We start from the raw sequence: 72089 nt of genomic DNA, 5'->3' as shown, positions 1-72089 counted from the left end.
AATTCAAAGACGGGTATCCAAACCACCGTCTTTGTTTGCTAACTTTATAATTATCAAATTGCCACCGCTTATTATACCACATCGGTTTAGGAGGACCGATGTGATTAGTGTGTCGTAAAAACCAATATTTTTAGTAGAGCAAATATCATGTGGTAGGGTGATTAAATTTAATAAGAATATAAATTAAAATGGTTTATGTCATAAGTGACTAATTATTTGTTAGTGGGTAAGCCAAGTCTGATCACATTAAAAAAATACACACCAAACATTTTTTGGGCAAGACTCACAAAGAGGATAAGTGATCGATTGGGCATTGAAGTCCCTTTGTTGAGAGGCGCTGCCTTGTAGGAAGACAACCTCTAGTCATTCTCCAAATCAAGATTTTATTTTATGTGGAATTTTTTAGGGGCCAAATAGACATCCAATCACCATTAACATGGAATGCTCCATTATCAATCATATCCTTCATTATTTGATAGTAAGTAGTGGACTTAAATGAAAAATTCTCTTCCTACAAAGATTCCAAATGGCTTTATCTTCAACATTGATGGAAAACAATAGGCATCATATACATAGAATTTGGTGAACATCACAATGTTTAAAACATCATGAATAAATTGTGAATGCCATGTACCACTTGATTGGTCAATCAAATCACATACTTATAGATGTTCCAAACCGACTGTAATTTTAGAATGGACATAAGGGTTGTCCTTTGCATGTAGCAATAGGTCTTTCCACATATTTATTTTAACCACTGCCATGTGAAGTGTAAATGTTATATCATACAAAATTTGGGTTATGACCCAAATGGTCACGCAGGAAATTTTATTTAGATAATATTTGGCTTTGAAAACATATATTATAATTTAAGAAAATTTATGATTTTTAAAAAAATAATTTCAAAATTTTTTAAATCTACTATGGTAATTTTGAAAGAAAAAAAAAACTCCTTCTTGGTAAAAAAGCTAAAGTGTGGGATGAATATGAATTGTATCTTATATATTCCTATCTAAAGATGGTCAGATACTTTACTCATTGTTGTGTCCTTTACTTCAATGTGTTTTTCCCTGGTGTTCGAAAAGTAATCCTTCAACGGGTAAGATGCCTGCAAAAGATACTTTGACCCTCAAGTTAGTTAGGTCTTGACGGAGAAAGAATATTGAACATTGTGAATGAGAGTGGATAGAATAATCTTTGTTACCTTGATAATCTAACCTTTTATATGCATATATTTATGAGCCTCAATATTCATGGGCCTTACCTTTTAATTAAGAAGATGTAATATGAAATTACTTGACAATGTTAATATAGTATTAAGATAAACTAAATTTTTTAACCTCCATGGGGTAGTGGTCAAGATGGTACTAGGCAATGATCGAGAGGGTATTAGGTCGGGTTGAGTCAAATACCTAAGGTTTCTTCCTACCAAAGAGGGTAGAAATTATTTGATTATTCGGCCTACCGAATACTCAAGTTCTTTCTTTGTTGAGGGAGTACTAGGTCGTGGTTGAAGGGGTTCTAGGTTGCACAAGTATAAGTACCATAGAATATTATGATCGGATAAGATCTATAGTTGGTGTTTTACATTTTTTTTATTGTTACTATTGCAAAGAATAACCAAATATAGAGATTAGAAACGTTTTTATCTTTAAAACATGTTTGAAAATCTTAATTGATACAAAGCATCACTTAAATAGTTTGCATAAACTATTCTAATAAATACTTTGGTTTTAAGAACTTTTTTTTTTTTAAATAACTTTTACTTTAGACTATCTAGGCGGTAGTGAAGGTTGATGTTATTTTAAAAAATGCCATCTCATGTCTAAAACACTACTAAAAAAATATTTATATTACATCACCTAGTTAACATCAGCTTATACGAAAACTAATGTTAACAAATACGCGGTGACATTTTTGTAAATTATTAAAAGTTGTTAAGATCGGTTGTAAGAGAACCGATATTAAGTATTGTACTCAATATCGATTTTATGTAGAACCAATGTTGAGTGTCATGCATCAACATTGGTTTTTTGAGAACCGATATTGAACTTGACCTAAATATCAAAGTTTTTGGTTTCACAAAAGAACATAGCAGATTTATTCTTGCTTTTATTTCATGCTTTGTTGTTACTTCTCTTATTTATTGTTTATTTTATTATTTACTGATTCCTTTCAATGGTTGCCCGGCAGCGGAGAGGAGGTCTTGGGGGATGGTGAGGGAGCATTTGGTCTTCCAACATAAATCCCTAACGAAAGGGAAGAGAATTTGGTGCAGACGCAGGTTAGTTCCGAAAATAGGTTCTTCTTCTTTTCAATTTCAGAAAATAGGTTCTTCTTCTTTTCAATTTCAGTATCCAACTTTTCCCCAATGTTTACATAACATGCCCTTCCCTGCTTCTTGTTTCTCTGAAATTTTTTAACAATATTGTTGCAGTATTTATTTATTTATTTTTTACGAAGCAAACATAGATATACAACAACACAAATAACTACTTCTCCGAAGCAGGGTCCTGGAATACTTGAATGTGAAGAACAGAACAAGGGGCTGCTTCCAAGAGTTGTAGAAGGACTTTTTGATTCCATAAATTCTTTGGATATAGAAAAGACATATTCGGTTAAATTGTCAATGGTACAGAGTAACTAATTAAAACCACACATGACTGGCAAAATCATCAGGTTAGAGTAAATTATTTTTCTGATTTTGTTTATGATTTGTCCAGGTTGAAATCTACATGGAAAAAGTAAGGTATGCATAGAAAAAACCAGTATGTTTGCCCCTATATAGGTACTTAGAGCATATTCCATTGGTTTCTGATTGACAAATTTCTTAACTTCGTTGGAGAAGCTAATTTTGATGAATCTTCAAAATAATTCTCTCTTCTTATATAGGGATCTATTTGATTTATCAAAAGATAATATACAAATTAAGGAGATTAAATCACGAGGAATAATTCTACCTGGCGTTACAGAGGTTAGTAGCATATTATCTCAATGCATTCCGGTTATTCTTTTTATGAAATGGTTGTATTTTTAATTTTTTTAATGAGAATTGTGTCAAAACTGTATGAAGCATGGAATTGTTAATTTTGAAGTTTTTGATTGAAATTCACATAACAGCAATGCATGGGGTTTCTAATCTTATTAGTCGTAAACATACCAGCTTGCCTAAATAAGCATGGTACATATCATTATAGGTAATTGGTGAGGTCTTATCCTAGTGACAACTATTTTTATTTTGCTCCATTGGCTTATATTTTTAGCCATTCTCTTAGATACCAAATTCAACGCTGTAAAGTAATTATAGGATTAAGTTTAAATTTTATAATAGGCTGGAGGGTAATTATACAAAGTATGGGAGGCGTAATTTCTCAAATAAGAAATGTGTCAAGTGTAATGAGTACTCACCTAAGGGAGCTTCTTGTAATTATCCCTTTATTTTGGTCTTAATGTACAATTGGACGACTGTGTATTTACCACACTAATAGCTTTCTGATTCTTAGAGACTTCCATCTTCATTCATTCTTGCCACTTTTTTCAAAAATAATTGGCAAATATGAAAAAGATCTTAGAAATTGATCCCTTAAATGATCAAGCTAGGAAAGTCATTCAGCCACTAGAGCCCCTTGCTGCAGAAAAATGAGAAAAGATGATGGAGGAAATGATTGGTTAGTATGCTTTTTTATCTTTCTCTTGTATTTTTAATATTTTTAAGATGATGGACATTTGTTAATTGATTAATCATGTGAAGGGGATTGATAATGAGTTGGTCATTATAACAATCTCTTTTTAGCACTATTGTTGAATGAAATTCTAGCTAGGCTCGGTAATAAAGAGTGGGTCCAGGTTATCTAGTGACACCAATGTGAGATTTAACTTAATAATGGATGAAGTGTTGAAGCATTTATAATTATTTTTGTTTTTCTGTTTGTGTTGCTATCGTATGTGGAATTGGTCTCAGCAAACTAAAGTAGTACAAATTAGAAAAATTAGTGCTTTACACTGGATATTCATTGAAGTAGAGTAGCAGAGTTGTGAGCTTAAAGTTGCTGTATATATGTTATGTTGTGGGCCCGGTGAAGGTGTGTTTACTGGTTTAGGCTCAAAGTAACCTGTATATTTGTTAGACATATGGATGTACCTATTCAGTTTTAGAAATAGAAAGTAAATAAATATTTATTTATGTATCTAATTTTTTTTCTCGGCAAAAATAGGATATATATTATAGATTAGTACCAGAGGTACTAAAAATGCATAAATCTAAAATTAGATTAATAGAAAGTATGATTACAAAAATATAAAGACCTTAATTTAAAGTTTAATCAAAATATAGTTTAGATATCACGTATATTATATATTGTTTTATTTTTTTATTTTTAAGTTTCAATGTTGGTAAAGACTTGTGCAGTTTCTTATATCATTGCTTGAACATACGTACATTGATGCTTACTCATTTTTTAATCTTTGTAACATGGAGTATCTATGTCCCTTTGAGACTTATTATGTTATTCTCTTTGACAAGTGTTTGGTAACACATTTTTTGAGGGTGCAGTATTTTTTAAAGGCTCAATTTCACTTTGACAAAGTAATATTTTAATTTAAATTTTTTATTTAATAAATAAGAATATATTTAAGATGTGTACGTTAGTAAAAATTAAAATTATTATTATTTGATTTGTATTTAGTCTATGTCTAATTCTTATTCAAGATGTGTACATTAGTAATAAGAATATATTTAAGATGTGTACCTAAGAATGATTTTTATACCCTTTCCCCCCTTTCACATTGTTCTATATGCTAGAAGTCATCCTTAAATTCTGTAAGGTTGGCGGGCAAAACTTCTGATTTTATATTAGTGCCTCTATCAAGTTAAGGCCTTAGGGATTGGGAGTTTAAGCCTTTTCATACTTCCTGCTTACAAGCTGTTTTATCTTCCTTTGTAACAATTGTATATTTTGTCTATAACTCATTAATTCTCAAGCAAGATAAATTATTTTAATTTTATCTATTTTAGGCAACGCATGCTGCTCCAATGTACATTGCAGAGACAGCTCCAACACCAATACATGGACAACTAAAATCTCTAAAAGAGTTCTTTATAGTACTTGGGATGGTTGTAAGTTCCTGAACTTTCTTCGGCTCTTGAACTTTATGGGATTCCTTTAAGTATTTTTAGCTTTTATTGTTTTTTTTTTTTCCGCTGATTATGTTATGCTTATTTACTAGTATTTACCATAACTATTTTTAGTAGGTTAGTAGCATTATATTTGTATACTTGGTTGTCTCCACGGGCTTCACTTATGCCACAACGGAGTTTGCTACTCAACGGAGGACTGGATACTAGTTCACCAAGTCCATCAATTTCTTAGGAAGGTGTTCCTCCAAAATTTATTGTTTTTATTTCACAATCTGATGATTTCAGTTTTCCTTGTAGTTAAATCTGTTGGTCAATTAAATTGTCACAATCATGCTTAAATGTTTGTAGTGGTTGATTGAACATCCAAATTTTTTATCAACTGATGTTTACATTGGTGGTGATTCATACTCTGGCATTACTATTCCAGCAATTGTTCAAGAAATTTCTCTAGGTAAAAGACTCGTATTCAACATGTACTGCAAAATTAGAATGACAAACATATGTACAAGTTGGCTAGTAACTATATGAACCACTATTAATCATGCTAATTGGCAATGGAGGCTTGTAACTGGTAACTATTTTGTTCCACAAATTTATTTGTGCTTACTAGTGTCTTGTCTGTTTTGGGATATTTTTATCCTTTTAAAAACCATTTCTAGTGCATCAAAATTTACCATGCATGTTTTATGGAATTGTTCAATTAAAGAATAGACTGATACGTATAAACATGTTATTACCTAATTCTACCATGCTTGTTTTATGGAATTGTTCAATTACAACATAGTTCACTTTTTAGTAAATATTAAAATGAAAGTCTACTTGTTTTACCGAGATAAATAGATGTTTTGCATGGTTGAATTTTGTTAATTAGTGTGAGCTTGAAGATGTATGCTAAAATGACTCTGTTATTGGCTAAATTTGGCAAAAAAAAAAAATCAGCATTCTACATTTACATCGGTTGTAGATAAAAAACGATGTAGAAACTCTACATTCTACATCAGTTGGATCTCATAAACGATGTAGAAACTTCACAATTCTACATCGGTTGCACCTCAGAACCGATGTAGAAACCTCACATTCTACATCGGTTGCACCTCAGAACCGATGTAGAAATCTCATGATTCTAAAACGGGTCTGACATCATGCCCGTCTTCGTAACCATGCCCTTTTAAGACGGTCTTTCAACCGATGTTGTAGGGCCTAGCATTTTCAACGACTCCTATCTACAACCACGCGTCAAAATCGATGTAGAAAGGCTCTCAGAACCGATGTAAAAGGCCTATTTTCTAGTAGTGCACACAAACTATGTGCTGAGTTTTGCTTTCTTGACCTTTCCAGCCTGCCCAAAGAATATATCTGTCTAGTGTCTTCAAATATAGTGAGAAGAATAAGGAAACAATAATTGTAATAACTCACATGAAGTATTCTTACCGCAACAAACTTGTCTAGCATAGTCTTGGAGGGAACTAGATGATTCAAGTTCAAAGGCTTTAACAACAATTCCACATTTTGCAAACAAAATTTAACTTCAGATTTTGTCTTAATTTTGAGTTTATTTTGCTGGATGAAATAAGTAATTCTATGAACAATGTGGCCTGTGATTTCGATCCAATTTTTCAATTTTCTTTCCTTCATTAACTTAATCGTTCATGTAAATCTTTCTGGCCCATATAGCAATGTTCAACTTCAATAAGCAATAATTTGTTTCACACTTCATAGATAATTAATTCTTTCAACAGTGGTAGTCACCATCAAACACGGGAAAGGCTGTAGTCATGTTGGAAAATCAAACTTGAGACAATATTTAATCCATAATAGCAAACCTGTTGTTGTTTGTTCATGTTCTTTAAGTGTCTTCATGATGAGTGTCTTGAGTAAGTTCATCACTTGAACCACATGCATCAGGGTTGTTAGAGGATCAGACATCTGTTCCAAGAAACATAGATGAATTAGCAATAGACCATTTTCAAGTATACATAGTTTTCATGTGCATAAGAGTAGAATAGCCTATTGTAAGTAAAATATGCAAGTTGTTTTGGTAATGAAAACTGAAGATTGCTTATGTGAATGAAGATATGAATGATAGATTATTTTGTTTTAAGGACATACCATTTAGCCAAAACAAAGAAGGAAAAGGATAAACTAGGATAAATTACTTTGGAAAATAGGCCTAAATATCTGCATAAGCCTTTTTTTAGTATCTGAAACTTTGGTTTTTAAAAGATATGGATATTATTCTTATTATCTAAACTTAAAGATGATATCCGCTTGATTGGAAGATTAAGATGTGGTTAGTATTTGAAATTTGTGTTATACGTTAGCTCCATGTATAGAGACAAGAAAGTAAAGTTAAAGCACCTCTCTTCATAGCATATCGCTTCTTTTAATAAAAAAATTTCACATAAAAACCAACAAATACAAATAGAAGAACATTAAGCAAACATTGACAATTTTAACATCCACTGTGTATGTAAGCATACATGAGTCATGTTTGGAGCAAAAACCATTGCAATATTCTAGCATTCATTTTGTTAAATTCCTCCTCTTCTATAACATCAACCATGAGATCAATAGCCCAACTGGGTAAAGCAGACTCGGCTGGCTTTAGCTGCTTCACAAGCTCAACAAATTCTTTTTCTGTGTTGCACTGAAGAACTTGCTCAAGGAAAAGTCCATCTAGCACTCCTAAAGGTAGCTCTTGGAACCAGGCTTTGATCAACCTTGCTAAATAGTGGACATCAATGTCATCTGGTACAATGCCTCTATTCAACTAGTCCCTCACATACTCCTCTTGACTATTTTTGGGGTTTATACGAACCATACCCTCAGCCTAAAGATTGATTGAAGAGATAAAACAAAAGGATAGTTGGTATTAAACTCACTAGTCACTACTTGCAAAAGCTTAGAGCTTGGTGTTACAAATGATGCCAAAATATATACAGTCAGTACCTTTAAACTTCCCTGTGAGTATAAATGGTCCTGCATTAGCAAGAGAATAATGGGGACACTGTTTCCTTTTGGATCATAAGAACATTGCATAGATTTTGCTGAGACAACAAACACAGTTACACTGCAAGCATATATGACAAGAAATCACAAGTTAAAATGATGCTACAAACATGGGAAAAGACAACAAAAGAAGAAGAAGAAGAAGAAAAACTGCTAGAAGAATAAAAGTTAGAAAACAAGGTTGGATTATAATTTCTAAAACATGTAATAGCAACAAAAAAGAAAAATAAGAAACTCTAAATAAGATAGAACATTTCATTTCGTTGCTAACTATGTACGAGTATTTGAAAGAAACTTGATCCCATTCTGTATTCATTACATGGCTAACAAAGCATTCAATGGACATGTGCCCCGAATCCCAAACAATTATGAAGTTCCCCATTTTGCAACTATACATTTAAGTCAAGACTCTACAGGATCAGGACCAAAGTTAAAAGAATAAGGACCGACCTGAATGCACTAGTTTGAAACAAAGTTATGGTTACATCATCTTCTTCACTACCATTCATGAAAGTCTTGCACTTTCTTTCTCTTCTACACACACACACACACAGAAACATAAACATCAACACCAAAAGCTCTTCCAAGCAAAAAAAAAAAAAGAACACACAACAAAAAAGAAAGGCTTTTAGCATTTGAAGCATAACCCATTTGAAATCTAACAAAAAATGTGTTTTTTTAGAAAGAAGAAGAGAAGAGGTAGTTTACCTAGCACTAGGAACCATGGCAGGGATCTTGACTTGGAACTCATAGGGAAGACCGAGGAAGTCGTTCAAGTGGTTGAAGGTGACATGAGTGATGTGTTGGACATTGGTAAAACTTCGACTGACAACAGGCCAAAATTCAAAAGACGAGGGTACAAATCTATTGGGCTTAGTGTACCAGATGTAATCAAAATAGACTAAAAACACTCAAAAACTGGCTTAATAACAAGAAAAGCATTATGGCAACAAAGTTGAAATTTTATTGATAAAAAAGAAGTAAGAAAACCGAAAGCCCCAACCTACTATGTATAAAACCCAAGAGGCAAAACCGCGGACGACTCGACCCTCTCATAATGCTAAAAGAACTCACACCTTGACATGTTGGGATTCTCCGCAGCCACCGCCCAGACCCATGAGGAGGTCAGCTTCCGATAGTCAACATCTGTGGAGTCGTAATTCTCGGTGGTGAGAACCCGTGAGTTAGCACAAAGATTCTTCCTAGATGAAAGGCCGAGGGCGAGGATCTCGAAGGTGGGGCCGAGGTGGTAGAGCTGATAATCATGGAGAAGATGGAGCTCAGTGAGCATCTTCTCCATCTCATGGACGGTGTTGTTGGATCGAGTGACCTCAGAATAATTAAGAAGAGGGGGTTGAATTAATTATTCCTAAACCTTTACTAATTAAAAATTTACTCTTCTAAGGCTTTTACTTATGTTGTTAAGAGAATAAGGAGTAGAAGAGAAACTTAACCAAAAGTAAAAGTGGAAATTAAAATGCACAGCGGAAAGTAAAAGAGTAGGGAAGAAGGAGACAAACACACAAGAGTTTTTATACTGATTCGGCAACAACCCGTGCCTACATCCAGTCCCCAAGCGACCTGCGGTCCTTAAGATTTCTTTTCAACCTTGTAAAAATCCTTTTACAAGCAAAGATCCACAAGGAATGTACCCTCCCTTGTTCTCTTTGAACAACCTAGTGGATGTACCCTCCATTAGAACCGATCCACAAGAGATGTACCCTCTCTTGTTCTCAGTCAAACCCAAGTAGATGTACTCTATACTTGTACCACAAAGGATGTACCCTCCAATGTGTTAAGACAAAGTTCTCAGGTGGTTAAACCTTTGAAACTTTGTGAATGGGGATACAAAAGAATTCTCAGGCGGTTAGTCCTTTGAAATCTTTTGTATATGGGAAAGAGAAGAATTAAAAGAATTCTCAGACTGTGTCATTTTGAATTCTTTGACAAGGGAGAAGGGAGACACAAAAGAATTCAGGCGGTTAGTCTTTTGTTCTTTTGGAAAAGGGAGAAGAGAGACACAAAAAGAATTCAGGCGGTTAGTCCTTGGCGAATTCTTTTTGACAAAGGGAGAAGGGAATGAAAAAGATGAATAGCACAAGTTTTTGAACAAAGAACTTTTCTTGGAAGAGAAAGTTTTGAACAAAAACTTTTAGAAAGATGAAGAGAAGATGAAACAGAAAAACTGTTGAAAGAGATGAAAGAAAATATTGAAAGATGATTGAAAGAAATGATTGAGATGAATTAAATTGTTTCATGCCAAGGTCACATATTTATAGTTTCTTGATGACTCAAGTCAAAACTTGTAACTCTTGGCAATTCCTTTAAAACTAATCACTTAAAAAGACATGACTTTTGAAAGAATCTTCAGAAATAAGTCACTTGAAGAAATGTGACTTTTGGAAATGAATTTTTCAAAAACAGTCACTGGTAGTCAATTACCATAAAGGTGTAATCGATTACACATCAACAGATGTGACTCTTCATTTTGAATTTTGAAAATCTTAACGTTTTAAAACCACTGGTAATCGATTACTATAATCTGGTAATCAATTACCAGAGAGTAAAACTCTTTGGTAATGATTTTGTGAAAATTTCATGTGCTACTCAATGTTTTAAAAAACTTTTTAATACTTATCTTGATTGAGTCTTCTCTTGATTCTTGAATCTTGATCTTGATTATTCTTGATTCTTGAATCTTTGCTTGAAACTTTGTTTAACTCTTGATTCTTTGGCATCATCAAAATAACCTTGGAAGGCATTGCTTCCACGGGTGTCGGTGCAATATAGGAGTTTAAGCGGGGAATGAGGCTTAGAAAGGGCGTAGCTTGTGATCAATGAGAGGAGTGTGATGATTTTCGTTGTGTCGGTGGGCATTTCCAGGAGGCAATGGCCCTTGGTGTCGAGGAGAAGGTGGAGAAAGGGTATCGGGAAGAGGAGAACAAGAAGACAACGAGTGAGAGGAGAGGAACGACTGCACATTCAAATTTAAAATTGTCCAAATTCAAAGACGGTTTCGTGAAAATCGTCTTTGAAATTTTGATAGTATTTACAAAATTTCCACTGCTATACAAACGATGACGGTTTTTTGACAATCGTCGTTGAGATTGCATCGTAAAAATGAGATTTTTTAGTAGTGGGAGAGGTTTGGTTGTGCGATTTGGTCACGAAGGGTGTTCCTCACCAACGAGATTTGGGTTACAATTAGAATTAAATGTAGTGAAACCAGATCTGGAGGTTGAGTCATTGACGTCGACGTCACTGAAGAGGATGGCCCTGACATTGAACATCTCAGTGTGGTTCCCACAGTAGCGTTGCCCCACTATCTGCAAACCACCAAACAAACCCTTTTCATCAAAACATTTATGTTTTATCTGAACGGGTTGGAGCTCCTGCTCATGTTGGTTTGGGCTGTGGCGAATCCAACCCAACTGCAACCAAGCAATTGTTGGTGTGAGAAGGAGGGTGAACTAAAGATTTGATTTTGGGGTGAAGAGAAACAAAGCAAAGCCATGACAAACCATTCTAACTTCAAAAATTACTGGAATCCATGTTTAACTATGCATCAGCCTTGGGCTTTTCTCCTCATTTACGAAATCAAACGCATCGAGGGCAGGTCATGGGCCACTCCACTCACAGGTTTCTTTTTTTTGTGTGTTTAATGTTATTATTGTATCAAATAAACAAACAAACAAAGGCATTGTTGACCACCTATACATGCCCTCTGTTTTGATTTTGTTTTTTTAAGGTTGTCTTTAGATTCATGTTGCCAGCAAAGTCCTAGAAGATTCTACAATCAAAGCAATGGAATACTTCTACAAGGAGATTTATGCACTCAATGGCATCACTAATATCCAATTTCCTTAGCACTACCTTGTTTCTAGGATTTTGGGTACAATACCACAACCTTGTTCTTTGTTAAATGTTAATTCACTTCAATTCATCGCTCACAAATTTGAATGCTTGATAACATATGTGTTGCAATTGTTGGCTTCTTAACACGTGATGAGCTAGCATGCTGGGAGATGGTTCCTGAAGGGGTACCATGTCAATTACTATACTTTTCTTTTTAACTATTCATTCCTAATTATACACATTATGTTCACTTAAGAGATTCCTATGCTTATTAGATTAAGAATAGTTTGTGTGTATGTTGAACAAGTGTTAAGTGTTTTTTTCCTATGCTTAATTCGGAAATTGTTGATTTCATTTGAGATGCGGCGGTACCAAGGTGTTTATAACTAGGAAAAGAAGGTATTATGGTTCTAAGTCTCTCGCTTGATTTCTGTTTTTTTCTTTCTTGGAATGAAGGCTGATTTTTCCTACTTGTTAAAAGATTTATGAAGTTGCAGTTAGAGGTCTGTCTCCCATTAATAGTTCATTTCCCATGAAATTTTTGCTTCCAGATCCACGAAATCCACAGAAAACATGTATCGGTCATCAAATAGAAGCTAAACATCTAATCTTATCCAAAATATATGGTCTAAAATTAAATCAGTCAACAATATAGTTATGCTCCAACTAAATGCACTATGTTTGTAAATTGCTTTTTCCTCTTATATTATTATCATGCCACCTATTTGATTATACTTTTATTTCCTCAACTTTTGAACCTCAGTTTTGTGATAGATGCTTCAATGTCTTCATTTCATGGTCCTTATATGCATATAACTATGGTGACCTATGAAAAAAATTTCAGTTCTCTTTTTAAAAGGGAGCCCTTATTTAGGGTACAAAGTGTGAGCAGTTTTAAAATATTATATAATATATTATAATTTTTATATTTTTTGGATATTTTTAAATTATTTGATGGGATTTCATAATTTCCTGATATACTAATGATTTCTGTTATATTCTGGTTCTTTTAAATGTTAGTCTTATGTACTGCTTCTAAAAATGAAATTGAAATTCATATTAAAATAAAAGAAACCTGTACTCCTAACAAATTTTGCGTATTGATCACACTACAACTAATATACCCACGAACTAAAATCTAGAAAGGTTATGTGAAGGCATATGCATGGTTATATACTTTTATAACATGTCCAATAGTAGTTTTTAGATGGATAGCATCGCTAGGAAGTTTGAAGGTATGAATTATAATTTTATAACGATTAAAGAGAAAGGAGAGAAGCATGGGTGGATTGGATTATTAGATCTTTGATTCAATTTTTTTAGCGTAGAATATGTTTTTGGTCCCTTATTTTTCTTGACTTCTGTTTTTTAGTCCCATATAATTTTTTTAACTATTTAGTCCCTCATAAATTGTTTCGTTTTTTTAGCCCCTGATGTTAATTTCAAATGTTAAGTGATGGAATGACAAGCATAAACTATGTGAAAATTTATGTTTTAAGTTTTTTGCAGCTATTAACCACCACAAATTTTCTAGTGGTCTAAGAATGTTTATTTTTGTAACGTTTCTGGTGGTTTCAGAAAATCTAGTGTTCGGGGTTTTGATTTTCTTTTTTGAAACATTTTTGGTGGTTTTAGTCTATCAGAAAACTTGTAGTAGTTAAAAACCACAAGAAACATAAACAAAAACATTTCACGTGCAAATTCTGCTAGCTGCTTTTAATTGTATTTTTAAGAACAAAGTTGTCTTTTCTTCCTTCACAAATACTTCTTGCACTTTTGAATGTTGTATATTATAGAAGTAAAGCCAACCATCTATTGGATTTGTATAGTACAAAGTATAACATAGGAACTTTTCAGTCCAAAACATATTGTTCTTGCTTTATCATCCACCAAGTTAAATAAGATCACAAGGCAGGCCTACTAACATGACAAGGCAGGATCCCTCTCAGACCTCCTTCTTCCAAGTTGGTAATCTTTTGTGTGTAGAATTTAGGGGTGGTTGATTTGTTTTGGTAATTAAAAACTATTTATGAAATTTTTTAAATATTACTGTGAGTAGAAGTGAGGCAAGCAAAAACATTATTAACAAAACCAAAACAAACTTACAGATTTTTTGTAAAAGGAAAATGAAAACATATTATTCTTTTTTTTTTACTGAGGATGACCTCATTGAGAAGTTTGTAGCTAGTGTCTCAATGGTTACTTCACTTTCATTGGTTAACTCATACCCAAGACTTGTTGTTGCACCACACATGTTTGTGAATGCCTACAAGAATGTTCTTGCTGTTGTGGTTGAGACAAATTATTCTTTGCCTAAGGCAGATAAGGTCAAGGTGTATTTGAAGGTATTGGCTTTGACATTTTGAATATTATAAACTGAGTATCCAAGTGCATAGGTTCACCATTTCTTTTACTCATTTCTCCATCTCTCTCCTTATATTCTTTATTTTATTTTTCTTTAAATTAAAAAGGTGCTTACATATTCAAAAATCTTTTATTTGCAGTTACCAATATATTTTCATTTTGTTATTTTCTTTTAATGCATCTCTTGTTATAATTCTAGGAAACTTCTAGACAATCACAATTTAATGGTAAGTGAGTCAGTAAAAATTCTATTTTTCTTGTTTGTGGTTTCTAAAACTATCATATTTTTAGGTTAGCATAGTGGAATCTTTATGGTAACAACCATTTTTTTGAAGCGAAAGAAGTTGATTTTGTTTTGTAATTTGACTACCGAAACCTTGCTTCACGAGAAGGTCCGATGTTGCCAATCCCAAAATTGATGCTCAAAGGGAAGAAGCTCCGCGCAAGGGCAAGGGCAAGACCGATTTAGGTAAGGTCAACGTAAGCGTAGTTCTCTATGATAATTTAGCTCCCTTACCTCTAGGTAAACTAAACGTATTTGCTTTATGTTTTCTCCCCCATTATTTTGTTGCCTTTTAGATAGAAGAAACTAATAAGCTTTTGGACATTTAAAAACCACTATTATTAGGTATTAGTGTTACCTTGATATAGTTCCAAGATTATGCACCTTCTCCTGAAGTTTTTCCATCTGAATGCTACCTTGATCCTCCCTTGAAAGCAAGTCAGTCCTCGTTTGGTTCTCTTATCCTTGCATTGACTCATATGTTGTTGCTGTCTTTGACTCCTTTGGTTGTGCTCCTTGTACCCCTGGCATCTTCTTTCAATATATTTTTGTTATATAATCACAAATTTCCACATCTTTTTGTTTTTATGTTTGTTTTTGAGATTCATGTCTTTGTTTGCGTGCCTATTTATATAGAGTTTGGTTGTGATAGCAAGACAAAATATAATATAATAGATATAGACATTAATGTAACTCTACTATAGCAAGATCAACCCATGTGGAATCATAACATGAAATGGAATTACACGTGTTCTAACATTGTACTACTTGGCACTTGCAACCCTTATTTTTTGCCATGTTTTGTGGCTTTTTAGTATAGAACCTACATTTTACAAATGGTCATCGATCAACAAATATTATTTTCTATTTCTTATAATGTCTTAAACTTTTTAAAATTGAGACACAAATCTAATAAACCTTTTAAAAATATTTACTTCTCAAAATTTAGTAATTAAAATTTGATTTTTTAAAAAAACAGACATTCTAAGACAGTTCTTTGAAAATCATCTTAGAAAGTCTACATTTTAAGATGATTTTTGAGAAACCCATCTTAAAATCCTTAATTTTTAATTTTCTTTTATAAAAATAGATTCAAAGATGATTTTTTTGAAAAATTGTCTTAGAAATTCTACATCTTAAAATGATTTCTATGCAAAATTATCTTGAAAAAACTATCTTAGAAATTGTACCTTCCAAGACGGTTTAAGAACCGTCGTGGAAAGTCTTAACTTTTCACGACGACAACTACAATTAAGATTGAAAACTGTTGTTAAAAGACCTTAAACACCGTCGTAAAATGTCATTTTTCTAGTAATGTTTTTTTTCTAATCTTCTAAATTTAAAATTGATATTTTTTAATTATTGTAATTTGAAGAAAAATATTGTTTCATTCTCTCTCCTCAACTACCTTTTTCCCAAATATAATGCGGTAGGATGATCAAATTTAATGATAAGAATATAAATTAAAATGGTTTATGTCATAAGTGACTTATAATTTGTTAGTGGGTAAGCCAAGTCTGATCACATTAAAAAAAAACACACCAAACATTTTTTGGGCAAGACTCATAAAGAGGACATGTGATCGATTGGGCATTGAAGTCCCTTTGTTGGCAAGCGCTGCCTTGTAGGAAGACAACCTCTAGCCATTCTCCATATCAAGATTTTATTTCATGTGAAATTTTTTAGGCGCCAAATAGACATCCAATCACCATTAACATGGAATGCTTCATTATCAATCATATCGTTCATTATTTCATACTAAGCAGTGGACTTAAATGAAAAATTCTCTTCGTGCAAAGATTCCAAATGGCTTTATCCTCAACACTGATAGAAAAAAATAGGCATCATATCCATAGAATTTTCTGAACATCACAATGTTGAAAACATCATGAATAAATTGTGAATATCAAATCACATACCTATAGATGTTCCAAACTGGCTGTCATTTTAGAGTGGACATAAGGGTTGTCCTTTACATGTAGCAATAGGTCTTCCCACATATTTATTTTAACCTCCGCCATGTGAAGTGTAAATGTTATGTCATACAAAATTTGGGTTATGACCCAAATAGGCACCCAAGAAATTTTATTTACAAAATATTTGGCTTTGAAATCATATATTATAATTTCAGAAAATTGTTGATTTAAAAAAAATAATTTCAAAATTTATTTCCATCTTTGTTTTCAATAATGACTAAATTAAAAGTACAAAGATGATGATAATCTATGCTTTTATATTCTTTTTTGATAGTGAAATGATCGCGACTCAACTAGTAAATTAACATGCTTGGACCAAGATCATGATCCCTAAACAGTAATCTTATATTATTTGGTATGATTTATTTTGTGCCCTTAATTATAAATTTATAAAAGGTGTAGATATATTTTTAGTCTTTTTAATTTGAGATAAGTTTTTTTTTAGTCTTTTAAATGTAAAATTGATATTTTAGTTATTTCAATTAAAAAAAAGATAGAATTGTTTTAGTCCCTCTCCTCAAATGCCTTTTGCCCAAATGCATGTGTTAGTGTCACTACTAGATAAGTGGGCTAATACTTAGCCCATGAGCCCAAAATCTACCCTAAAGTTCATGAGAACTCTAGGACATTCTCCTGCATCTTATTCGCTGGGTCGCCCAACTGCAATACTAATCAGCAAGTGTACTGAGTCGCGCAAGTAATATAAAATGATAAGAATCGAGTATCGAATCACAGGGAGTTTGTTTCATTCAGAAAAGTGTTCGTTCAATAAGCAGACATTTGTATGGAACCAGAAAATATAACAAAAGATAATTTTTTTAATTCTAAAAATAACTACAAAATTGCTATCTAATAGTGAGAGATAAACAAATGATTAAAACGTTGGGTCGTTCTACTGAACAACTTGATGTAATTATGTGTTTTTCTCTATTTAAGGTTGTTTCTGTGTTCTATGCTGAGAGCAAATACCCCAAACACCGATTCCTCGCTTGAATGGACTAATTCTATTTAAACTTCATTCTAGGATTCCTCGTCGAACTTAGCCTAAACGAATTGCATTAAGATTACAGTGTTAGTATAGAGCAATAAAAGAAGAGAAAGAAATAAAGGGAAGAGAGAAAAGACACAAAGTTTAACGTGGTTCAACATACAATGTATGTACCTACATCCACGGCTACACTAGGAGAACTTTTATTACTTGCACACATATAAAAGCTTACAAGGTGTCTCTATATATAACACTAATGAGACACAAGTTTTTACAAATCAAGCGATGTGGGACTAAGACTACAAAACTCTAACAATCCAAGCGATGTGGGACTAAGACCACAAAACTCTAACAATTCTCCCACTTGGGGTCTAAGTTCCAAACTCTAGCAACTCCTTGTAAGCGATGAGTTCATCGACTCTTTACCTTGTGTAGCGCCTTCATCTTCAATTATCCTTGAAGGCCAACTGAGGCAATGCAAAGCCTCAGCTTGTCAGTTGTAACAACTTTAGTCAACATATTTGTTGGATTCTCTGATCCTAAGATCTTCAACAAAGATAAGTCTCCATCATTTATCAACTCCTTGATAAAATGGTATCTTAATTGAATATGCTTGCATCTAGAATGGAAGACTAGATTCTTAGCAAGACTTATAGCACTTTGGCTGTCACTAAACATTGGAGCATTATCTTGTTCTTTCCCTAATTCATTGAGAAAATTCTTTAGCCAAATCATCTCCTTAGTTGCTTCTGAGATAGCTATGTACTTGGCTTCCGTGGTTGAGAGAGCAACTCTATTTTGAAGTTTAGACTTCCAACTCACAGTAGTACCTCCCAAAGTAAAAATGTAGCTTGTGGTGCTTTTCTTGGTATCAAAATCTCCTCCCAAGTCTGCATTTGAAAATCCCTGTAAATTGAGATTGCCTTTTCTGAAGCACAAACACATCTCTGAAGTACCCTTCAAATATCTGATTATCCATTTTACGCCTTCCCAATGCTCCTTTGCTAGATTTGATAGGAACCTGCTGACAACTCTCATTGCATGTGCTATGTCAGGTCTGGTACACACCATAGCATACATCAAACTCCCAACTGCTAATGCATATGGTACTCTTGACATGTATAATTTTTCTTCATTTGTCTACAAAGATTTCTTCTTTGAAAACTTCAAATAAGATCCCAAAGGGGTATTCCTGGTCTTAGAATCTTCAAGGTAAAACTTGTCAAACAACTTGTGTATATATTTCTCCTGAGACAACTTCAAAATTCCTTTTGATCTGTTTCTAAGAATTCTCATACCAAGGATTTGTTTAGCTGGACCAAGATCCTTCATTTCAAAGTTTTCTGCCAACTGCTGCTTCAACCTGTTAATTTCTGCCATACTAGATCCTGCAATCAACATGTCATCAACATACACGACAAGGATAACATAACTATTAGTATATTTCTTAACATAGCAGCAATGGTCCATGTCACATCTTTTGAATCCTGAGTTGCTCATAAACTCATTAAACTTCTTGTACCACTACCTCGGTGCTTGTTTCAAGCCATATAAACTTTTGTGAAGCTTGCATACAAGATTCTTCTTGCTTGGCACTTCAAAACCTTCTGGTTGGGTCATATATATGTCTTCCTCTAAATCCCCATGCAAGAATGCAGTTTTAACATCTAACTACTCCAAGTGAAGATTCTTTGTAGCTACAATACTTAGAATAACTATGATGGTAGTCATCTTTACAACTGGAGAGAAGATCTCTGTGAAATCAATTCCTTGTTTTTGCTTAAACCCTTTCACCACAAGTCTTGCCTTGTATCTTCTTCTACCGTCAGATTCTTCTTTTAGCCTATAGACCCACCTATTCTGTAACATTTTCTTTCCTTCTGGAAATTTAGTTAAAGACCACGCCTTATTCTTCTAAGGGGATGTCATCTCATCTTTCATCGCTAGCTCCCACTCAATAGTTTCATTCCCCTACGTAGCCTCACTGAAACATTTTGGCTCACCAGCATTAGTTAACAACAAATAATGCAATGAAAGGGAATACCTATCTGGTGGTACTGAAATTGTGCTGGATTTTCTTGGAGGAGTTTATGGTTCTGGTTCTGACTCAACCTCTACGCCTGTACTCTAGTTTCTGTTGGCTACATCACTTTCTGAAATTTCTTCAAGTGTTGCTTTCTCAGAAATTTCTGACAGTTTACCTGCACATGTAGATTCTGCAGAAAATTTGTCCTTATAAAATAAGTTCTCATTAAAAGTAACATTCCTACTTCTGATAACTTTCTTGGTTTGGTCATCCCAAAACCTGTAGCCATACATGTTAGATCCATAACCAATAAAATAACACTTCCTCGCCTTCGGATCCAATTTATCTCTACTATTAGAGTTTGTCAATATATATAAAACACAACCAAAAATTCTCAAATGTGAAAGTTTTACCTCCTTTCCAAATCATACTTCTTCGGGCAACTGATAATTCAAAGGAACCGATGGTCCTCTATTGATGAGATATGCTACTGTATTTATTGCTTCTACCCAGAATGCTTTAGGCAAGCCAGATAGGATCCGTATACACCTCGCTCTCTCGTTCAAGGTTCTATTCATCCTTTTTGCAACATCGTTTTGCTCAGGTGTTCCTGGTATTGTCTTGATCATTCTGATCCCATGTTCTGAGCAGAAGTCTTTAAAATCCTAACTATCATACTCCCCGCCATTGTCAGATTTCAGACTTTTAACCTTTAGACTTTTTTTATTTTCAACTTTTGTTTTCCACCTTTAAAACACAAAAAACACATCAGATTTATTTTTAATAAAATAAACCCATACCTTTCTGGTAGAGTCGTCGATAAAGGTGACATAATAGCGTGAGTTTCCAACAGATTTCACTGGGGCTGGCCCCCAAACATCTGTTTGCACCAATTCTAACTTTTCAACTTTAAGAGTCTTCCCTACCCTTGAGAAGCTGACCTTTTTCTGCTTTCTAAGGATACAATGTTCACAAGCACCAACATCAACATGCTTGAGGCTTGATAGCTTACCCTTTGCCACCATAAGCTTTATTCCTTTTTCACTCATGTGTCCAAGTCTTTGATGCCACATGGTTAAATTATTGACAACCTCAGTAACTACTACCATATCCTCATATGCAATCATGTAAAGAGATCCTCGCTTCTTTCCATGAGCCACAACGAGATTGCCTTTTGTTACCTTCCAAGCTCTATCTCCAAAAGTGGTGTGATGTCCCTCATCATCCAACTGCCCTATAGATATTAAATTTCTCTTTAAGGCGGGAATATGTCTGACATTGTGCAATGTCCATAGGGATCCACTGGAGGTCTTGATGTTGATATCACCTCTTCCGACAATGTCAAGAGATTTTCCATCTGCAAGGTAAACTTTCCCAAATCTTCCAGAAATATAGTTAGACAATAAATCTTTAGAGGGAGTGGTGTGGAACGACGCACTTGAGTCCATGATCCATGAATCAATAGGACTATCCAAACTGCAAATTAATGCATCATCAAGTTCATCAATTGTTGCATTTGCGGATTCATCATCATCACGCTTCTTGTTTTTGTGCGAATTTTTCTTCTTTGGTGCCTTGCACTGATTGCTAAAGTGACCTTTCTTGTCACAATTCTAGCAAGTAACATCACTTTGAAATTTTCTCTGACCTTTCCCTCTTGACTTTGATCTGCCTTGACCATTCTGACCCTTCTGGGTAGTCTTTCCCCTACCTTCAGTATTCAATGCTGAATTGGAAACATGACTGAAGATTCTCCTGAATCTCTCTTGTGAACATCTTCGCGTAAGATCAAGTCACGGATGTCACTAAGCTTTAATGTGTTCTCCCTCGTGGAACTACTAACTGTAGTAACAGTTGCAGCCCAACTATCCGGTAGTGATGACAATGGAATCAATGCCTTCACCTCATCCTCAAATTTAATCTGCACCATTCCAACTGGGCAAGAATAGTATTAAATTCATTAATATGATCAGTTACAGAGATACCTTCTCCCATCTTGAGGTTGAACAATCGGCACATCAAGTATACTTTGTTGGCTGCCGACGACTTCTCGTACATATCTGATAACGCCTTCATTAAGCCTGTAGTAGTCTTCTTGTTTATGATGTTGAACGCGACATTCTTGGCTAATGTCAATCTGATCACGCCAAGAGCCTGTCGATCCAGCAAGTTCCATTCTTCTTGCTTCATGTCGTCTGGCTTAACCCCTAATAAGGGCTGATACAGCTTATTCTAATATAGATAATCCTCTATGTGCATCTTCCAAAAGCTGAAATCTCTTGCATCGAACTTCTCGATCTTCACCTTCCCCTCTTCTAATGCCATTGCTCCCACTGCCTCCTCTAAACTGAGAAGACTCCCACTAATTCCTTTAAACTAAGGAAATCTCATGGAGTAACCAAAAGCTCTTGATACCAGTTGTTAGTATAGAGCAATAAAAGAAGATAAAGAAATAAAGGGAAGAGAGAAAAGACACAAAGTTTAACATGGTTCAGCACACAATGTATGTGCCTACGTCCACGACTACACTAGGAGAACTTTTATTACTTTCACGCATATAAAAGCTTACAAGGTGTCTCTATATATAACACTAATGAGACACAAGTTTTTACAAACCAAGCGATGTGGGAATAAGACTACAAAACTCTAACAATCCAAGCGATGTGGGACTAAGACCATAAAACTCTAACATACAGCATATTAAAAACTAAATCCCTGCACTGCGTGTCCAGACATACCGTTCTCTAGCCTGCTCTATCCAGTTGTAAGGATTTAAAAAATTTTCCAATGCTAAAAATCCTAACTTTACACACAAATGGGTGATCAATCCATAAGCATGCAAGAACTAATTGCAGATAGAAGCAATGAACACATAAAAACAACTTTAAAATAGATAGTGAAGAGCTTTACATCAAAGCTCAGCAGAAATCCCCAATAAGAGACTTAGCCTTCCATTGGAAGTTATCACCTTTCAGCAACAAGATGAGGTTTTTGAAGTAAAATTAAGATTACACAGCGGTGAGGATGTCTCTTCCACCTCTAGAAACCTAAAAATCACTCCTAAACCTAGAATCCTCTTGAAAGTTGAGATCTTTGGTGCTTTCTTGCCCTATTTTTCTTCTGCTACGTCTCTCACGTATTCCTCTATTGTTTTTTTTTTCCCAAAAACTCTCTCTTTTTTCGCCAACTTCAGTCTTTTAAGGGCTTTCTAATCCTGAAGGCTCGCTTAGTGTCATTTGCTCGCTAAGTGCGAGTTAGTGAATTTTGGCTTAGCGAGCTGGGCGCTCTGAGCGCCAGAAGAGACAGATGACTCGTTGGGCGAGCTGATGGCACATGCATGCTTGGTAGATTCTCTTGTAGATTCTCCCAACCCGCTAAGCGAGTTGAGTGCCTCGCTTAGTGGATGTTACTCGCTAAGCGCATATGCCTCGCTTAGCGAGACACCAATTGCTTCAACCTTCTTATTCTTCATCCTTTCTCCTAAAACTGAAGTTGAACCATAATCATGGTTTTATTGGTGGGGCATTGAGAGATAATGTGTCCTCTTCCAAGACATTTAAATCACTTTATAGAGCTAGTCCTCTCTTGCATACTAGCCTTAGGGGGTTGTTTTTCTATTGTCTTCCACTTATCATCTTTGGGCTTAGAAGGTGCTGCCCATAAGATGTCTAGACCTTGGTCTTTCTTTGGATAAGAGTGAGAGCCGTAAGATTTTGAAGTAGACTTTCTTTTAAGTTGTTGCTCTACCCTTATTTCCCAATCTAAGTAAGCCTTTACATTGTCCTTTCCATGGAAGTATGGGAGGTTAATGTTAGCCTCTTGAGGCTTTTTTTCCTTCTCTCTCTTATAGGAGTGAGGTCTAAGATATGACCTATGCCTTCCTTCATAATAGTCACAAAATTCTTCACTTAGGCTCTTACAAGAGTCATGACTACTATAGGTGACATGTTTTTCTTTTCTTAACTCTTTTAGTATTTTCCTTCTTTCTTCTTCCCTTATTTGTTCCCTTTCATCTTGATTTATTTTTACCCTCTGCTTTCCTTTTTTTTTCTTTCTAGTTTTTCTTTCCATAACTTGAGGGAACTCAACTCATCTAAGATTCTAGATAGAGGATCCTTATGACTAGTACTCTCACCATTAATACTAGATGAATGATGATTCATGTTGGTTCCTAAGTTGTGGTTCTTTCTTGTTGGGGGTTTGCAAAAAGGTAAAAGATAGGGTTCTAAAAGAACTCAGGATAAGTGTGATAAGCAAGAAGAAAGTATTATGCAATAACAAGATAAACTAGGCGTGACTAGTAAATAAAATAAGCTATGAAAGTAAGCAAGAAATTAAAGTGCAAGAAATGTAAACTAGGCGAATCCTAAGAGTGTTTGGATGACCACATTTAAGGTTCCCAATAAAACACTCACTATCCTAAGGGAAAATTGCCTAAAATTATTACACACAAATGAAAGTTTGGTAACCTATTGGAGGCTCCCAACACACTTCCAATGAAAGGCCTTTTTGTTACAAAATTTGAAAGCAATGAAGGTAAGTAAATTGCCAATTACAAAGTTACAAAAAAAGCCCTCAATTTTGGTGGTTGTTCTCTTTTTGGTGTTTCACTCAATTTGGAGTGCTTCTTAGTCCAATAGCTCTTAAGGTGGTTGACCCCTTGCTTCTTGACTCAAATTCTTCAAGGGATGACACCAATTCTTCTTTCTAATTCCCTATATGGCAACTCACAAATAAGGAAACAAAGAGACAAGCAATAACCAAAGACCAAAAAATGAAATGAAAGTTAAACCAATAGAGTTTTAACAAGACAAATTTTCAAGGATTATTCAAAAATTAAAGCAATGAAAAGCACAAAAAAGCAAGCTAGGACTCAAAGAGAAACCTAGAATGGCTCTAGAGTAGAGTAAAAAAAACTATAAAAAAAAGACTCAAGAAATCTCTAGTTTTGGAACTTATTTTCACACTAATTTTCAATTGAAATTTCAGAACAAAGATCGGTATAAAATAGGCACCAATTATAGAACAAATTTTGAGCCAAAACAACAAGCACACTTCCCTTTGACTTTTTATTTTCTGGACACTGATTTTCCTGCCAACTTGTGTGATTTTCCTTATTTTTTACTTTTATCAAAATCACTTGGTTCTTTTTTTATAATTGTTTCATATGTCTATAAAATTCAGTAAAAAAGTGTATCTCAAAATTCGTAGTGACCAATTCCCATTAATTTTTACAAGATCGTATGTTCAAGTTGTCAGCACCAGCGATTTCAACCTAGAAATCAAGAGTAGTGTTTATGTTGCTTCTTGAAGATCAATGGCAGTGGAATAGAGAAGGAAGAAAGATGATTGGAGATTCCACTTCAAGGAGAAGATGAGTCAAGAATAAGCTCACCACCATAGGAAGCCATGGATAAGAGCTTGAAGGTAGGAGAAGATGAGTGGATGGAGAAGGAGCACGAAATTTTATGCCTCAAATGAGATCTGAACTTTGAAGTATAATTCTTAAATGATCAAAGTTGAAAAAATGCACACACAAGGCCTATATTTATAGCCTAAGTGTTACATAAAATTAGAGGGAAATTTGAATTTCTATTCAAATTTCACTTGAATTTGAATTTCTATTCAAATTTCACTTGAATTTGAATTTGAATTTGTGGAGCCAAAATTTCACTAATTATGATTAATGAATTTTAGCTATGGTTCAGCCTAATAATCCAAGATCAAGTCCAAGATTCTCTGCTAAGTTTGCTTAGGTGTCATGAGGCATGTAAAACATGAAGGACATGCACAAAGTGTGACTATATGATGTGGCAATGGGGTGTAACAAGCAAATACTCACCTCCCCCTTAGGAAGTTCCAATATTTAGTTGGATTGGGCTTCTCCCAATTCAATTAAATTTCTCTCCCAACACACACACATCAAATAGTGCACTTAATGCATGTGAAATTAGAAAACTACCCCTAATACAAAAACTAGTCTAGGTGCCCTAATATACAAGGGATGAAAAATCCTACATTACTAGGATACCCTCCCTACACTATGGAGCCTTAAATACAAGGTCCAAAAATAATGAAACCCTAATCTAATATGTACAAAGATAAGTGGGCTAAAACTTAGCCCATGGGCCCAAAATCTACCCTAAAGCTTATGAGAACCCTAGGGCCTTCTCCTGCATCTCTAGCCCAATTTTCTTGGAGTCTTCTATCCAATGCCCTTGGGGGGTAGGATTGCATTAGGCTGACCTAACCTATTTTATATTTTTATAGTCTAAGCCGAAGTCTTATATCCATTACAAGGTGGAGATCTATTAATCAATAATTTCATGTTTATTGTCATTTATTTTCATTTAGTGGCATGCAATTATAAATGCATTTGGTAAATGAATAGTAGTGGGAATTTATTATAGCATTTCAAGATTAGCCTATGAATAGGGAACTCTTGTACCCTCCAAAGGCAGAATTTGAAGATTAATGAAATTTGAGAGTTTCTCTATTGTGAGAATTTTTCTTTTGTTCTTGGGTTAAGAACTGATAGTGTTGGTTCTACCGGCAGGTCGTGGTTAGGGTCACGCTCCTTTTGATAACTTTGGTTCTACTGGAAGGTTGCGGTTAAGGACAAATTCTTTTTTTTATACATGTTTTTAAGACAATTATAAGTGTTCTCTTATCATCTAACCTAAAATCGCCACTTTGATTCATGACTTACTCCTGGTTGGGAAAATCTACCCTCATTTGGTAATTTTGAAAGAAAAAAATACTCCTTCTTGGTAAAAAAAAAAGCCAAAGTGTGGAATGAATAATTGTATCTTAGATATTCCTATCTAAAGATGGTCGGACGCTTTACTCATTGTCATGTCCTTCACTTGAACGTGTCTTTCCCTAGTGTTCAGAAAACAATCCTCCAACGGGTGGGGACCTTCAAAAGACACTCTGATGCTCAAGTTAGCTAGGTCTTGGCGAAAAGAGAATAATGAGCATAGTAAATGAGAGTGAATAGAATAATCCCTATTACCTTGATAATCTAACCTTTTATATATTGGTGGGCCTCAAGGTCCATGGGCCTTACCTTTTAATTAAGGAGATGTAATATGAAATTACTTAACAATGTTAATATAGTATTAAGATAAAATAAGCTAAATTCTTTAACCTCCATGAGGCTGGTCAAGAGGGTACTAGGCCGGGATTGAAAGGGTACTAGATTGTGGCCGAGAGGGTATTAGGTCAAGCCGAGTCAAATACCTAAGGTTTCCTCCTACCAAAGAGGGTTGGGATTATTTGGGTATTCAGCCTATCAAATACTCAAGTTCTTTCTTTATCAAGGGAGTACTAGGTCGTGGCCGAAGGGATCCTAAGTTGCATCGGTATAAGTACCATCGAAGACTTTGATCGGATAAGATCTATAGTTGGTGTTTTACATTTTTTTTATTGTTTCTATTGCAAAGAATAACCAAATATAGAGATTAGAGAGGTTTTTGTCTTTAAAATATGTTTGAAAATCTTAATTAATATAGAGCAAGATAAACAACGATCAAATAGTCTGCATAAACTTTTCTAATAAATACTTTTGCTTTAAGAACTTTTTCTTTTTTGTTCATAACTTTTACTAGACCTTCTAGGCGGTAGTGATGGTTGATGTTATTTTAAAAAATGTCATCCCGCATCTTCATCTGTCGTTTTTATCATGTCTTCCAATCAGTCAATGGTGTGTGGGAACCCTAGTGTGAAGTTTCACATGCATTCGTGTTCTCCTCCCATAAAGTTAACTAAGCAAGTATTCATTCACCCTTTCCTTCATTCTATTCAATTCTCAAACCATTAGGGGATTTCTATTTTCTATTGGAGAGCTAGAGCCTCACCAATAGTACATAAATGAATCCTAGCAGTGAAATAAAGGATGGACAAAGCAGCATCCAATTCCAACTATTCCTGACGCCCAAGACTGCGAGGGTTCTTAAGCAATCAATTGTGATGGCCTGCTAGAAGAACCACAGCCAGGTGACACCTCTCCATGTGGCAACCACACTTCTTGATTCCCTTTCGGGATTCCTGCAACAAGCGTGCCTAAATTCAAAGCCAAATTCCTCTCACCCCTTACAGGTCAGGTAGCTGCCTTCAGGGCGAAAGTATAAAGTGTTTCTGAGTTTCAGAGGGGAAGACACACGAGCTTCTTTCACTTCGCATCTCTATGCATCTCTTCAGAATATTAGAATCATTGTTTTCAAGGATGACAAGTCACTTCCAAAGGGAGATCACATTTCATACTCACTATTGGTGGTAATCCAACAATCTCAAATTTCCATTGTTGTTTTCTTAAAAAATTATGCAAGTTCGCAATGATGTTTGAAAGAATTGGAGAAATAATGGAGTGTCACAGAACCATAGGGCAGGTGGTAGCTATGAAGCATGGGGACGAGTGTTAGGTGGTGTTCCCCATTTCCGGTACTGCACGGGGACAGGGACGGCCAGGGGACACTGTTGACTTATTGGGTACGACTGACTAAGAGGACGACGACTTCATTTTGTAGGGACGTATTGGGGATGGCAGTGGCCTACACGTGCGTCCCCATGGTCCAAAATTTATCGGCTTTCTGTTTTTCACTCTCTCTCTCCTCGTTGGGCTATTCGCCACAATAGCCATTGTCGCCACACACCGAATCTCCTTCGCATTGGTCGACACCGGCAAGGGCAACCACCATGCCGAGTCAGCGAAGTTGAGACACGTTGACTTACATCAAAGCGTGAGTGCAGCAATGTTGTGTGCACGTGTGGCCATCTCAAGCATTGGATACGTTCCAAGCCAAATCCTAGTGGACTTGTCATTGGGAACACAAACCTCGTAGACCCACTTGTTGTTCCTCTGCCACACTCCTCTGTACATAGGAATGGCCATCACCAGGCAAACCACCAGGCAAATCCTCATGGACTTGTTGTTGGTGGTGATGCATTTGATTCAATGGAGGATGTGAGATTTTTAGAGTTTGTAGAACTCTCACTCGATGAGCCAAAATTGGAGAATGAGTTGATCACCGAGAATGTTGACAATGCTTGATATTTTATTTTATTTATTGTTTTAGACATTGAACTAAGTTGTTTGTAGTACTTTTAATGTTAATTTTGGACTTTGTACCTTAATGTTATATTTTGGTAGACCATTGGATTATCTTTAAGTTTATAATATGCTAGTGTTGTTACTTATTTCTCATGTTTTTTTTAATTTTTCAATTTTTTTTAAATAATAAAAAATATTTTAAAAAATTGTTGTTTCCTAGTTGTACCCGTATATTGAGATTTCTAGATTTATCGTTTTCTATCCCCATTCTCATACCCGTATATGTCCCGTGGTCGTTTTAGTGCATCCTTGGGTGGTAGTGCCAGTGTTCTACGATGTTGATCCTTCTGAAGTACGTCATCAAACTGGCCACTTTGGAAATGCATTTCAAAACCTTTTGAACAGAATGTCAATAGACCTAAATTCCAGGTAATTTAACACTTGCTGCTTTTGAGACTTCTACTGAATACTTTCTCTAAAAATAACATTTATCAAATTCATAACAGTGGAGAAATGGAGATGGTGATTAATAATGAGACAAACCTCCACGGAAAGCGTTGGAGGGAGGCACTTCGGGAGGCTGCTGGCATTTCGGGGGTTGTAGTCCTCAATTCCAGGTAATTCAAACACTTTGTCAGACTTCAATTTTTTATGTACTGTATTAACCAATAAAATTGACACTTTAAACATGTAAAGGTATAGGAAATAATAAATATAAAAAATATTGAGATTTTCTTGTAATTTTTAATGTCGAGAAGTCGTGTTAAAATCATTTTATAGAAAGGAAAAATATTTAAAAGACGAAACAGAGGAAATATGTGGCAGAGTTTGAGAATTGCAGTAATAAGTGTTTACAGAAAATTTGGTAAAAAATAAATTGTTTATAAACTTAAATTTCAAATTAATTGATATTTATAATTAATTAGAAATTAACAATGATAATCTGATAAAATAATAATTCTTATTTAACTGTATTTTTCGGAAATCAAACAAAAGTTGTTAAAAGTAGCAGAGCAATAAAAGCACATTTGTTTTTTGTTTTTGAAAGAAAAAAATGCTTGATTAAGTTATTTCTGAAAACCATTTTTTTATAATAAACCCCCTCATGTTCTATTACAGTATTGCTCATGGTCTTCTTTGTGCTACATCATCTTATTCCTCCCTTACTCTCTTCCGTCCCATTCTAAAAAAATAATTTTTTAGAATTGTTCTACAACTTACTTTTAAAAAACCAAAAAAATAAAAACACAATCTAACATACTCCAAGAATCATAATAGATGTATGTTACTTCTAAGGTTATCAAATTCGAGAGTTTGCGTAGACTTGTGAGAATTCGATAAACTCGACTCGTGAACTCAACTTCTAAACTCGAAAGAGTTCACTTCATATATAAATAATAACAAAATATCTATACATAACATACTTATTAAACATTTCAACAATATAGTAAAGTAAAATACTAAATCATAAATTTCACAATATTTAAATAACTAAGTCTAGTAATGCATCACTACTAGATAATAACTTGTAGGTGTCATACTAGTGGTAAATCATTTCCATCGAGGGTTTGATGTAATTAGAGAACAAGGGTTTAATGTTATTAAAGGTGAATTTTTTTTATTTGAGAATAACACATTAATTGAAGGTATGTTGAATACTAAAAAGACGGAAAACAACCAAAATAACTTACATTTTGGTCTAATTTTTTTAACTTGTTGACTCGTTGACTAGGTGGTAAACTTGAGTGTCCACCGAGTTTACTTAGAGTTTATAGAGTCTACTCAGAATATGCTAAAAAAGAGTTTACACATGAGTCAACTCACAGAGAGTAAGTGGACTCGTAAACTCGTAAAAGTTAATGAGTTAACTTGAGAGTTTAATAACCATGCACACTTGTATCCAATTATAATTTTTTCACTCAAATGTGCCACTGATTTTGATGTGTGTGTGTGTGTGTGTGTGTACCAGAGATCAACGAAGAGGAATCAAACAGACAAAAGAAGTTAGAACAATAATGAAGTAAGAAAAATAACAAAGACAAAATATAAAGAAAATAAATGGTATGAAGACAAATTAGATAAACATGCAAAGATTTAAATCAAAAACATTAAAAGAAAACAGAAACGGCAGAGCCGCACTGGATCTGTTGGGGGGAGGAAGAGAAGAAACTGGAGCGACCGTAGAGCCGTACAAGATCAGTCAAGAGGGAGAAGAGATATGAAAGAAAGAACTTGAAAATTTACTAACGAAAGAAAAACTTACAAAGAGTGTTTCCAAGAGCTTCTCTCTCTACAATCTGTTTGACTATTCTATCTCAAAGGGTGCCTCACAATGGACTTGAGGACTCCTTTTATAGAAATTTTTTATGTACTGTAGCTACAATACAGGTAACAAAATTGGAACTGTGACTACAGAAACCGGTAAAATTTATACATCATCTAAACAAATACCAAAACAATCATCTTCATTTTGGTAGAAATCATCATCCTTTTCAGAAGAGTTGGTGTCTTCTTTCTTTGAGGAAGAGCTTCCTTCTTCTTGAATTTAAAGTAATTTTATAACTTCCTTTAAGTTTTTGGTGAAATGTTCTTTGGAGTTGGATCCTGCCAGGAAAATAGTTAGTTGGGACTTTTGATTGAGGAATAAAGAAGTCTTTGGATCAGCAGCTTTCAGGAACCCTGGATGGGTTTTAAACCAGATCTGGTTCGGCCTTTGAGGCATCAAACTGATTCCACCACTTGACAAATGCATGTCGCTATAGGGATGGAAATTGCTTGTTGTTTTCCGTCTTGCTATACCTGTATTGCCATGAAAATATCCAAGACAAAGCAAAACTAGAAAAATATTTTAAGTCTACGAAAATTCGTGATTCCCGAGAATTAAACATCTTGTTAAATTGAGCAAATCCACGTTGAACTTGTTCTGGATATATTTCTAGAATTGGACCCAAAAAATCCCACCATTGAAGGAACCAATTTGGAAAATTATATATTGTGTTAGTCTTGAAGTAAATGAGCCATGAATGTTTGTATTTGTTGTTTTGATGCCAAAATACTTTGGTCCAGGCATCCATATAATCCCAATAGGTGTAACCTCTAGGATCAAAAGGTAGAGAAATTTTTTTTATTTCATGTAAATTGGGTCCAAATTGTCTGGGTTGCATGACCTTTAAAATTTGGATTGTTGAATGGGTGTTTAATGACAGATCATTTGGGTCTTTGAAGTGTTTGATGGACACTGAGTTTGAGTCTATCAAAATGAACTCATAGAAAGTTCTAGTTTTGTTAATTGTTGTTGGTTTGAAATGGAATCCTAAAGGAAACGCCTTGGCTATAGCCTTGAAGGGATTTTTATCCCAATACTCCGGCTCCATCTGCAAAACAGTTGAAAATTTATTTTTTGAAATATAAACGTTAGTAGATTTTTGGGCTGGTGTTGCCCTTTTGGTTGTTGGGGTCAATGTTTGTTCCCCTTTTGAAATGTTACAGACAACTTTGGATTCTTTGGTTATTTGGATAAGGGTTTTTAAATCAATTCAAATTCATCGTCTGATTCTGAGGCTATGTTAACCCATGTTTTCTTTGGAAGTTTGGTCAGGCCAATTTCTTGAAGGGCCAAAAGTGTTTGTATTGGGAAGGCATAGTCAACCTTGGTTTGTTTTAATGTTTGTTTTTTTGGGAGTTCTTGAGTGGATGACTCAAGTTTAATTGAGACTATTTGGGTCGATGACCCTTTTGCTTTTGGCTTCTAGGTAGATGACCCAGCCTGGGTTGGTGACCCAGAAGATGATGGTGAACTCTTTTTTGGAGATGGCTTTGGTAGAGCCAGTTTGAATCCTTTTCTTGTACTTCTTCCTCCCCTCAGGGAGGTGCCAGATGCCCTAGGAGGCATGGGAATTTCTCTGTAAGAATTCACGGATAAGATAGTCAGGCCGAGAGTTTGAAGTGCCTTTGATATACTCTATGTCAAAATCAAAAACACTTAAAATTGCTTGCCATCTTGCAAAAATTTGTTTTGAGGCAATATTTTTGACATCTTTTTGTAAAATATCTTTGGCTGACTTATAGTCCATCCGTATTAAAAACTCTTGATTTAATAAATCAGATTGAAATTTGGAGATGCACAAAACAATTGCTAAAACTTTTTTCTTGACAGTTGAATATTTCAACTGTCCAGAATTCCAATGTTTAGATGTGTATGCAATGACATTTTCTTGGGTATTGACTCGTTGTTTGAGAATACCACCATAACCTATGTGAGATGTATCTGTTTCGACAATTTTGAATGTCTGCGAAACTGGGAGATATGGACATTTTATAGATTGGACTTTGAGTTTAATATCCTTAACAACTTGGGTATAAATGTCAGACGAAGGAGGAGGAATTTTTCGCAACCTATAATGCAGTGGTTTGACACTATTATTTAAATATGGTTCAAATTCTTCGACATAATTTAAACAACCAAGGAATCTTTGTAACTGGGTTTTATCTAAAATTTGGTTGGGGAATTTGTTCGCAAACTCAATTGACCTATCTATTGGTATGATTGTTCCCTGGTGTATGTTGTGACCAAGAAATCTGATCTTTGTCTGAAAAAGATTGATTTTCGATTGGGAGACCGTAAGACCATTTTGTTTGATAATGTGAATGAAGGTCTACAGATGTTAAAAATATTGATCAATATTTTGAGAAAAAGTTAAAGCATCATCTATATAGATAATGAAAAATTTTGAATAGGGATTAAAGATGTCATTCATGATTTTTTGGAATTCTGAAGGGGCATTCTTCAAACCAAATGGCATAACGTTCTATTCATATTGCCCGAAAGGTACAGTGAAGACAGTTTTGTACCTATCAGATTCTTGTATTTGGATTTGCCAAAATCCTGACTTCATGCCAAATTTGGAGAATATCTTTGCAGAATTCAATCCAATGAGTAAATCTTTTTTGTTTGGAATAGGATACCTAATCCATTGTAAAGCTTGATTCAGTGCTTTATAGTTTATAACTAGACGCGGTGTACCCCATTCAAGTTTGGCTTTTTTGTTGACATAGAAAGTAGCACAAGACCGTGGGCTTTTGCTCTTCCTAGTTAAATCCTTATCAAGAAGATCCTTAATATCCTTTTGGTAATATTGAAGGAGTTCTTCATTCATTTGGATTGGTCTGGCTTTTGTGGGAATTTGTTTTTCCCTAAAGTCTCTCTCATACGGGAGATCAAGTATGTGTTTTTTCCGGTTCCAGAATGCATGAGGCGAATCTGAACAAATGGTTGATTGAATATGTTGTAACAGAGATTGGATTTTTTCCTTTAATTGAGGCTTTTCCAATTGTATTTGAATATTGTTAAAAGAAACTTCTTCTTTTAAAAAATTGATCTGGCTAATCTTCTTTTCTAAGAAGTTTATGTTTCTTGAAATAGGTTTAGTAGAAATGTTAAATGTGATTTTTCTTCCTAGATGGGTAGTGGTTATTCCTTCCTTAGATATTTGAAGGGGTAATAAAGATGTGATGAAGGGTGTTCCTAGGATAACTTCATTCTTAAGGTTTTTTACCAAAAGAAAATTTGTTTCAATCCTAAGACCCTGATTTTCTATAATTGTGCTTGATAACTTATAATTAATTTTTAATTTTGAACCATTTGTTGTACTCATCTTTTCTGAGGTTTTCTCAAAGAATTTTGTAGGAACTAATCATTCCTAAATACAATTTGAATCAGCCCCAGTGTCAAATAGGGTCATTGTGTCTAAAAAAATCATTTATAATGATTCTAATATTAATATAAAATTTTTGGATTTTAATCTTGTTGATTAATCCCATGAACATTTCATCTTCTTGATCATCATTTTTATCTCATTTTCTTCACTTTCTGAATCACTGTGTTCTTTGAAATGAGATAGGATGATTTGATGAAGTTCTTGTTGTTGTCTAAGTTCTTTAACCTCTTGTTTTAGGTTGTTGATTTCTGTTTGGAGATCTTGGATTGTGGTAGGTTTGACGGAAGTGTTTTCCAGTCTTTTGAGAATATTGCTAACATCAAATTTGTTATTGGTAATGAAATCTTTTGGCTTAGGTTTGGTTTCCAAAGTTTTTTTAGTTTATTCAAGAAAACCTTCTTTTCCCAAGGGTCTGGTATGGAATTGATTGGCTCTAACAAAAGATCCTGATCTCTTGTTAGGGTGTTAATTTATTGGGTATCTTCATCATCTGTAGATGGTGGTTGATCATCCCGTTGAATTAGGTTAAGATTTTCTTCAGAGGATACATCTTCGGTTTCTTTCTCTGAGGTTTCAATGAGTAGATTATTAATCTGCTCTTCTATGGATGGTTCTAGGTTGAGGTTTCTTAATTTCTTCTTCAACCAACAATATTTGCTAATGTGACATTGTTTTCCGCAATTATAACATACTATTTTGGTTTTTGTATTAAGTTTTTGAGTATCGGTATTTTTGCTAGTTAAGGTTCTTGATTATATGTGGTTCTAGGTATACTAGAAGTTGTATCTAATCCTTGAAGGTTTATACTAGGAAACTGGTTTTTGTGACTCGGATCTAGATCACCCTACTAGAATTGACTAGGTTCTTACCGAGAAAGACCTTCTTGCCGATTCATACTCGGATCTTGAGGCTTCTATCTTAAATGAGAAAGAGTTTCTCCTTTTGAAGGTTATTTCTACCTTATCAGAATTATTCTGCTTGATTTGTTCTATGGTTGGAGCGGGTCTGGGGACTGACGGTGTGGCCTTGTCCATGATCCATTTTTTAGGAAGAGTTACCTCATCCCATTTTATGGTTATTGGGAGAGAAACATTAGCCTTTGTCATATCAGTGATCAACAAAGTTGTCTCTCCTCTTTGAGGTTTTAGAAGGACTCTTGATGCACAAGTGTTCATGACCTTATATTGGATCCTATAAATTAAGGCTACTGGAATTGATCATTCTTTCATGTCAAGTCCATGAAAGTGGATATTTAAGAATAGAGAGTCAAGAATGTTTCTATCCATCAGACTCGCCGTTTAGTTTGGGTAACAGTTGAAATAGACTGGTCCTTGATATATATATATATATATATATACACCTTTCCTTTTTTTTCTATAGGAATGAAAGTGAGGCTATCAAAAACATTGTTGAATATGTTACATGTTTGTTAGAAGAGACAGAGTTATTCATTGTCAATAATCTAGTGGGAGTAGAATCTCGAATACAAGATATGATTTAACTACTAGAACACAAACTATCAAACAATGTTGTACTATTAAGGATATGGGGAATGGAAGGCATTGGTAAAACAACCATTGCAACAACCATTTACAACAAGATTGGCAACAATTTTGAGGGAAGGAGATTCCTTGCACAAATTGGGGAAAATTGGGAGCAAGATGCTGGCCAAGTGCATTCATAACAACAAATTCTACTTGATGTTGACAAAGAAAAAAAAAACAAAGATACTTAACATTGAATTAGGAAAAAATATATTAAAGAAAAGACTTCACCATAAAGGGTACTTCTTATAGTTGATGATGTGAATAAATTGCACCAGTTGAATACTTTGTGTGGAAGTCATGAATGGTTTGGTTCAGGGAGTAGAATAATAATCATCACAACCAGAGATATGCATATACTTAGAGGGAGAATAGTAAACCAGGTGTATACTTTGAAAGAAATACATTAAAGTGAATCTATTGAGCCTTTTAGTTGGCATGCATTCAAGCAACAAAGTTCTAGAGAAGATTTAACTGAACTTTCTAGAAATGTAATTGCTTATTATGGGGGATTACCACTAGCTCTTGAAGTCCTTGGGTTCTATTTGTTTGATAAGGAGGTAACAGAGTGGAAGTGTGTTTTGGAGAAACTCAAGAAAATTCATAATGATGAAGTACAAGAGAAGTTAAAAATAAACTTTGATGGTTTAAATGATGATACCAAGAGAGAAATATTCCTCGATATAGCTTGTTTCTTTATTGGGATGGACCGAAATGATGTTACACATATACTAAAAATGCCAGTGGACTTTTTGCTGAAAATGGAATATGCGTCCTCGTAGAGCGAAGTCTTATTACTTTTGATGAAAAGAACAAGCTTAAAATGCATGATTTGCTACGAGACATGGGAAGGGAAATCATTCATGCAAAATCATCAAAGGAACCTGAGGAGCGTAGCAAGTTATGGTTTCATGAGGATGTACTTGATGTATTATTAAATGAAAGTGTAAGACCAACATTTATTTATTTATTTTGGATGTGCAACTAGAATCCATAGTTTTATTTTACATTTTTTTCAATTTGATTTTACAGGGAACAAAAGTTGTTGAGGGATTCACTTTGATGCTACCAAGGACTACTAATACAAAATGTTTGAGTACTCTAACTTTTAAGAAGATGAAGAAACTCAGGTTGCTTCAACTTTTTGGTGTTTGACTTGCTAGAGATTTTAAGAACCTTTCGAAAGATTTGAGATGGCTATGTTGGGATGGATTTCCTTTAAAATTCATACCAGTAGAATTTTATTAAGAAAGTTTAAGGTGTTTGGTTTGCATTTTTATTTTCTATTTTCATTTTCTAAAAAATGTTTTCATTTTCAAAAGATTAGAATTCTAAAAATATGTTTGGTTTGACTTCTTGTTTTCTGCTTTCAAGAAATAAAAACACTGAAAATGCGTTTTCAAAAGGAAATGTATTTTTAGATTTGCTTAAAATTACATTTTTTGCCACCGCGTTTTCATTTTACCCAAAATGAGGTTCCTGGTTTCAACTGAAAACAAGATTTTATTGTTTCCAGTTTTTGGTTCGTTTGGGAAAATATTTTCATTGAAAATGAAAACAGAAATCCAATCAAACACATTTCCATCACCATTTTCTATTTCCAATGAAAATGAAAACAAAAAACAACCAAACCAAACACCCCCTTAGTTTCCATTGAGTTAGAAAACAACAATGTCAGCCATCTGTGGAAAGAGGCCCTGGTATTTATTTTGAGTTAAGTTTTTGGCATTTCATGAATTATCTTTTATTTTCTTATTGATTGATGCAATCTAAATTAAGCAGTTCAAATATTAATATTATTCAATTATGTGATACTTTTAGACCTAAATATTTTCCTTGCATTTTCCTCCCAATCTTTCTTTCAAGTACTTTGAATAAAGTTTACCAAATAATGAATTTCTAACACAACATTTTTTCTTCAAATTTTTTAAATTAAGGTTCGTCAACATTTTCCAATAGTTTTGTATTTAGGAGATGAGTTCAAATATGATTATTGTCAATGTCAATTTTATTAGTACTATGTTTAAATGATGTGTGTGAACCCATCATTTTAAACATAAATCTCTTACAAAGTGTTTGTAATAATTAAACTTTAGTAATATAAATTAGTTATGCTAATATAACCTGGAACTTTATATATTTAACAAGCTCTAACATGAAAATTCTTTTTTAGTACCAAAGATAAAACATATAGCCATCTACATCTAGTGCAAAAACTTTGAATGAATAGAAGGGAGATGTAAAGATTGTTTTGAATACTTGGTTAAAGTCCCTCTAATCTCAAATATCAAAACTATCTAATATTTATTACTTGTTATCCCTAAATTTAAACTCTCTATAGTATGCCAACAAATTGTAGCCCTTGTAGAAAAATTTGAAAGCAAAAGTAAAACTAAACCAATTGACATTAAAAATAATGACACTACATAAATGTAAATATTTTTCTTTCTACTTGCAAGGTTATTGTTGATGCATCATAATTGCTTCCATCTAATTGAAGCTTCTATATATATTTTCTCTGTAACATTTCTTTTCTTGCGATTGATGGAAAAGCTAAAAATTCTCAATCTTAGTCATTCTTATTATTAGACTCAGATTCCAGACTTTTCAAACTTACCATATCTTGAAAAGCTAATACTGATAGATTGTCCAAGACTATATGAGGTTTCCCATACATTACTAGAAAATAGGCTTTTAAAATTAATTTTTTTCGACTTTCAGCATCGATTTTTAACCGATGTTGAAACCACTGACGTTAACGAACTCCATGTTAACATCAATTTTCAAAAAATCAATGTTAACATACACAACACAACATCAGTTTTTTAGAAAACCGATGTCATATAATTAGCAATAAACCAAAACAAATGTAAAATATGCAAAACACATCGGTTTTTTCAGAAAACTGATGTTGTGGTACATAAATAAACATCGGTTTTTAGAAAAATCGATATTGTTGTACACCTAATAACATTAGTTTTCCTAAAAACCGATGTTGTGGTATATAAATCAACATTGGTTTTTAGAAAAATCAATGTTTTCATACACCTAACAACATTGGTTTTTCTAAAAATTGATGTTGTGATGCATACAGCAACATCGGTTTTCTGGAAAACCGATATTGTGAGGGCACCACAACATCGGTTTTTCCAAAAATCAATGTTGAGAGTGCACCACAACATCGGTTATTAGGAAAATCGTGTTGTCAGGCATAAAACAACATCGATTTTTCTAAAAACCAAATGTTGATTTATGCACCACAACATCGATTTTTAGAAAAATAGATGTTATTTTTTGCAATTTTTTTTAATACTTGTTTTGTTTTTTTTTTAATATTACCCAAACCTGCAAATTAAAATACAAACCAATCTAGACAGTATAAATTTTTATTGAATAATTACTATCAATTGTAAGAAATAGTTAAAGAAAACAATAATATCAATACATAAAATCATCTACTATAACCGAATATAATTAAACTATCTATAAAATTGTAAAATTCCTTAAACACCTAGTATTTCATTCTTAACTTTGAGATAACATCTTGCCCACATAATGCAAATTGCCTTTAATGTCTTTGGTTCCCATGGTCTTGGATCAGTAAAATATTGCAAGATATAATAAAATATAACTTAATAAGTATAAATAATAACAAGTATAACAAATGAAATTAGTTTTAAAGTAAACAATTATCATTTCCTAATTATCCTTGAAACCTCTTAGGACTATCGTTGACATCCAATGCATCTCATAATAGCTACACTTAGTGTTTCCTCTTTGCTTATTACACAAAATTCACTAAGATATTCAAAGTTAATCAAAAATTAGTGTACATAGTAATAAAATGTAATTTTTAAGATATTAAATATTGTTTAAATGACTTACTTTAACTTAAATTTATTTAGCAGTAGCCTTGGATTTACTTCCTTGAATATCGTTGAATCCCTTCAAAGCACTGGTTAAGAGAAACATGCATGCCTATTGTATGATTAAAATATTGATGTCTTGCAAATGATAAAGTAAATGTCTTACAAATTACATTTGACATGTTAATAATTCCTTTCAAGTAGTTGTCAGGCTTATTGTGCAAGGAACAAAACCAGACAACAACATTGTCCTTAGGACATATAACGACCTGTTGCTAATGTGCACTGCATTGGAGAATCTCTCTATGAATTATGCATCCATTTCTTAATATAATCCTCATATTCAAATTGCAATTGCCCAAATCTCTGTATGGACTGTGACTCATGGAATCCATACACAAAGGCATTCTCCGATCCTAGACTTAACTCATTCATATGCCTATTGCTGCTAAAATAAAGTAAATTATGCATCAATTTAAAACAATCAGTTATGTAATGGACTATAATGTAAAGTAACTTATAGAATCCACATTTGTATAACAAAGATGTTAAGACATTGATCATTGTGTGCTATTTCAGAAAGATCTTCATGTTTTATGTACAAGGGGACATTATCATTATACACCTCAAACATAGTTGAATCCTATGGCACCTACATAGGCTTGAGGAAAAACTTTGGGATCATTAATCTTATTTGGTATAGGGGATCATCATCAGGTTTCGCCCTATCTACAGGTTTCACCAGTCCTTCAGCTCCTTATTTATCATATACATTTAATAAACATAAGTCATTGATAGTCAACACTTTATTTGTAACAAATCATTTTTGTAATAATAACAAACACAAGAAAAAGAAATACTTGTTCTAAAAAAGGATGTAAAAGATGTGTCGGCCAAGCAAGGAAGGTGTTAAGGGTCTACCCCACTAGCTGAACCTCTTGAGTGGGTACAGGGACGCAAGCATTAGCATCTTGAACTTCCTCAACACTAACCTTCACTTGATCATTGCCCAACGGGACATTGTAGATGGTTGTCGACCCCTAATAAACTCTTTCAAGGGCAACCAAGCAGGGATGATTGTCATCAACATACAACCCACATTTCTCTTATTCACACGTGTTTGGGTCATGCCTCGAGGGATCGAAAACACTTCCCTTTGTGCTGACACGGGCAACGGAAGGACCAACCTCAGACTCAGGAGGCAGTACGAGTCCATGGGATTGCATATGCGATTGCATCTGGTTGAAGGACAACATTAGTTGTCGAGTCACCTTTTTAGTGATCGACTGCTCCAACTGGTCCCTGATTTTTTGTGTCAATTGCTCTAGCTCTTTGGGAGTGATGGATGTAGAAGTGCAGGAGCTTTTTGAACCTGGTCCAAAGTATTGTTTGATCGTGACACCTACTCCAACAACACGGACACGATCATAGTACTTTGGTCGCCCAATGGCAACAGTCAGCACATCCTAACGTCCATGGGTGACAAAGCTACCCTGTGTTGAGTGCTCTTTAAGGGAATCCTACAATCAACAAAATATTGCATCAGTCTACAGACTATTATCGTTATTACAAAAATTGACCATTGAAATCAAAAAATAACTTACAATCCTATTTGCAATTTCGTGTGCTACTTCAGATGTCATCTCTCTAGATTTTTTGGTGTGAGTCATCTTCCACTTCATGTGTCGTCTAATGGGAGATGGAGGATCAACAATTGTTTCTGTGCTCCTGGATTAAGCTGCTTGCTCCAATTGTTTCTTTTGTTTTTCCTCCATTAACTTTTCTTCTAGTAAATTATAACCCCCATGAGACAACACGTGAGGGGCAGTGTTGAGTTTCTGGATGACCTGGGCATTCTTTCTAACATCCTGTCACAATTAGACAAAAACTTGTCAACAAAATGCACTTGAAAATAATGCATAACTGTCAAATTCATAAACAATGCAAGTCAACTAACTTTCCATGAAGGTTCTCTACGACTCTGACAAAATTGTTGCCACTTTTCTTTGCCAATATCGTCCTCCTCCTTGCCTTGTTCTAGAGTCAATTTGGATGTCAAATCTGACTTAAACTTCCTCCATCGCTCTCCTATCGTCTTAAGGATTTTCTTCTTCGTCCTTTGGTTGGATGCTTCTGGAATATCAAATTCACCATGCGATACGAAAAATACATTTAATAGTTAGTCAATAACATTCAACATTATAACACTTTTAGTAAAACCAATTACAATAAAATTTAATTCAAATACTTGAATGTCCTTCCAAATCAAATCCATCTAAGCCGCGAGAACTTCTTTCCAATTAACAAATGTAACGTCCACCTTGTCTCAAGCGATGATCCCCAAATACATCCTTAATTTCTTTCTGTAAGGACCATCAACTTTCCCAGTGTTAGGATCCATATAAACCACTGATCTCTCCATTCTAATGGGTCTGGTATCCAAGGATCTGATCTGTGTTGCTTTTCTAGTCTTCTTCGGAGAAGACGACGAAGGTGCTGACTCAGAAGGAGGGGAGTTCGGTGGTTTAGTCATGTGTCTGTTAAAAAATAACATTAATTAAAATCAACTCAAAAGACTAATTACGTTAATTATTACTTAATATTAATGGGGAATTAAAATTTATAATAGGATGAAAGACTTTAGAAAAAACATTTAACTACTTGTAAATGACTAATATATTTTTTTCTAGGTAATCGATATTTGTCTAGAAAAATATATAGTAAATAAAAAATGTTTTCAGGTGCCTTAAGCCTGAGTTTTACTCACTTTATTTGCTGAAGGGACAAACCTAATAATATTAATTAATCTTTTTCTATAAGTAGAATGAACAAATATAATGAATTGAGTTTATGGGAGGTTAGATGATGAATAAAGATTTGAATTTTTATTCAAAGAAATTTTCATATTTAACTTATTTAGTTTTTGTTCTTACATATATATATATATATATATATATATATATATATATATATATATATATATATATATATATATATATATATATATAATTAAATTGTTACAAAATTTAAATTTTTTATGATAAATATCTTTTTTTTATTTGCTAAAAGATTTCATTAATAAAACTAAACCTGTAACACCTTGAAATTTCACTAACTATAAATCGATGTTTAATTTTATTAATTGTGTTATTTGATTATATGATTTATTTGAATGAGATTTCAAATTTTACCTAAACCTATTCGGGTAAAACTGCGATCTTGGATTTACTAACCGTTGGATCGTCTTCAAATTTTTACTATAGGTTCCTAACACATGTCCCCACGGTTTGACTATTGGGATTTTCAAAATAAAAATTTCTAACCTCTCATTTAGTGTGAGAAGCGTACTAAGCACAATTCTTTAGTGTGAAAAACATGATTTTTCGCTCGTCTTCTCTCCAAACGCCCACCCAAGCCCTAACACCTCCTCCTCCACCACCCATGACCACTGGTGGCCACCAAGAGCCATCGTTGCTTGCCGCCAAACCACCACACCAAGAGGAACATTTTAATTGAAGCGAAATCCTCATAATCCACCTCAAGGATTTGGTGGAGAACAATCCCTCAATCCTTTCTTTCATAGCTTCTCTAAGGTAATCTTGACTTTTAAGCATTTCTCCTAGTTAGTTTGAGCTTCTCTTAGTATCTCTTGTGTTTTGGGTATTGTAATAGGGTGTTTTTACACTTCCTTTGAAAAACCCTTGAAAATGAGACGTTGTAAAAGTTATCTTTTTATAAAATTGATGTTATTTTCTTGACCTTCGTTGAACCCTAATCACATTGGCGTGATCGGAATTTCAAAATGACATCTCTTTTTAGTAGAATCCGAAACACCCTTTAGCCCTTTATGTTTTCACAAGGGCAATTGACTCTGAATGTTGTTATTAACCTTGTTTTTGAAGTCTATACTAAATTTTCTTTGATTTGGTATATAGAATGACGTGTTTGAACTGATGAACGTGAACGAGAGAGATCTCTAAATGACACAAAGAGGAATTGATGGAGAGCTCACGACAGGTGAAATGAGTTTATTATAATTTACGGCTTTTGATACCATAGTTGGGGTCAGGGAACCTAACTATGGGGATGTATGTCTATCTCTGTTGCATGCTGGTTTTCAAGAAAAATAATGTTTTTGACTAATGAGATGCGATACATCTGTTATTGGTAAATGACATTATTATTTTTATTAGACTTGTGTTATCTGAAGACCTGGGGAGTGTGAATCTTAGGCATAAACTATATATGTATGTATATGAAAAATGTGATTTACTGATGATATTTTTATTGTTGATATTAATTAATATGAGGTGATGTTGATGTTTATGATAATATTGATAGAGAATGATGTTGTTATTGAAGATGATATTGATAATAATTGATACGAGACGATGTTGGTGTTTATGATAATATTGATATGAGATGATGTTGTTATTGATGATTATGTTGATATGAGATGATGTTGTTGTTGTTGATAGTCATTGAGATGAGATGATGTTGATGTTGAGAATGACATTGAGATGAAATGATGTTGATAATGACATTGAGATGAAATGTTGTTGATGTTGAAAATGTCATTGTGATGATGTGTGATTTGTATGTACATGAGGGGTGCAATGACCATGATGGATATCCCTGGTGGGGGAAATAGATTGGTTAAAGAGTTTTAAGCATCTCTAGAGGGGGGTGGCTTTGAACCTTTAATTATCCACGATTAGTACATTGATGGTGCCCATGTTTCATACTTCATATTGCATGGAAATAGTATAAACTTTGTGAGTAAGTACTTGTAGTTTCTCATAAGGGGGAATACTTGTACTTGGGGGCATGTCACTTGGTTTGGAACTCCCTTGAGACTTAGGCTGATCAACATTGGGGGGGGGGAGGAGAGTTGCCTGTGCACGACAAGGTGACCTCAACACTTGTTGCCTAGTTTTCTTAAGTGAGAGTGTTGCATGTACACGTTTAGGCCATTTCCTGATGAACGGTATCACGTTGCATTTGAGAGTTGAGGTCAGGTGCATGCATCATACTGAGCATGATTGATTGGAATTATGGACGAATGATGACTACTTGTTGAGTGTATGTTGGACTAATGGATGTTTGTGTATGATTATGGTATTTGTTAATGCTTTCTTACTAATCATAGTTATTTGATTTTTGAGTTAATTTCTTTTATAATAAACTCACCCTTGCAATTTTTGAACTGTGTGGTTGGTACCTGTGATGATCACGAACCTTCGTTCATGGGAGCAGACGGATATCAGTAGAGTACGTGAAGTGAGATTCTTTTGTAGAGCCACTAAGCCGACATGATGACGTTGAGATTATTTTGGAAGAGAGTTGTGTTTTATTAATCAACTCCTTTGTAGCTGGTTCTATAATTTTTTTTAATTGAGGATGTAAATCACAGATTCAATTATATGTATGAACTAATTTACTTTCCATTATGTAAATGATGTGTACTTAGTTAATATATATATATATATATATATATATATATATATATATATATATATATATATATATATATATATATATATATGTATTCATTTAAGTCATTGTGGGTTGTTTGGTGAATGTACATCGCGAAAAAAAAGTCTCATTTTTCATAAGCAAATTAACGGAGTTTTCATTTAAAAAAATTAAAATTTACGTGGTTTAGAGTAATGATATCGTAGCGACGAGGCGGGTCGTTACAAAACCTGGCACAAGGTGTGATCAAGATTAGATAAAAAAAAATTTAAAAAAAAGGATTAGAAATTATGAGACCAATTGAATTTTGAAAGATGGCATTTAAAACTAAAGGACCGTAAAAAGAGATAATTTGACTTAATAGGGGTTGTTTTCATGAATTGTTCCAAGACAAGGCAAATTTTATCTGCCATTCCGCAAGACAGATTTCAAGATATAGATTACCCTTGTTTCCATTTCTATTTGTATTATCCAACATGCATAACACTATCCCTACAACATAGATACACTAAGTCTCTTATGCTTCCTTCACTCAATACTTAGTAGTTTCTTCATTCATGTTCATAAGACTATAAGTCATCTAAACTAGACTCCCGCATGATTAGATAGTAGCTCATTTAAGAATAAAATACTAACCCTCTTCACATATGAATACCCAAGATTACATTTTGCACACAAATTTCACTAATGACCATGTTGTCATGTCCAATCATGAATAACATGCCTTAAAAGATGATATTGGTATAAATTGGAGATAAAAGCAATTTTAGTAGTTTCAAATTCTATAGAACAACATTAATTAAATCTATTTTCAACTAAAATACAAACCAAGTGTCAACATATTCAAAACGTAGAATTTTATTGCTTTATTATAGCAGCCACGCAGTAAACCACTCAGTAGGACAAGTTACACTATAAAAATCATCAAAAAATGTACAAAAATAAAAATGACATGGGATCAATTGCATCACAAAGAGGACACACGCGCCTACAAAAATACCAAAGGGCATTAAAAACCAAGATTTTTGTCAATCACAATGCAGCTTGTATCACAGGGCAGAAGTGTAACATGTTTTCAGAAACATATATAAGCACCTATGTTGCATAACTTACATAGTGTATTAATATGTAGAACTTAGGACTTAGATAATATACACTTAGGTTTTGTTTTAACATGACCAGTGGTAAGGTATATCATTCATAGAAGGTTAAACTCACTTAATTTGCACACAAATACAGTCAAAACCTAAGCTCATAAGATAGTAAGATACACACATTACCAAGAGTGACAAAGTGTCTTAATTCAAATGCAATATGCATATAAAAAAGAATTTTCATGTTTGTAATGCACTATAAATTCAGATAATAGAAGGAACCATCCCTAGCTTCTTGCTTACTATCACCATCAAAACCAAAGACAGAAACAAGCATTTATAGAAGACTGACCTTTCATGACCGAGAACGAGAACGAGAACGCAATAGTGAGTAGAGTTGTGAGTGAGAGCGAGAACAAGAGCGCAAGAGTCAGAGATGAGGGGTCACTGTGCAGCTACAAAGAGTGTGTGAGTGAGAGTGAGAGTGAGAATGAGAGCACGAGAGTGAGAGATAAGGGGTGTCGTCGTGCCGCTGCAAAGAGTGTGTAAGAGTGAGGGCGAGAATGATAGCACGAGAGTGAGAGATGAGGGTGGGAGATGATTTAGAGTGAGCACGAGAAGAGGAGGAGACAAATTTAACTAAAAGAAACACAACATCAATTTTTCAAAAAACTGACGTTAACATGATTTCGTTAACATCGGATTTTGAAAAAACTGATGTTAACATGAGTTTGTTAAAAACCGATGTTGACATGAGTTTGTTAACATTGGTTTTTTTAAAAACCAACGTCAACAAACTCATTTTATTTATGAATATGTCATTGTATTTTTGTTAATATCGATTTTTAAAAAAATTAATGTTAACATAACGATGTTAAATCTATTCTTTCTAGTAGTGATACCATTGGATATCTGAGGGTAGTTGTGTTGATAAATTTGGAAGACTGTATTTGCCTTCGTAACCTTCCAAGAAGCATTTATAATTTGAAATCTCTGAAAACTCTTATTCTTTCTAGGTGTTTGATGATTGACAAGTTGGAAGAGGACCTAGAAAAAATGAAATCTTCGACAACACTGATTGCAAACTGATTGTGGATAATACAACAATAACAAGAGTGCCTTTTTCAGTAGTACGATCAAAAAGTATTGGGTATGTTTCTCTATGTGGCTATGAAGGATTATCACATGATGTATTTCCTTCTATTATTTGGTCTTGGATGTCACCAACAAATAATCCCTTATGCCTAGTTGAATCTTATGTGGGCATGTCATATCTTGTTTCTTTTGATGTACCAAATAATGGTTCCTATGATCTTTTAACTATTTCCAAATGAAGGAGGATCAATTGGTCCACACATATCGATGTGCATAAGTTGGAAATGTACCTTTGCTCTTGATTCAGCTCCTTTGGCAAAAAACTTCTTCTTGCATGTTTGTCAAGAAGGCATGCTTCGCACAATTGATCAAGATGGTTGATGTGAGGCATCCCTTTCACCATCTTTTCATCACAAGTGGTCAAACCTCATATGCCAACACCATGCTTCATCTTTCATGCTAGCCTTTAAGCATTTTGCTTCATTGGTCTTAATGCTCAAAGTGAACATTTTATTTCTTGACATAAACACCTTGGCAATCAAATTAGAGTTTTGATCTTTAAGCCACAAACAATTATCTTTCATGAGAACTTCATACCCCTTCTCAAAAAGTTGTCCTAAACTCAAAATATTACTTTTTAGTTTAGGAACATAATAAATATCCTTGATCATTTTGTGAGCACCATCTTTTAAGGAAATTACCAAAGGAAACATTTTATTTCCCTTGGACTTGCACCTTGGAAGAATCACCAAAGGAAACATTTCCCTTCACCTTTTCAAGCTCCAATAATTTCTACTTGTAATCACACATTTGATTACTTGCTCAATTGTCAAGATACCAAAGTTCTTATCATTATTCTCTTCACTATTATGTGCTAGCAATAGTGTTGCCTCTTCATCTTCTTCTTTCTCATCAACAAGATTAGCTTTTTCTTCAACATTGGATTTACACTCCCAAGAAAAATGGTCATACTTATGGCAATTATAGCATTCAATATTGGCTTTACACTCCCATGAAAAATGACCATACTAATGGAAATTGAAACATTCAACGTTATATTTATCATACCTACTTTCATTTGTTCTTCCAAAATTGTCTCTACCTCTTCCTCTTTCATAACCTCTAGTGGGTTGATAACTTTTTTCATTATTATCACAATTGTCACGATCTCCTCTTCCTCCACCATGTTCACTACCTCTTCCACAAGCACATCCTCTTTGACTTTTTTCTTCTCCATTTTATTTAAAAGAAGCTTTGGCTTTAAGAACTTGCTCCAAAGGCTCATTATTTCTTCTTTTGAACCTTTCTTCATATGCTTGAATTAAACCCAATAATTGGTCCGCAGTCATTGATTCGATGTCCTTTGACTCTTCAATTGCACAAACCACAAAATCAGATTTTGCAATTAGAGAATGAAGAACATTCTCTACAAAACAAACATCTTTCGTATTCTCCCTATAACACTTCATTTGGTTCACAACCATTACCACCCTATTTCCAAAATCCAAAATTGACTTGAATTCCTTCATGCACAAGGATTCAAACTTTCCACAAAGAGTTTGTAGACGCAACTTTTTCACCTTGTCAACACTTTCAAGGGATGTCCTTAAAATCTCCCATGCTTCTTTGGAGGTAGAAGCATTGGACACCATCTCAGACATACCTTCATCTAAACCTTGACAGATGAAGGTAAGTGCTTCTTGATCCGTCTTCTTCATCTTCAACAAAGTTAACTTCTTGTTTTGTGGAAAAGAATCCTCATTTTCAATTTGTGTATAACCTTTCTCCAAAGCATCTTGGGAACCTAGCAACCTTTATGTGGCGACACCAATTATAAGACGAGGGAATTGAAATAAGTTCAAGCCATTGCTGGTCATCTCTTACCTCACTAGTGTTTCACTATCCTCACTAAGTGTTTCACTCCCCTCACCAAGTGTTTCTCTCAATTCAAAACCTAAGCTCTGATGCCACTTTGTTAAAAAAAGAGAAGAGGAGAATAAAGAATATTCTCTTCATTTGGCACACTTGGATACGTGGTTTGGTGCTCAATTTATAGTAAAGCAACCCATAGACATTACATAACTCTTCATTAAGACACTAAATGAGCATAATGTCATATCCCTTCAAATAAATAGTGGTTACAAAAATAATGCCCTTTAATTCTTATTAACTCACACCCTTTCATTATCTAACACTAACTCACAACCCTTCATTTTCTAATTATTATTATTATTATTATTATTATTATTTCAAACACTTTCCTATACCTAAAGAGCTCCTGAGAGGTACAAGTTTTCTGACTCACCGGGTCCACAATTTAAAACCATGGTACCATGTGTTGTTAAATTACAAAAACAAACATCATCATTTTTTTGTTGAGGTGCGAGTGAAAGGTTGGGTTCTTATCTTATACCATGTGCCAATATTCTTAACTTATATTTTTCATGTAAGTCCACCTACGTACTATTGTCACAACCTACCTTACAAAGGGACGACGAAAGCAAATAAAAGAAAGCACGTTCGTCTCCTAAGGAGAAAACGAGTGGGAGTCGCCACCAACGTTTATTTAAGGAAAATGTTAGAAGAATTTTGAAAAGAAGGATTCGGGAGTTGTTTATGAACAGGGAAGGTATTAGCACCCCACACGCCTGTCACAAGGGACGGAAGCCTTTAATCGAGTGTGCAAAATGTGACTTCAAAATTATTTATTTTCCTTCCTTTTTTATTATTTTTTTTTAATTGACAAGGGTGTTGCCCTTGCTCCTATGTATCCCCAGGTGAAATGAAGAAATCAGACATACGTAGTTCTTTACGTCTGAATGTTTGTGTGTTGAATTGATTTTATGTTTTTTTGAAGGATTTATTTTAATTGCAAACAAAGAGTCGTTAAGGCGTTGGACCTTGAAACGACGTTTTAAATTTTGAAAAATGGAGGGAGTCGTTAAGGCATTGGACCTTGAAATGATCTCAGGAGATATTTGAGTAAAAAATATTACATATATAATATCAAGAAGGATACATAAGGGTACAAAGATTACACCCGATCCTTAAGAAAAACTAACTAATCGTTGCGCAGGTCACAAGGCTAACAAGAGAAAAGGTGAAGGAAATGATCCATGGTCACAATTCTACAGCGCCTCGGCTTTACTTTTCTTCTCCTTTTCCTTCCACTTTTTCCTCTATTTTCTTCAGTTCCATACCCTTAAACCCTTCCTCGACATGACTATTTATAGGAAAAGGCCATTTGTTGCAGGGGAAGCTCGCCCAAGCGAGCTAGTTGCTTAAAGCTAAAGGTATTAGCTCGCCCAGGCAAGTGGCTTGCTTAAGGCTGAAGTAATTTCATGGCCCAGGCGAGCTAGATGCTAGCCTGGGCGAGTTTTGGTCCAAAAAAATCTAAGAAATGACCATTTTGCCCCTTCCTTGTGGCTTTTGTTTCTAGAATTGAAAAACAACCATCGAAACCCTACGCGACCCCTTAGCCTTGCGCTATAACTGGTGTCAAACACCATAATTCGATTAGCAATGATCAAAACATCATATCTGAATGATAAAAGCATTATACCCGGATGAAATTAGGATCTGACAATTGCCACCTCTTTACTTATCTTTTATTGAAAATAAAATATAAGTAAAGATAATGACACTAATTTCATTTGAGTGATCTGCCTATTCAAAATCCGACGCCAGAGAAAAAAATGAAACTGAAAAAACAAAAGGACATTAAAGTCCTGTAATACCAAACAGAGGACTTTGAAGTCCTATAAAACATAAAATTTAGGACATTGAAGTCCTATAGGGCATAAAAGCATATGACATTGACATTGAAGTCTTGTAAAGCGTAAAAAACAGAAAACATTGAAGTCTTTGGAAAGCATAAAAGCAGAAGACGTTGAAGTCTTTGAAAAGCATAAAAGCAAGAGACATTGAAGTCTTTTAAAGCATAAAACAGAAGACATTGTAGTCTTTGAAAAGCATAAAAGCATAAGACATTGAAGTTTTGTAAAGCATAAAATAGAATGCATTGAAGTCTTTGAAAAGCATAAAGATAAAGGACATTGAGTCCTATGGAAACATAAAGGCAGAGGACGTTGAGTCCTATGGAAGATAAAGGCGGAGGACATTGAGTCCTATGAAAACATAAAGACATAGGACATTGAGTCCTATGAAAACATAAAAGCGAGGACGTTGAGTCCTATGAAAGCATAAAGACAGAGGACGTTGAGTCCTATGAAAAATAAAGGTGAGGACGTTGAGTCCTATGGAAACATAAAGGCGAGGACGTTGAGTCCTATGGAAAATAAAGGCGACGATGTTGAGTCCTATGGAAAGATAAAGGTGAGGATGTTGAGTCTTATGAAAGATAAAGGCGAGGACGTTGAGTCCTATGAAAACATGAAGGCGAGGATGTTGAGTCATATGAAAGCATAAAGATAGAGGACATTGAGTCCTATGAAAAATAAAGGTGAGAACGTTGAGTCCTATCCTAGTAGCAGTACTCGCAGCAACAACTGTAGTAGTGTTATCCTTCATCATCTTCCTCATGCTCATCATTGCTTCCATCATCATTGTCATTTGTTCCTTCATGGCCTCTATATCGGCCTTCATTTGTTCCTGTACTTCTTTGATTTCACTTATTATTCTGGCCTTGGCACGTGTCTAGTAAGGGTGCCGTAAAGCACGATCTTTCTCTTTGGTTACAATGATTATGATTCTGATTTCAAGGAAAGAATGCAATGAGCAATGCAACCAAAGTGGAAAGACAAACTAGCATGAATGCATGTGAATGATGTGTTGTTGAAGTATTGCGAATTTCACACAGGACATTCAGTAGAACATAGGGTCGAATCAACTCTAATTTTCATTAAATCTCATCAGAGTCAAAGTGCAACTAGAAATAAAACATGGGCACATCACTGATTCCTAATTTTGTAAGTTATTAGCTCAATCATGTGTTGGAAGTAGTCAAAGAAGCTATGTAAATTTGACCCATCTTTTGCCTCAACTTTCACAAGCTAGTTACTTCCATACTTTGACCTTGACTTGATTAAACCCTTTTCTTAAAAGAATGCACTCGGTTCGACCATATGTTCATAGGAATAGAAATTTTGATCACCAATATTTCAACATAGAGGAGATATGATGAATGATCGGGGCATAGTTATGCTATGCATGACAGATGTATTTATCAAACCGACACAAGACGCCCAAAAAACCACCCTTTCTTGTTAACAATGCATTAGGTACCATGTTCATGTGATTTCAATCATTTTCGAGAGATAGGATTATATAACCCCAACATGGTTTATTTATAGCTATTACCATGGTACCCAACACATGAAACCAAAAACGAAGTGTAAACTTTCACACTTCATTGTGACTTTTGGCGACGAAGAAGGGAATGCAAGGCATGAGCAACTATACGGTAGGATTATGCATAACATGCGAACGATGATAACATAATGTATGCAATTGGCTGAACAAAAACATGCTAAATGAATATGTATGAAATGCAATGACTTATGTAAATGCAATGCATGAATATGATGAATGATAAATGCAGGAATGGTATGTCTATTATGATGTCATGAAGAGATGCATGATGCGATCAAGGAAACCAGACATGGTGAGTTTGCCCCGTGTCCTTAATTCAAGAACCTAATGGAAAGGATCCAAAAGTCCACTATCTAGTGACAACTCCCAAGGGTATTTTCATGTAACCTTACTGGCCTCTAGAGATATCATCCTCTTAGGTAATACACTATGGTGATAGGGACTATCAGTGACAATGCATCACCTAAAGAGGAAAACTCTAGATGATGCTTCACTATTATCAAGCGAGTCGGGGACCCAGCATGACCACAGATCGACCTCCACTCCCTATGGCTAACACAGACCCGGGTATAGGGCCTAATATCTCAAAGTGTGTGCAAAAAGTGTAGGTGTCACGTGTGAACGGAGCAACCTAAGAATTACCCAACCCCACCTGCAAAACAACAAGAAAATTCTCAGGCAGACACAAGTATAGCACATGTCATCTATCCTAGGATTCAATGGCACAATTTATTTCTAACTACAAAGGTAATAGATACAAAGATACGCACCAAGAAGTAACAACGTAGCAAAGGTTATATACAAACATGAGCGAAACAATGAATAAAGGAAACGAGTTCGAAGCTAAACCACAAAATGAATGGTAACGGAATGAAACTTTAACGAACATGAGCACAACACAAGGATTAAAGAGAAAGGGAAAATAAATAAATAAAAGGTCACGATAAGATTGCACACTTGATCAAATGACTTAACTTTCTAACGAGTCCCTAGTGGAGTCACCATCTCTCATAACCTACCTTATGACGGGACGGCGAAAACAAATAAAAGAAATCATGTTCGTCTCCTAAGGAGAAAACGAGTGGGAGTCACCACCAACGTTTATTTAAGGAAAACGTTAAAAAAACCAAAAGAGGTCTGCGAATTTTGAAAAGAAGGGTTCGAGAGTTGTTTACACATAGGAAAGGTATTAGCACCCCACACGCCCGTCACAAGGGACGACATCCTTTAATCGAGTGAGCAAAATGTGACTTCAAAATTATTTATTTTCCTTTCCTTTTATTATTTTTTTTTTGAATTGACAAGGGTGTTGCCCTTGCTCTTACGTATCCCCAGGTGCAATGAGGAAATTAAACATACGTAGTTTTTTAAGTCTGAATGTTTGTGTGTTGAATTTATTTTATGTTTTTTTTAAGGATACATCTTAATTGCAAACAAAGAGTCATTAAAGCGTTGGACCATGAAATGATGTTTTAAATTTTGAAAAGTGGAGGGATTCGTTAAGGCGTTGGATCTTGAAATGATCTCAAGAGATATTCGAGTAGAAAAGATTACATATATAATATCGAAAGGGGTACATAAGGGTACAAAGATTACACTCGATCCTTAAGAAAAACTAATCGACCGTTGCACGAGTCACAAGGTTAACAAGAGAAATGGCGAAGGAAATGATCCACGATCACAATTCTGTAGCGCCTTTGGCTTTACTTTTCTTCTTCTCCTTTTCCTTCTGCATTTTTCCTCTATTTTCTTCAGTTCCAGACCCTTAAACCCTTCCGCTGCATGGCTATTTATAGGAAAAGGCCATTTGGTGCAGGGGAAGCTCGCCCAAGCAAGCTGGTTGCTTAAAGTTGAAGGTGTCAACTCACCCAGGAGAGTGGCTTGCTTAGGGCTGAAGAAATTTCATGGCTCAGGTGAGCCAGATGCTAGCCTGGGCGAGTTTAGGTCCAGAAAAATCTAGGAAATGACCATTTTGCCCCTTCCTTGTAGCTTTTGTTTCTGGAACTAATAAACAACCAGCGAAACCCTACGCGACCCCTTGGCCTTGCACTGTAACCGATGTCAAACAACGTAATTCGATTAGTAATTATCAAAACATCATATCCGAATGATAAAATCATTATACCCGAATGAAATTAGGGTCTGACAACTATCAAATGAAGAATATATATATATATATATATATATATGATTGATAATGGAGCAATCCATGTTAATGGTGATTAGATGTCTAATTGGCACCTAAAAATTCTGCATAACATAAAGATCTTGATTTGGAGAACAGCTAGAGGTTGTATTCCTACAAGGCAACACTTCTAAACAAAGAGGCATCAATGCCCAATCATATGCCCTCTTTGTGAGTCCTTCCTAGAAAATGATTGGCATGTATTCTTTTAAGATTCTGATACTACTATGTATATGTATATTTTGGAATTAAATTAGGTAGGAATTGTTAATTTTTCTCTCTTATTTCTTCCTTTTTATGTGAATAATTAGAATTTTAACATCATTTAATTTTTTGTGCAGAAAGTGCTAAAAGTTTATGAATTTATAGTGCTTGGTGAATAATTGGAGCATAAAAAACAAAGTAAAGCCTAAAAAAGTAAAATTGAAGATCTGAAGTTGCTCACTCAGTGCGTCTCAGGCACTCAGCGCGATGCACAGGCTCAATGGGCAAAGCAGGCTTTGCGTTAGGAAGTATGGAGAGGTCTTGATCTTGAAGGCGCTCTTAGCATGAGTCACGTGCAAAGCGCGAGATTACCGCCATACTCGCTAAGCACAGCAATCGCGCTCAGCGCGAAGGTTGCGTGAAAACCAAGCTAATCTGTACCTATAAAAGAAAGAGAGAGAAGAAGGAAAAGACACAGAAAATTCAAGAGAATTCAATTCCTTACGGAAGGAAAAGGCCAAAAGTTAGAGAGACAATCATTATGAGTCATTCTTTCCCTTCACTCCCTTTCTTAAATTCTCCTTTTTCTAAATATTATCCTCTTGCAATTGTAAAGCATCATATGACAATGAAAGGCTAAACCCTTTTTGTTGGGAGCTTAGCCGCCAACTGCTTTTGATGTAATTTCTCTTCATATCTATTTATGAATATTACTTTTTCTCATTATCCTTTTCTGTGCTTAATTTTATTGCTCGTGGCTTGATCACCCATTTGCATGGTAAGTTTTAGAGGTAGGGTTGGGAAGTGTTATTTTCTAATAGAACTAGGAAAAGATATCTAAATAATTCATCACTAGGGACAGGTTAATTTTGTTTAGCCTGTTATACATCTCTATTCTTAATACAATTTAACTATTTTTATCTCTGTAAATGGATTTGGGAGAAAAAATAGATAAATTAGGTTCTTTCACTTGAGGAATCATGGTTAGAGTATATGAGTAGATGCAGGTGAAAATTGAAATAAACAAAAATAGAGAAAAATCACTAATATTACCTCAAGAGTAGCTCTGGTAGGCTAAGCCCCCAACATTCTCATCTTCTGAATTAACTTCTGCAATATTATTGGCTTTCTCATATTTTTTGTTTTAATTAATTAATTCCCTTTTATGTTTGTTTCTCTTTCTTGTTTATTTTAATTTATGCCAATTTATTTACTATTTTCTTCACAATCCTTTAAACCAATTTATTTATTGCTTGAAAAATTATATACTCACTTACCTAAGTACAAACAAAGTCCATATAGATTTAACACTCAGACTTCCGTTTTAACTTTACTACTTGGGACAATTTGGTGCACTTGTCAATCGTTCAAGAGAGTCATAATTTTTTAACACACCTAAATATCAAACAACCATCAATATTCCTAATTTTTTTCGCTTCTCTCCTATTACATCATATCATCTATCTTATCAATATTTCTCTCTCTTATCACTCTTATATTAGTTTTGGGTGTCAAAGAGTTTTTTTCTTCTTTTAAATGAGATTAGACTTTGCTTACACAACTAACAAATTATAAGTCACTTGTATAAACCACTTTAATTTTAGAGAAGTGATACACATACAACCATTTATATAATATTATATTTTGTGTGTGTCTCTCTTTCATCTTATCATTTATTACATTTCAAATTCAACTTTATGGTAGGAGAACACGAATGCGCGTGAAACTTCTTACACTTGGGTTCCCACACGCCATTGACTAATCCAAAGACATGGAAAAGAGACAAATGAAGATGTTTCCACTACTATAAAAATGACATTTAACAGCAATTAAAAAAGTCATTTCACATTGATTTTAAAACCAATGTCGTATCTAATAATGTTTAAAATCAAGCACTTTCAACATCGATTTTAAAATCAATATGAAAAACACATTTCTACATTGGTTGTTCCTAAAACCAATACAGGAAGTGTGTCAAAATTTATAAATCTACCAATTCCATAGCGGTTGTGGTTTTAAGCGATGTAGAAAGTATAAATACAACATCGATTTTTCCTAGAATAGATATTGTATAATCACTTTCTACATCATTTAAATGCATAACTGATGTAGAATATCATTTAAAAAAAAAAGAAAAATATGACCTATTCTCTATTGTCCTTTGCTCTACTGGGAGTACATGCACTTTAATATAGATAAATAAAGGCTATACTTTATTCCTTTGATCAAGAGAAGTGGCCTTTTTCCTGCCCCTTAGAGCTCATATATTAACTGCATGTGCTATATTACTGAATAGTCCTATGGGTCACTCATACTCATTCTATAGCAAGTTATGATTGTAACTTTCAATCAATAATGAAAGTTCTGCTCATTTAAACTATCCATGTGCTATATTTTTTTAATTCTAGTGATTTAAGGACCGTATGGTTTAGTTTTATGGTGCCCATTGCCCCATTTCTTTTGCTTAGGCCTTAACAAACAGATGGTAACTGATACCGAATCAAAACTAATTTGTGGACTCCACAAATAAATTTAATTTACTTTAATTTAATACCAGTAAAAGTAAGGGATAGAAAAGAACAAAATATAAGTATAATTAGTGGTATCATACGTAAGAGATACAGAAGTATATGAATTTTAAGAAATTTGTTATTTTTCCAATAAATCGTGGTATATTTCGATCCAATTAATAACCCTAGCACATGATAAAAACTAAAATCATCATTAGAAATGAAAGTAAAACTTTTCAGGGAAAACTATATTTTGAAGTTTCTAAACGTTGAGAGGAAGATTTAAGGATTCCATTTCCTTAAGCTTGTTCTGGTAATCTTGTTCAAAACGTTCTAACAAAGTTAGCTCGTAATATAATTCCTATGTAGAAAAAAGAAAAGGTTATTTAGAGAAAGAACTAATAAAAATTCAAAAATAAAACTGAGCTTTAAGCACATCAACTTCAAAATAATAGACTTAAGACTTTATATGTAATGCACAATTGTGAATCTAACTCATTACGGCCAATATTTGGATTATTGTAATATTTTTCATCACCTAGTTAGAAATTTAATTTAATTCACCTTTTAAATAGAAAAAGGAATTTGGGTTAATTAATATATTATTCCCACCTTTAACTAGCCTCCTCCCAACTCTCTCTCTCTCTCCTTGAATTTTCAACTGAAAGAATTTTTCTATTCAAATACTCATTCCTCATCTTAGTGTAAGCATTTGTATGAAGATATTACTTGCAAAAACAAAATAGAAAGGGAGATTGAGAAAAACAGGGGAGCTTCTAAATTGAAATATTGCAACCATGTTTAGGAAGTACCTTGGTAGTTTTTTGAAGTAAAAGGAATACAAACAGAAACTTAGTTTTAGTTGAGTTTTTTAGGATATAAAATACGTAATTTTATATATAGTAAATAAGAATTATATATGGACATAATTCTTATTAATTTACTTATTTTAGTTAATGAACTAGTTAGTATTCAAGTACTGTGGAGAGAATATTATAAGTTTCCCATGTTGAAAATGAATAAATGAAACAAAATGATGCACAAAAATGATTTTCTTACGTGATACTTTGTATTAACTTAGAATAAATATTACGGGCACATAAAATATTAAGAGTTTTACACTCTTATCTAATCATAAATTGGCATGTATAATAAGTTTGTAATAACTACCTTAAATGCCATATCAACAATATCATTTTGATTAGTTACCCATGTCAAATTTTTTTTGCACCAAGAATCCATAGAAAATAAAGTCATAACTTAATTATCACGTTGGTTCAAAATAAGCCTCTCGAATGTCTTTGTCAAGTGTTCAATAAAGCATTAATGTGATGCAAACAAGATAACGAAATTCCTAAAATTAGATTCACTTTTTATTGGCATTGAAGATAAATAAATTTATATCATAACTCGCATGCTTACCTATTCCACTTATCTTCAATGTCTTCTGTTGTTCTCCAACTATTTCCCATACTTTTGGCCCAAGTTGCTGGTTCTTTTGATCCCGTGTTTGAGAAAGCAATTAATAGTTTAAAATAAAGTTATCTTTTCTGGCTTAGAGGAATAGTAAAGTAGATGAAATGCTAATTAATTGTACTTTCTTCTAGCTATATAAATCAGCAAAATTTATGTGAAACATAATCCCCAATTTGGCTTACCATTCACACAAAGAGAAGAATATTGACCTTCCAGTGTTGCTAAAGCTTATCAATTCCTAGATTTTAGAAGCATGTAATTTGTTTGTGTGCATTTGAAGGTCACTAATACCTTTCTTTGGGGGCTTATATTGTTATTCTCACAATTATCATACTTCAAGTAGTCAATCCCCTAAAGTAACATTGGAAGTAGATCTTAATTAAATTACATAGGATAGAGTTTATGAATGCAAAATGACTTTGAAATGAATGCATGTTACCCAGGATGCAAATGTTTGTGCATCTTGTTCTTCATGTCCTAATGATCAGGCATAGTTTTACTGCATGTTTGATTTCTGCAGAGAAATTGTCATAGTTAAAAAAATGGTTGAATAATCATAAATATATAAAAATCAAAGTTTAAGTTTAATATGTGATATACCCTGCATCAGAATAGATCCCCAACTTCAAACCTTTTTTATGAACATAATCAGCTAGAGCCTTCATTCCTGAAGGAAATGTTGAGGCTTTGGGAACCAAATTGCAATGCCACAGTTTTACATTAGCCAAACTAAATATATTACAGAAAGTGGATATTATTATATTGTGATATTCAATTTTATAGGTCGACCATGCATATAAGTCTCACGTAACTAAAAAAATCAATGAAAAACAATTAAGTAATTAATACAAAACCTGATAATGTATGTAGAAAGAACAATAAAAGTTGACATAATGCCAAAAAAACCTGTTTAATTTCAAAGATGGCGTTAATAATAGGAACCTTGTAACATTTCTAAATTACACCAAAATATCATAAACAAAGTCATTAGGTTCTTGTCAACAAATTAGTGTGCTTCTTTAACATGTCATACTATAAATTCTAGTCACAAACACTACAAAACTCACACACTTGCTTGTTCAGTCAAAGTTGTTTACTTACGATACGCCTTCATCAGCTAACATGATGCAATCCTTCCAAGGATGGGACCCATCACCAGAGTCATGACTAGGAGACTCCAAGAAGATTGGGCCAGAGATGCAGGAAAAAGTCCTAGGGTTCTCATGAGCCTTATGGTAAATTTTGGACTCATGGACTAAGTATGAGCTCACTTATCTTTGTACATATTATATTAGGATTTCATTATTTTTTGGCATTGTATTTAGGGCTCCATAATATAGAGAGGGTATCATAGTAATATAGGATTTTTCAGCCCTTGTATTTTAGGACACCTAGACTAGTTTTTGTATTAGGGGTAGTTTTGTAATTTCATATGCATTAAGTGCACTATTTGATGTGTGTGTTGGGAGAGAAATCTAATTGAATTGGGAGAAGCCCAATCCAATTAAATTTTGGATCATCCTAAGGGGGAGGTGAACATTTGCTTGCTACACCCTATTGCCACATTATATAGTCACATTTTGTACATGTCCTTCATGCTTTACATACCTCATGACACCTAAGCACACCTAGTGGAGAATTTTGGACTTGATCTTGGATTAGTGGGCGGGCTAAACCATAGCTAAAATTCACTAATCATAATTAGTGAAATTTTGACTCCAAATTTGGCTCCACAAATTCAAATTCAAATTTAAATTCAATTGAAATTTGAATAGAAATTCAAATTTCCCTCCAATTTTGTGTGACACTTAGGCTATAAATAAAGGTCTTGTGTGTGTATTTTTTTCAACTTTGATCATTTGTGAATTACACTTCAAAGTTCAGACCTCATTTGAGGCATAAAATTTCGTGTTGCTTCTCTCCTTCTCCCTCCATTTATCTTGTCCTACCTTCAAGCTCTTATTCATGACTTCCTATGGTAGTGAGCTTGTTCTTGACTCATCTTCTCCTTGAAGTGAAGTCTCCGATCATCTTTCTTCCTTTTCCATTTCGCTGCCATTGATATTCAAGAATCAAAGGGCTCCATTGATGAAGAAGATCCAAGGCTTACAAGTTCCACATGAAGCTACATCACAACACCTTGTCATCAAGTCTAAATTCATGCATAACCCAATCAGTTTGATCTCCCTTAGGGCTCTACCAATGTGAAAACCCAGTGTTTTTATCATCCCCACGACTCTATTTTTATGTTCAGTTGCTCTATCCTTCCCAATAGTCTTCCAATACCCAACCTTTGTGGCCCGATTCAAATCCCACTAGTCGAATACATTTTTCCCTAAGGGCAAAAGAAGTACCAATTCATATCCCCATTCTTGAGCAAAGACATATCTGCAACACAAACAACAAACAAAACCTCATTAAAAAACACACACAAAAAAAGAGAAAAAATAACACAATAGAGTACTCCATGAAACGAGTGCAAATGCAAACTTGGGAGGTCCCATGGAGCAAACTTGTACAAGTCAAGTTTAGCAATTATTTCAGAAGGGAATTTCTTACCCCGAACCTTCCTCTTCAGAAAATACTCAATCAGCTCAACGTCTGTTGGTTGAAACTGAAACCCTAGGCATTTTTGGTTTGGACATCCAAATAATAAAAAATAAAAATGAAAATGAAAAATCGAAATATGAATTGCTTCAAAATGTAGCAGCCAGAACGAATCAAAGAGAAAGAAAACTCGTCAATGGAGAGAGAAGAAGAAACGTGTTTTTTTCCTTAGGAAAAAAATGGAAGAAATAGATAACCCTGATTCGGGGGTAGGGTCAAGTCTAGTGGCAGAAGAAGAAATTCCAAGAATGCCAAAGCCTGCCCAAGTTCTCTTTCTCAGAAGAAAAGTCATATGACAGTGAAACCCTAACACATATCAAATTCAGTTCATATCAGAAATCATTCACAAAAACACAAAAAGGGGTTAAGGTTAACAATGATTATTAGGTCATTCATTCATTCATTCATTCTTACCAGGGAAGGTGGAAGAAGGAAGCGCGAGACGCCGTAATTAGGTTTCAAGCTTTGGCAATTTTGGACTAGCGGATTGACCAATTGAGTCCACCACATTCGATGAAGAGCCCCTCCAAAGCCCCTTTGATTTCGATGCGAACACTCTCAAACCTGCACCCTATGAATTCCACTCTCAAATTTTAGTTTCTTGAAAATGAACATGAGCAAAACTTTGATATTTAGGTCAAGTTCAATATCGGTTCTCAAAAAACCAATGTTGACGCATGACACTCAACATTGGTTCTACATAAAATCGATATTGAGTACAATACTTAATATCGGTTCTCTTACAACCGATCTTAACAACTTTTAGTAATTTACAAAAATGTCACCGCGTATTTGTTAACATTAGTTTTCGTATAAGCTGATGTTAACTAGGTGATGTAATATAAATATTTTTTTAGTAGTGTTTTAGACATGAGATGACATTTTTTAAAATAACATCAACCTTCACTACCACCTAGATAGTCTAAAGTAAAAGTTATTTAAAAAAAAAGAAAAAGTTCTTAAAACCAAAGTATTTATTAGAATAGTTTATGCAAACTATTTAAGTGATGCTTTGTATCAATTAAGATTTTCAAACATGTTTTAAAGATAAAAACGTTTCTAATCTCTATATTTGGTTATTCTTTGCAATAGTAACAATAAAAAAAATGTAAAACACCAACTATAGATCTTATCCGATCATAATATTCTATGGTACTTATACTTGTGCAACCTAGAACCCCTTCAACCACGACCTAGTACTCCCTCAACAAAGAAAGAACTTGAGTATTCGGTAGGCCGAATAATCAAATAATTTCTACCCTCTTTGGTAGGAAGAAACCTTAGGTATTTGACTCAACCCGACCTAATACCCTCTCGATCATTGCCTAGTACCATCTTGACCACTACCCCATGGAGGTTAAAAAATTTAGTTTATCTTAATACTATATTAACATTGTCAAGTAATTTCATATTACATCTCCTTAATTAAAAGGTAAGGCCCATGAATATTGAGGCTCATAAATATGTGCATATAAAAGGTTAGATTATCAAGGTAACAAAGATTATTCTATCCACTCTCATTCACAATGTTCAATATTCTTTGTCCGTCAAGACCTAACTAACTTGAGGGTCAAAGTATCTTTTGCAGGCATCTTACCCGTTGAAGGATTACTTTTCGAACACCAGGGAAAAACACATTGAAGTAAAGGACACAACAATGAGTAAAGTATCTGACCATCTTTAGATAGGAATATATAAGATACAATTCATATTCATCCCACACTTTAGCTTTTTTACCAAGAAGGAGTTTTTTTTTTCTTTCAAAATTACCATAGTAGATTTAAAAAATTTTGAAATTATTTTTTTAAAAATCATAAATTTTCTTAAATTATAATATATGTTTTCAAAGCCAAATATTATCTAAATAAAATTTCCTGCGTGACCATTTGGGTCATAACCCAAATTTTGTATGATATAACATTTACACTTCACATGGCAGTGGTTAAAATAAATATGTGGAAAGACCTATTGCTACATGCAAAGGACAACCCTTATGTCCATTCTAAAATTACAGCCGGTTTGGAACATCTATAAGTATGTGATTTGATTGACCAATCAAGTGGTACATGGCATTCACAATTTATTCATGATGTTTTAAACATTGTGATGTTCACCAAATTCTATGTATATGATGCCTATTGTTTTCCATCAATGTTGAAGATAAAGCCATTTGGAATCTTTGTAGGAAGAGAATTTTTCATTTAAGTCCACTACTTACTATCAAATAATGAAGGATATGATTGATAATGGAGCATTCCATGTTAATGGTGATTGGATGTCTATTTGGCCCCTAAAAAATTCCACATAAAATAAAATCTTGATTTGGAGAATGACTAGAGGTTGTCTTCCTACAAGGCAGCGCCTCTCAACAAAGGGACTTCAATGCCCAATCGATCACTTATCCTCTTTGTGAGTCTTGCCCAAAAAATGTTTGGTGTGTATTTTTTTAATGTGATCAGACTTGGCTTACCCACTAACAAATAATTAGTCACTTATGACATAAACCATTTTAATTTATATTCTTATTAAATTTAATCACCCTACCACATGATATTTGCTCTACTAAAAATATTGGTTTTTACGACACACTAATCACATCGGTCCTCCTAAACCGATGTGGTATAATAAGCGGTGGCAATTTGATAATTATAAAGTTAGCAAACAAAGACGGTGGTTTGGATACCCGTCTTTGAATTTCGGAAACTTTACTTCAACGATATTGGTTTGGTAAACACCGTCGTCGTTGGCGCAACATTATAGTCATGTGCCTCGAACAACACTTTGGTGACCTCTGAAGACTGAGTTGCAAGTCCTAGCCTTCGTCACTCTGTTCGTATCGTCACTCAGCTCTCCCTTCCTCAATCATCGTGACTCCTTCGTCATCTTCAATCTCGTGGTCATACTCAGCTCACACCTTCCACGACGACACACCCGTACACTCTCGTGACTCAACACACCCCTTCCAGTGTTCTTCCTACAATCTCGTGACTCGGCATACCTGTAGATTTGCCCTCTTTTCTTTAAACCTGTGGAGTTAATTAAGTGGGTAAGACTTAGAGGTGTGAACCGTTTGTATTGTATCTGCTTCCATTAGTCACTTGCTGAAGTTAATGTTGTGAAATCGTTGTTCTAATATAGGTGAAGGCTTTAGAAGGGGAGTTTTCGAGTGAAACTGTGGCAGTTAAGTTGCCCTGGCATTTGAAACAGAACATAATTGATGAGATCTTGCAGAGACATGCAGGTGCTTGAATTCCAGTAGAACAAATATTGCTAAGGAACGAGGTAAATGTGAATGCATGTTTGTCAATTTTGTTGATAAGAATCTGTGTGAACATTGTTAAGCATCTTGTGTATTGATAACACTAGTTATTAAATATTGTGTTTACATTCAAGCTAAGCTGACATAGGATAAGATATGATTTGTATTGTTACTCTGTCATTTGGCTTTTCAGTGATAAAAATGCATTTTCCGCCACCTTACCATAATTTTTAGCTTTGCAACCAACTGCAAGTGTCAGCCTTCGGGTGCTCATCTCATTACTATCACAAAGTGCACCTACTACTGGTTTTATAAGGAATTTCTTTTAAGTTCTTGTTGTTTTTTCATTAATCTAGATCGGTCCATATCATGTGTCAGTATCCAATTGTAAGGTATGATGCTTGAGTCCCACCCTCGAAGTATGAGATTTTAGTGTGGGGTTTATAAGGTTTTGGGCTCTCCAAATTACAATAATTAAAAAATATCAATTTTAAATTTAGAAGATTAGAAAGAAACTTATCTTAAATTAAAAAAACTAAAAATATATTTACACCTTATATAAATTTATAATCAGGTGCATAAAGACAAATCACATCAAACAATATAAGATTACTTTACATAGAAGATGATTTTGGTCCAAGAAGCAAGCATGCCAATCCAATACCACAACTAAAAACGAAAGATAGTGTATGCTACCGTCCAACCAAGCAGGAGACAGTATTAATTAACTTATAATTTCAGCCCCACTTGTGATTCACTCTAGCTTGATTCTTTGAGTTCCATTTCTGTAGTGGACCCTCACTTTGAACCCTCCAGCCATATGAGCCGTCAGAAGAGGAACAAAACGAGGATAGTCATCAGAAACAGGCGAAATCACAAAGCGGTTGAGAATAGAAGCCACCACATACTCCATCTGAATGAAAGCCATTTCCCTCCCAATACACACTCTCGGCCCAGCCTGAAACACCGGAAACTTATAAGGATTCACACACTTCAGAACCCCTTTCTTCACACTCTCCTCATCAAACCATCTTTCTGGCTTAAACTCACAACAATCCTTCCCCCACAGAGCCTCCATTCTCCCCATCCCATACGGAAAATAGGTCACCCTATCCCCTTTCCCCACGTGGGTCCCATCTGGTAACACGTCAGCACCACCCGCATGCTTCGAGTCCCATGCCACTGGCGGGTATAACCTCATGGACTCACACAAACATGCCTTCAACAATTTCATTTCTTTCAAACACTCATAATCCAAACACTTATTTTCGTTTTCTCCGCAAGAAAACTCTTTAACTAACGATGCTTCTTGCTCTCTATGCTTTGATAACAACCAAAACAGCCACGTCATTGCTGCGGAAGTGGTGTCCCTCCCCGCCATTATCATGCTTATAACCATATCTCTCACCACGATTTCCTCGTGTCCTGCTTTCAACAACCTATCAAGCAAATCCATGCCGCAATTTCTTTCATTGAATGCAATTTTATCTTTCTTCGCTTTTATAATCTTCACCACGGACTCGTGCACTAGCTTCACTGCTTCCTTCAATGATTTCTCTGAGCCAACGTTGAGGATTCTCTTCATCTTCCACACCAGAAACACCGGCGCCGCGCCACGAGCGGCGCTGACCTCCGACGCGGTGTCGAACGCCGTCAGAAGAGGCGGCAGGGGCTTCGCGAGATCTAAACAGCTGGGGTCGTATCCCAGCGACACCCTGCACACAGTATCGAACGTGAGCCTCCTCAGCACGTCCTGCAAGTCGATCACGTGGCTCTCACGTGCTGCATGCTCCAGCAATGGAAGAAGCCTTTGTTGAGTCTCTTCTTGAAGTGTCTTCACGATGAAGTCTTTGAGGGAGCGCGTGCTGAACTCGTGGCTCGCTAACTTGCGCTGGGTGTGCCACAGCTCGCCGTCGACGTTGAATATGCCGCAGCCGAGAAGGTCGCCGAGGATTTCGGTGAAGGGTTTGCCTTTGGGGAAGTTACCGAAATTGGTCTTTAAAATATACTCCACGTTGCGAGGGTTCGCCGTCACCACCGTGCGTCGTGCTCCGAGGCGGCGCACGACGATGGTCTGTGTCGGGGAATTGGCTAAGTGTTCGGTGTACCAATCCAGTAGACGGTGGCGGTTTTGGTAGAAAGAGACGAGGCATCCAATGATTGGGTGCGAAAGAGGTGCATGGTTATAATTATGACTACGTTGTTGTTCTGGTTGTGTGTCCAAAAAGAGAAGGAGAAACCCTGAGAAGGACACTAGAAGAGTGAAGAAGAAAATGAGCATGGTTATGATTCTGAGGGTTTTCCTACAAACTCTACACTGTAATGATTCCGAGGGTTGGATTCGAATGCAAGTTCAATGCTTAGGGGGGCATATATATATATATAGTCGAAGCTTATTGATGGAATCCATAGTGGAGTGTGTCTCAGTGTAACCCAAGACATTGAAGAACGGCGCCGCAAATTAGCAAATGATTGTCAGAGAGAGACAAGAAAGTTCCAGCACATGATTCATAAGTCAAAATTCAGGATAACAGTAGGACAAGACACTCTACAGTCTACAGAAATAAGTAAAAGGAAAAAACTACTAAGTTAAACAACCTAAAACTGATTATTTTTTATAAAAAGATGAATTATTTTTTAATTAAGTTTAATGTTGAAACTGAAATATGTACACTGATGCCCATGTTAACCAGCACTTTTATAATGTAAAAGCAGATCCTTATTTGACTCATAAAAATAGATAATTATAATTAATGTATAACATTATTTTAAATTAATTATTTTAAAATTAATTATTAAATCTAATTATTTTTCATAATTAAAACAACTACATTTAGTTATTATTATAATAGGTCTACAATTTGTTGAAGGGTTTAAATAACTTTTTATGTGTTTCTTATTTTTTTTTTTTGGTTGAATTATAATTTTGGTTCTTTTACTTTTTTAAATCCATAATTTTAGTTTCTAATTTTTAATTATAACATTTAGTTTTTTAATTTTATAAATTAGTAATTTTGATTCCCTTCATATATTATTAACTAATAATTATGATTATTAGAAATACAAAATTAATTATAAATTAAATAAAAATATTACATTATAAAAAACTTCATTAAAAAATTATTAATCCTAATGTGGTGTTATTATCATTGTAGTGGCATGCCTCACTGGAGATCGAAACGGTGTTTACAGAGATGAGGATGAACACAATGTTAACCACTAAAATTTTGTTTTCTTATAATAGTTATAATATAGAAAATTATAGTTAGCAATATTATATGCTTCCGTTGGATGTATAGCTGCAGCCTGCAGGACGGTGCAGTTATGTTTCGAACTGCAGGTGATCCCAAACCACAGTGGAGTGTGTGTTAGTCTTACGCAAGACATAGAAGAAAGGCACCGCAAATTTGTGAATGGTTGTCATGAAAAAAACTTTAATAAAAAAATTATTAATTCTAATGTGGTATTATTATCATTGTAGTCGCATGCCTCACTGGAGATCGAAGCGACTAATTTTTTATTCATTTTTTAATAATTAATGATTTTGATTAATTTAATAACTCAATTTGTCATAATTATTTATTAATAATGTATTAGAATGATCAATATCACTAATTTATAAGACTAGGGAGACTAAATTTTGCAATTAAAATTCATGGGATCAAAATTATGGATTTGAGAAATTATGGAAACCAAAATTATAATTTAACTTTTTTTTTATGCTCTCTTATATTTTTCATAATAAATATTTTTTATTTTAATTCATTAATTTGTTTCTTAAGAAATTGGTTAACAAGATCATTATTTTAATACCACTTGTATTATTGGTGGAGGTTTGGACACTTTGTATGGATCCTAAATTCAAACCTCATTATTATTGTACACAAAAATGCTATAATTTGTTTTGATAAGATTTAAAGAGATTTATTAAATATATTAAAAATAAAAAAATATTGGATATATAAATTTAAAATATATTTAATATTATATATTTTTGTTGTAAATTTTAAGATGTTCTGACACTTTATTTGTTTTTATGCCTGAGAGTGAGTTTTCCTTCCATGAGAGAATAAGTTCTAAAGTACTATTAATTTTTTTTTTACTAGTATTCTTAATAGATGTCATTTTATATTTTCAATGTAATATTAATAATAAAATTAATTTTGAAATTTTTTATTATCTTCCATACATTTATTATTTTTTTTAGTTTATGTAAAGAAAACTTAAAACAATACTTATTATATAAGACAGGAAGTAAATAAATATGAGCACAAAAATAAATATAAATAAATACGTGGCCAGTAGATCTAAATTATTTTATGCACATGTAGCATGCCGACCACTTTCCGACTTTTTGTTTTTTTCTTATTTCTTTCGGATATGGGTGGTATATCCTTAGCTTGTTTGCTGTGAGATGATTCTACTTGATTAGTGCAGCTTTCTTGTCCTTTGACTTTAGTTAGACCACTAAAACTAGGAACTTCATTTTCGCAAAAGGAAATCCAAGAACGAAGAGAGAAGCTTGGACGGTTCTCGAGTAATATATATTTTTTTTTCTTTTTTCTTTTATTTCATTTTTACTCTACCTTTCATTTATTTCTTTCTTTTTTATTGCATCAGTTTTTTTTCATCAACCGCAAATTCACCCCAAAATAATATGAACTTTATATTTTTCACCTAAAGTTTATATTTTTTTCCCTAATTTACAAAAAAATTAATGATTATGCCCTTATTCTACACGATCATTTAATTATAAATTACTTGTTAGTTTTATTTTTTAAATAATTTCTATAAATTATCAAACTTATTATGCACAATAATTTGTGGTATATAATATCAATACCTGGTACTTTTTCTTGTTTACAATTTACAAATATGTTTATTCTTAACGAATAAATTGTTTTATTTTATTGGATATTTTAAAAAAAATAAAAATGATCGATGATTTATGTAATTTATTACAGAAAATCTCTATATAATTGACTATTTTTTTTCCAGGAAAAGAAGGTTGGCATTGCTATTCTAGAACCAGAGAATATCTCAGAATATTGTATCAGCAACTTCAAAATATTGTTTTTTTTTTCGATACTTCAAAATATTGTTTTTGAGTCATATATGTTTCGTCCCAGATAATGCATTATCGATCTTCATTAATTATCAACTTATCTAAGGGGATCTTTCAATATTGCAAGTAGATCAGAATATTCTTATAGCTAGGTATTGCAAACCTTGAGTATGTTTGGCTGCCACCAAGAATTAATAACAGGCTGCTACTCCTCTTGAATCAACAGTTGGACCAATTTTGATCTTATTGCCGCATGAATAACCCTCCATAGGAAATGTTTAGTTACTCCATATCCATAAAAGAAAAATATTCTTCCAAGGTAAAATTGTATCATATATTTGCCATTAACTAGATAATATTTAAAATCATCTCATTTTTAATTAATAGTATTGTTAGAGTATCTTTTATCAAAATTTCTTAAGTTATTTTTTTAATTCATACATTACTTTTTGTGGTGTTATATTATTATAAGAAATTCATATACAATTTTACTCTAATAGTAAGAAACTTTAGGAATTTTTAAGAAGGTGTTTGGTTTGGTTGTTTCATGTTTTCATTTTTACTGAAAATAGAAAATGGTGATGGAAATGTGTTTGATTGAATTTTTAAAAATATTTTTAGTAAAAATATTTTTCCAAGAAAACCAAAAAATGAAAACAATAAAATTCCATTTTCAGTGTTTTTAGTTGAAAATGGAAACTTCATTTTGGATAAAATGAAAACGCGGTGACAAAGAATGTAATTTTAAGTAAATATAAAAATACATTTCCTTCCTTTCCTTCACACGCTTCTCTCCTTCTGTATTTTTCCTGAAAGTAGAAAATAAAAAATCAAACCAAATATATTTTCAGAATTTTAATCTTTTAAAAATGAAAATAGTTTTCAAAAAATAAAAATAAAAAATAAAAACAAAAAATGAAAATGTAAACCAAACACAACCTAAAAAACTTAGTTTTATATTTCTTTTTACTTAATTATGATTTAATTAGGACATTATTATGTGTTAAATAAATATTATTTTTTATTGCTAAGAAACCATTGCTTGTGGTTTCTTTCAAAAAATATAAATCTTATTTTTAAGAAACTTTCTTTATCACATGGATTTATTCTAATGAAAAATAAATTGTAAAAAACAGTTTTTTTACTTAAGAAATTTTTCAATAACCCTTATTGGAGAAATGGTCTAAGGATATATAATTACTGATCAAAATTCATGTATTTATCATCAAAATCATGCAATGCTCCGTCCTAAGTAACATTACTACATCATGAGTTGGTAAGCGTCAAACACTGACATGATGACTTTTGGAAGCAAAACTAATATCTAGCTAATCTTAAGTCTAAAGATGACATATGAAAAAAAAACCATGATGAATGTAAGTTGCACACTAGGAATGATACAATTGCATTGGTCGGTGCATAAATCTTTCTTCAGCTGGCTATAATTAAATCAGTTACAATTAAATATTTTTTAATAATATTTCTAGATTATATTTTAATTTTCTTTATCGTATGAAAAATTCTCTAATCAAATAATTATATATTTTTAAATATGGCATTAATTATAATTATAATATATAGATATAGTAATCCTTGGCTATTTTTACTCTATTTATTTTATGGTTTAAACAGATTTTTATTTTATGAATTACTATTTATAATGCTTAATTAATTTCTTGCTATATTTAAATGTGTTATATTATGCACCAATTGATCATGTCCCCGGATCATTCCTTACTGGTTTCTGAGACATGACTCAACCCCAACAGCTCAGGCCTCCAATTTGTCTAGTTAGTTAGTAGGAAGTCATTCTCGTTGGCGTACATAAATCCCCCCATGAAAGCACCCATTATTCGAGAAGAAGTTATACTTTGTACATCAAATTTTACGATTAAAAGAGAAAGAAAAAGGAGAAATTTAAATATAATAAATAATTATTCCTGTAATTAAGTCGTACCTTATTAGAGGAAA

The 72089-nt window shown here is 33.9% G+C and overlaps 1 protein-coding gene, 1 long non-coding RNA gene and 3 pseudogenes across 3 annotated transcripts; 3 read left to right on the top strand and 2 right to left on the bottom strand.

Annotated features, from left to right (window-relative positions):
* The first annotated feature begins 2206 nt into the window (after nt 1–2206).
* LOC113001235 (uncharacterized) lies at nt 2207–5595 on the top strand. 2 transcript variants are annotated; one of them, XR_005890681.1, is made up of 6 exons: nt 2207–2284; nt 2510–2632; nt 2724–2788; nt 2893–2974; nt 5015–5116; nt 5252–5595. It is a non-coding gene; the product is annotated as an uncharacterized lncRNA (long non-coding RNA). The 2 variants fall into 2 exon arrangements; XR_003266564.2 differs by having other exon boundaries at nt 2510–2974.
* Nucleotides 5596–6440: 845 nt separating this feature from the next.
* LOC100798316 (rho GTPase-activating protein 2-like) lies at nt 6441–9446 on the bottom strand (annotated as a pseudogene).
* A 2212-nt stretch (nt 9447–11658) lies between these two features.
* Nucleotides 11659–17617, top strand: LOC100798845 (activating signal cointegrator 1-like; annotated as a pseudogene).
* A 9893-nt stretch (nt 17618–27510) lies between these two features.
* On the top strand, nt 27511–47475 carry LOC100799896 (disease resistance protein RPV1-like; annotated as a pseudogene).
* An 18090-nt stretch (nt 47476–65565) lies between these two features.
* On the bottom strand, nt 65566–67393 carry LOC100800427 (cytochrome P450 94B3). The gene has a single exon (XM_003522104.5). The coding sequence runs from the start codon at nt 67332–67334 to the stop codon at nt 65808–65810; it is 1527 nt and encodes a 508-aa protein (XP_003522152.1). The 5' UTR covers nt 67335–67393; the 3' UTR covers nt 65566–65807.
* Between the last annotated feature and the right edge of the window lie 4696 nt (nt 67394–72089).

Source organism: Glycine max, chromosome 3 (assembly GCF_000004515.6).
Source record: "Glycine max cultivar Williams 82 chromosome 3, Glycine_max_v4.0, whole genome shotgun sequence".
In the NCBI taxonomy this organism is placed as follows: domain Eukaryota; kingdom Viridiplantae; phylum Streptophyta; class Magnoliopsida; order Fabales; family Fabaceae; genus Glycine; species Glycine max.
Note: the sequence above shows the minus strand (reverse complement) of the source record. Positions and strands in the feature narration are given on the sequence as shown.

Bases quoted from the DNA above. Each gene is read 5' to 3' on its own strand.
- LOC100800427 (XM_003522104.5), bottom strand. From the start codon at position 67,334: ATGCTCATTTTCTTCTTCACTCTTCTAGTGTCCTTCTCAGGGTTTCTC.